Below are 72,089 nucleotides of genomic sequence, written 5' to 3' on the forward strand. Positions count from 1 at the left end.
TTAAACCCCTTGCTCCAAGGAGATGCCAGTTAATATTAAGAAAGTTAAAATCACTCATCACAACAATCCTATTATTATTATTGCTCTGTTCCAGAGTCTGCCCCCCTGTCTGCTCTTCGATGTCTCTGTTACTATTAGGGGGGGTCTATAAAAATACCCAGTAGAGTTATTGCCCCCTTCCTGTTTCTGACTTCCACCCACAATGACTCAGTAGACAATCCCTCCATGACTTCCTCCTTTTCTGCAGCCTGGGATACTATCCCTGATTAGCAATGCCAGTTCTCCACCTCTTTTGCCTCCCTCCATGTCCTTTTTGAAACATCTAAAGCCTGGCACACTCAGCAGCCATTCCTGCCCGAGTCATCCAAGTCTCTGTAATGACCACAACATCATAGTTCCACGCATTGATCCACACACTAAGTTAATCTGCCTGCTCATGATGTTCGCTTTAAACATATCACCTTTTATCTTTAATACATGACCTCAAGTTCCAGTGCACCCAAATGCTCGCTGCATTTTATCATCATCATTATGTGCCCTGCCGTATGACGTGGGTGATCATGGTCTTCGTGACCACGTTTGTTCTTGGGAAATTTTTCTACAGAAGTGGTTTGCCATTGCCTTCTTCTGGGCAGTGTCTTTACAAGATAGGTGACCCCACTCATTATCAATACTCTTCAGACATTATCTGGGTGGCGTCAATGGTCACACAACCAGGAATTGTGATCTGCACCAAGTGCTCGTATGACCATCCACCACCTGCTCCCATGGCTTCACATGATCCTGATCGGGGAGGCTAAGCAGGTGCTAGACCTCGCCCAAGGGAGACCTGCAGGCTAGTGGAGGGAAGGAGCACCTTACACTTCCTTTGGTAGAGATGTATTTCTACCCTGCTGGATATTTACCCTTGCATTTACCCAATCTATACCCATCATAATTTTGTCCTGTACTGTTCTGTGTTCTAGTAGTGTTCAGAAGATCAAAACACATTGAAGCAATGAGGTATTCTGTACTCAGTTTGAATGCTTTATGTCCCGGCAACATCCTTGTTACCTTCATCCTTCGACCTACTATGCCCTACCTCCTCATTTGCTCAAGGGCAGCTGCATATTGATATATTCACTGAAAGGAAGCTGCCTTCTGGTTAATTTGGCCTTTTCCTAGGTTTGAGCAAAATCCCTTACAGATGACATTAATTTTGTTTTTATTTTGTTTCTGATTTTACAAGATCAATTAAAGTGTCACTGTTACGTTGCACTGAGCAGATCAAGTGGTGCTTCCATTCAGGACTCAAATTTAAAAGGGTTTTGCCTTCAGAAATCAAGTATCCAAATATACTGCATATAAACACCAGGCCATATTCAGCTGACTCTGGCTGCTTTCTCCGAAGGAAAAAGCTAGTCCCAAGTAAACAGGTCCCAGAACTGGACATGTCTAACGCATCCCAAGTGACCGATGCACGCAGATCCCTCATTCCTGATGAAGGGTCTCAGCCTGAAATGTTGCTCTTTTCCTGGCCTGCAGAGTTACTCCAGCATTTTGTCTGTGTGGCTTTGGACCTCCAGCATCTGCAGACTTTCTCTTGTTTCTTATTCTGCTCTGTCCATTTACAAATGAACTTTATTCGAGATACGTACTTAGAGTACAACTGGAATGTAATGTATTTTCCCCTACATTATGTTTAATACGACAGGGCATAACTTTAAGATGTTTGGTGGAAAGTACAGAGTTTGGCTGTCAGAATTTGGAGTTTTACACAGCAAGTGGTAGATATGTTGCCAAAGGACCTGTGCTGTGCTGTACTGTTCTGTGTTATATTCCTTGAAATAATAATTCAATACTTCCTCTTACAATGCCTCAATTCATCCTTCCCTGCTTAAATAATGCACCCTTAAAGTGCTTGAGAGGCTGTTACACAGATCTCAGCTCTACATTGTCTATATGCACCAGGATCCTAGGCTGTGGCCATTCCCTACAGCTGAGTGGACTCTAGAAGGAACTAAATCCTGGCAGGATTCAGGGTTCCGGGGGGAATTCAGCTCAGCGATTTACAAAAGAACAGCAGCCACATGTGAGAAGACACACAAGCATACAAAATCAGATCTAAAAGTACCACTGGACACACACACACACACACACACACACACACACACACACACACACACACACACACACACACGGACACACACAAACACACACAAACACACACACGCACACGCACACACACACACACACACACAAACACACACACGCACACACACACACACACACAAACACACACACACACACACACACACAAACACACACACACAAAAACGCACACACACACACACACACACACACAAACACACACACACACACACACACACACAAACACACACACACACACACACACACACACACACACGTACACACACACACACACACACAAACACACACACACACACACGTACACACACACACACACAAACACACACACACACACACACGTACACACACACACACACACAAACACATACACACACACGTACACACACACACACACACACACAAACACACACACACACACACACACAAACACACACACACAAACACACACACACACACACACACACACACACACACACACACACACACACACAAAATCTATTCACAGATACTCATCCTCACATAAGGATCCTCTCACACACATACACTTTCACAGTCACATACAGCCAACATCACGCTAACACAGACAGATGAACCAACACACACCTTCACACTCCCACACTGTTGACATGAACACTTATACTTCCATGCTCACTGACACATCTTTAGATGTACTCAATACTCTTAACTCATACAAAGAAAGATACTGGCAAATATCAGCACCTTCCATAATCATAAAGTGTATGAGACCTCTGAATAGCTGTTCAATGACTTCACACAGAGTAACCAAGATTGATTAGAGAGTTTCAATTTGTTAAAGACTGTTGGGAGTTAAAACGGATAAAGATTCTCTTGTTAATTATTAAAATCAGTCAAAATGCCAACGAGGAGGAGATCTAGGTTTCTAGTGTACGTTGTGACCAAGTGTGCTGCTGATCTCAATGGTCGACTCTCAGAGGGTGATTTTTTTTTTTGAGTTATAGAACTGACTTTTAATTGCACAGCAAAAATCAATGGGCGACACACTATGGCACAGCTAGTAGAACGGTTGCCTCACTCTGATCAGCCCTGACCTCTAGTGCTGTCTGTGTGGAGTTTGCATGTTCTCCTTGAGACCGTGCACATTTCATCTGGATACTCCGCAGCCCAAAGGCTTGCACATTGGTAGCTTAGTTCGACTCTGTAAATCACTTCCAATGTGTCAGTGAGTGATACAATTCAGGGAAAAATCACCACTTCCTCCTGTGTTGAGGCCAGATGAATGAGATTAATTTAAATCAGGGTTTCCAACTTGAGGTCCACCAATCCCTCAATTAACAGTAGGGATCCATGACTTCAGCCCATTGAGTCTACACCCCCATTCCATCATGGCTGATCACTCTCAACCCCATTCTCCTGCCTTCTCCCCATAACTTTTGATTTTCTTACTAATCAAGGACTTATCAACCTCCATTTTAATGATGAATTGGCTTCTATCATTACCTGTGGCAATGAATTCTACAGATTCACCACCATCTGGCTAAAGAAGTTCCTCTTCATTTCTGTTCTAAAGGGATATCCTTCTATTTTCAGGCCATGCTCTTGGGTCCTAGAGTCCCCCACTATAGGAAACATTCTCTCCAGGTGCACTCTATCTAGGCCTTTCAATATTTGATAGGTTTCAATGAGAGCCACTCTCATTCTTCTAAACAGACCCAGTGCCATCAAACACTCCTTGCATGTTCCTCCTTTCATTTCTGGAATCATTATCGTGAACCTTCTCTCGACCTTCTCCAATGCCAGTATATGGGGCCTTGCCTTCATAGATTGGAGCAGTAAGTTCAAAAGTCAGGAGGTCATTGATTAAAACTTTTTTATGCCATGGACCTCTACCATTAACCGAGGGATCCATGGAAACCAGGTTGGGAACCTTTGGATTGATACTTTGATTAGACCCACAGTTGAGATCCGAATCAGGTGTCCCATTACAGGAAGAATGTGTAAGCTTTGAACAGGATGCAAAAGAGGTATGGTTGGATTAGAGGGCAGAGCTATAAGAAGAAGTTGGACAAACATGAATGTTAATGGGTGACCTGACAGAAGTTTCTAAAGTTATGAGAACTATTGATAGAGTTGTCAGTCAGAATATTTTTCCCAAAGCAGAAATGCCGAATACTGGATTTGGAATGTGGACTTGTTTTGTTATTGTTACATGTACTAAGATACAGTGAGATCCTTGTCTTCCTTTCTGATTATATAGATCAATTCATTACACAGTGCATTGAGGTAGTACAAGGTAAATTTTTGTGCATTTAATATTTCAGTAACATTTGAGTAATCTTTTAAATATATTTTTTGATTAAGCATTCGTGTTTGTTTCAATAATTCATTCCGGGTTAGATATATAAATGCAAAAATTGCATCCTTCTGCACGCTACCAAGTGACGTGTGCGTGTCTCGCTTAAAGTAAACATGAAGTTTGACTCACATTTATGACTCCCATGACTACTTTTGAATTAGTTTAATGTTTTGAAGTTAGAAAATATAACAAAAACAACAACAGAATGCAGAGTGCAGCTATGGAGAAAGTACAGTTCAGATAGACAATGAGGTGCAAGATCAGAATGAGGTAGATTGTGAGGATAGGAGTTCAGTTAATTGTATCAAGAGTCCACTCAATAGCCCCAGAACAGCAGAGTAGCAGCTGTCCAGGAGCATTGCATTTTGAGGGGTGAGCGGTTTATGGCAGGCATGTTTATTACACAGTGAGTGGTGAGTGCTTGAAATGGAGTCGTAGCAGAAGCAAGTATGATAGTGGAATTTAAGTGGCTTTTAAATGGTTATATGAATATGTGAGTAATGGAGGGAAATGAGCAGACAGGAGGGATTTAGGTTAATTTGGCATCAAGTTCGGCACAGACAGCAGGGGCTGAAAGGCCTGTTGGACTGTTCTGAGCTCTCTGTTCTTTGAAATCAGCTCTGTTGAGAGAGGAAGAGGTCTCACTGCAAGCTTGATCAGCTGTAATGCGTAACAACACTTGAAAATCACTCCATTTGACACATTTCTCTGGTGCCGAGTGGCAGAATTTGCTAGGGGAAAAACAGAAGCCTGGGGGAATGTGAAAATTATATCCATAATTTGAACTGACATGAGATACCAGATGAATAAGTGAAGCTGGCACGAGAAAGGCAGAAAATTCTACTCGCCCCGAGCTCAGTTCATAACAGCAGTAAGTCATTTAATGCTTTGGATCAAGTAAAAAAGCCCTGAGAGGTCATTGCGTAAGGATGACCTGAATTCAGTGGGATTAACTAGATTTCATTTGAGTGTCTTTCACTTTTCTGGGGAGCTGGTCACAAGGTATACTAGTTCTAAATCTAATTGACACCATTTAACCGCACCAACCTATTCTGTTTGAATGTACTCTTCAACTAACAATTGCACCTTGATTGCTTCTAATGTAGTTTTTCCTTTTGAACTGTCACTATATAAAATATATAATTGCCATTTCGGCTTAGAATTGAGGCAGATAGTTTGATTGGTGGGGGAGGGTTGCGGAGAGGGAATAGTTTATGTGGGAGATTTCGGAGTGGAGACAGGACTGTTACATTGCAACAATGCCTTCAGCTGGCAGGACTTTAAACTCTGGAATTCCCCAGAGCTCCCCACGCCTTAGTGTGACGCTATTACAGCACCAGCTATCCTTGTTCAATTCTGCCACTATCTGTGAGGAGTCTGTGTGTTCTCCCCATGACTGCATGATTTTCCTCTGAGTGCTATAGTTTCCTTCCACATCCCAAAGATACATGGGTTAGTAGGTTAATCGGTCACATGAATGTCATCGGGCCCCATGAGCTCATTGGGCCAGAAGGGCCTGTTACTGTACTGTACCTCTAAATAAAATCAGACCTTTACACCCACTCCTCAAAACCTTTGTGATATGAGTGTGTATTACCTTCTTTGGCATCCCTTTTCATCATTTTCCCCGTTTTTCACTGAAGACCATTTATGTGAAGGATTTGGTGGTGTGGGCTTCATCTTCATCCACCAAATTCAAACATTGACATGTTCCTGCAAGATCCTGCACTGTGTTTGGGTGTGGCCTGCCTCTCTCCACCATTGCTCGTCTCATGCACTGTGGTGTGACTGGCCAGTTTGCTTCAGGACTTTACAAGTACTCAGAGAGGCACATGCATCACGGCCCTTCAGCCCTTCAAAACACATAAAAATGCTGAAGCATGTCCTTCCCACGGCGTGGCACGCAGAACTGCATGCAATACTCCAAGTGCAGCGTAATCCAAGTTTTATACAGCTCCTATGAAGTCATTGAATTATAGAAAAGTACTGTACAGAAACAGAGACCCTTTGGCCCATCTTAGAAAAAAACATAGAAACATGGAAAGCCTACAGCACAATACAGTCCCTTCGGCCCACAGTGCTGTACCAAACATGTCCCTACCTTAGAAATTACTAGGGTTACCCATAGCCCTCTATTTTTCTAAGCTCCAACCCACTTAAACTGCCTACTCCCATTGACCTGCCCCAGGAACTTAGCCTTCAATACCCCTACCATCCATGTACCTACCCAAAGTTCTCTTAAATGTTGAAATCAAGCTTGCTGTCACACATCCCAAAGACGTGCTAGTTGGTAGGTTATTTAGCTCCTTTAAATTGACCTCTAGTGTGTAAATGACAGGTAAAATCCGGGGAGGAGGGGTAGTTAATGTCAATGTGGGGAACAACAAAATGGGAATAGTTTAGGATCAGTGTAGATGTGTGTTGATGGTCAGCATGACCTGGTGGGCCAAAGGACCTGCTTCTATTCTGTATCTTTCTGTAGCTGTGAAAATTGGGGAAAATAAATTCAACGATAAACCTTAGCTCTAAACGTTGTCCATTTATTCCGCTCCGTTGATGCTGCCTGCCTTGCTGAGTTCCGTCAGCATTTTCTGTGTGCTGTCCGATAAATAATTGCTGCTGACACCAATTAATCAATCAGTCAATCAACCAATTTAAAAAAAGGATATTTTGGTATCTGGAGGATTTGCTCATGGATTGGCGATCACATTTCCTAGTTGCGCTTCTCAGGCAGACATGTGACACTGACTTTGGCTTTGTGGATTTTGTGGGAGCTAATGAATCTCTTCCAATGGTAGGGTGGGTAGTTTCAGGACTTGGTGATGCTGAAGGTCTTTGTTTTGACATTGCAGTTATGATACATCTAAATAACCTGATAGGTCATGTCAGAAGACAATTAACCGTCAGCCATGTCGTGTGTCTGGGATAAGACTAAGACAATTTTCCTCTCTTGAGGACCATCAGTGAACTAAATGGGTTTTCACAACAAGCCTGTCATTTTGTGGTCACCATTTCTAAAGACACGTTTTTTTTTAAAATTCCAGATTATTTTTGTGTCATTCGGAGACTCCACAAAGGGATTTGAACTCTGCTCTCTAAGCTTTTAGCTCAGTTCTCTAAGTTGTTAGGTTAGTAATTTAACCCTTCTGCCAGCTTTGGAATGCCTTCACACTCACATGGTAAGTAAGCTGTATTTGTTTAATATTATTTATTACAGAGTCATAGACCACTGCAGAAAGTAAGAGAACTGTTCAGCCCATCTAGTCTGTGCCAAGCTGTTATCCTGCCTAGTCCTTTTGACCTGCACCTGGAACATAGCCAAACTTATCCAGACTTCTCTGAAATGCTGAAATCGAGCTCGTATCCACTACTTCTGCCATCAGCTCCTTCCACACTGTCACCACCCTCTTAGTGAAGGAGTTCCTCCTCATGTTCCACTGAAACATTTCACCTTTCACCTTAACCCCTGACCTCCAGTTCTAGTCTCAATTATGATTGCAAGGAAAAATGGAAATTAATTTCAAATGATTGAAATTATGAAAGTTGTGATAACAGAGCTGTGGATGATTATTAACTGATTATAGATGCTCTCCAGTTTAAGACTAAGGCTGCTCAAGGATTTAGATTGCTTTGCACTATTAAATTAATTGTGCCTGGCAAGGCAGCCAAGTTCTGAGGGAAGCTCGTTATGACGAATAGTTCTTGTTTATGCATTTGAATGGAGCTCAAGGGGTCACTCACTTTGCCTATATTGGGAGATTAGACTCTGCCAAGGCCTCAAAGAAAGCATATGTGGTAGATATTTAATTTCCATCATTATATACTGGCTTGCAAAGTAGCAGCTGTTGGATTTTAAGTGTTGTGAAAAGAGCTAGAGAACTCCAGCGACAATATTTTTTTAAAATCAGATTGATTTTAACATCTCTGCTCCTCTCCGATGTAGACCATTCCCTGGACAACCTTAAGGGCAGTCTCCATCATCCTGTCCTTGCAGTTGTCTTTTTAATGTTCCTTTCACTAGGGTGCACAGACTGTCCAGGCCAAGCCTACTGTGCATTTAATATTTGAGCAGTATTTGAGTAACCTTGTGCCAAGATGAAGCCACGTTCAGGGTGGAGGAGCAATGCTTTGTATTCCAGATTGGTAGTCTTCTACCTGATGGCATGAACATTGATTTCTCCTTCTGGTAAACAAAATACTACCCCCTCCTCTATTTCCCCACTCCAACTGTTTTCTTCTTCTCAACTGCCTATTATTTCCCCCTGGGTCCCGTCCGCTTTTTCTTTCTCCTATAGTCCACTCTCTTCTCCAATCAGATTCTGTCTTCTCTAGCCCTTGACCTTTCTCACTGACCTGGCTTCACCTATCACCTTCCAGATAGCCTCTTTTCCCTACCCCCACCTTTTTATTTTGTTGTCTTTCCCCTTACCTTCTCAGTTCTGAAGAAGGGTCTCCGCCTGAAACATGGACTGTTTATTCCTTTCCACAGATGCTGCCTGACCTGCTGAGTTCCTCCAGCATTTTTGGGTGTGTAGCTTTTTAAATATTTTGTTTAATTAAGCACTCTTTGTTCTTAATATAATTCATTATAGTTGCATATAAAAGTACATGAATTGCATATGTCATCACGTGATACATGCGTGCCTCGCTTAAAGTGAAGATAAAGTACACAGCATATCTCCCGACTCTCTTGTTTTCTTTTGAATTAGTTTAATGTTTTGAAGTTACAAAACATAGCAGAGCCTCACTCTTCACACATGCCAGCTTTTGTTGGCTTCAATAGCCTTCATTTTGTAAAATAAATCTAAAAAAATTAACAGCTCGCTTAACACCTGTTAAATTCTATCTTTGCCTTCTCTCATAAAATATTTCTGGTTTCTCTCAAAAAGATTTAGAATGTCAAAACCTTTGACTTGGCTTGCTGTCAAGAATATTAGATCTGTTAAAAGTGCCTCATTAACAGTTCTTCCTCTCGTTTCTTCCCCACGTTTTACTCGTGCTTTTATGTTTGGATAAAAAAAATGGAGCTTTAACGTTCTTTTAGCCCTGCGAATGAATGGAGAGTGTTCGATGTGTTATTCATCAGCCCAGTCCCATGACCTGACTCACTTATCACCCTTGGCTTTGTTCACATCAACAACAGAAAGGACCATTCCCTGCCCTGTTGTGTTTGCTCTATGTTTCCAACAACATGTGGCTGGACACATTATCAGGCTGCAGAACTCTGCTTTGGATTATAGATCAAACAACAGAACTCCTGGCATATTCTGTTAATACTTGGGCACTTTTGCAAATTTACAACTATCAGGGCACATTTACCCATCATCCCTTGTGCTAGATGAACATGATCAGCTTTCAATCCTATCTTTTCATATTTCTATTGGGAAACAGACAGATTAAAGATAAGGATTAGCTTTGTTTGTCACATGCACATCAAAACATACAGTGAAACGTGTCATTTTGTGTCAAACCAAATCAGCAAAGATTGTGCTGGGCAGCTTCCGGCACCAGTATCGCACTCCCACAACTCCTGCAACTCAATAGCACTTAAGTGTCATCACAAAGACGGCACAACAGCGACTCTACTTTGTAGATATGGCATGTCCCCAAAAACTTCCACCAATTTCTATAGTTGCACAGTTTCCTGACTGGTTACGTCACCCCCTGGTATGGATACAGCAATGCCCAGGAACAGAAAAGGCTTTGAGAGTGGTAGATGACAAGCAAAGCTCGCCTTACCCTTGAATACACTTACACGGAGTGATGTCACAAGAAAGCAGCATCAGTCATCAAAGACCCTTACTGCTACTGGGTGGAGATACAGAAGCCTTGGGTCCCACACCTCCAGGTTCAATAACATTTAATTCCCTACAACCATCAGGCTTCTGAACTGTTGTGGGTAACTTCAATCACCACTACTGTCACCTGCAAACTCACTTTCAAGGATTCTTTACAACTCACTTTCTCAGTATTTGTTATTTATTTGCAGCTTGTCTTTCACACATTGATTGTTTGTCATTCTTTGTGTATAATTTGCTGTAAGTTCTATTGTATTTTTTCCCTGTATAGTCTGCAAGAAAATGAATCTCATTTACATATTTGTAGTTTTATAATACATTTACTTAGAACTTTCTTTTCCCTTGCAACACAATTTGAAGCCACATAGGCCTTTGCATCATAGAAACATAGAAAATATGTGCAGGAGTAGGACATTCGGCTCTTTGAGCCTGCACCGCCATTCAGTATGATCATGGCTGATCATCCAACTCAGAACCCTGTACCTGCTTTCTCTCCATACCCCCTGATCCCTTTAGCCACAAGGGCCATATCTAACTTCCTCTTAAATATAGCCAACGATTCGGCCTCAACTGTTTCCTGTGGCAGAGAATTCCACAGATTCACCACTCTCTATGTGAAGAAGTTTTTCCTCATCTCGGTCCGAAAAGGCTTCCCCTTTATCCTTAAACTGTGACCCCTCATTCTGGACTTCCCCAACATCAGAAACAATCTTCCTGCATCTAGCCTGTCCAATCCTTTAGAATTTTATACATTTCAATAAGAACCCCCTCAAACTTCTAAATTCCAGTGAGTATAAGCCGAGTCGATCCAGTCTTTCTTCATATGAAAGTCCTGCCATCCCAGGAATCAATCTGGTGAACCTTCTCTGTACTCCTTCTATGGCAAGAATGTCTTTCCTCAGATTAGGGGACCAAAAATGCACACAATATTCTAGGTGCAGTCTCACCAAGGCCTTGTACAACTGCAGTAGAACCTCCCTGCTCTTGTATTCAAATCCTTTTGCTATAAATGCCAACATACCATTTGCCTTTTTCACCGCCTGCTGTACCTGCATGCCCACCTTCAATGACTGGTGTACAATGACACCCAGGCCTCGTTGCATCTCTCCTTTTCCTAATCGGCCACCGTTCAGATAATAATCTGTTTTCCTGTTCTTGCAACCAAAGTGGATAACCTCATATTTATCCACATTAAATTGCATCTGCCATGAATTTTCCCACTCAGCTAACCTATCCAAGTCACCCTGCATCCTCTTAGCATCCTCCTCACAGCTAACACCGCCTCCCAGCTTCGTGTCATCCGCAAACTTGGAGATGCTGTCTCACAGAGCAATTCCCTTTGCCAGCAGATTTTCCCACTTTCTACCTCATCCCGTCAAATCCACCAGATTTTTCCATGCATCTAAATATTTGGGGTAATTTACAGTGGTGAACTAAGCTTAACAACCTTTGGGATGTAGGAGGAACCTGCAGCTCCCAAGAGAACTGCATGTGGTCACAGGGAGATCCATCAAAGACAGACAGCAGCAGTGGCTGGAATCCAACCTGGAGCAATGGAGCTCCACTGTGCTGCTCGACTCCTCCACCCACCAATATCCTGGCCCTACGTGATACACGTGATATCCAACTCTACAGGCCTCCAAGGTACATTTCCAAATCATGTCTCTTCATATCCCCAATTATAATAGTCCAATCTTCTTACATCTTGGACTCCTTTCTTAATATTATGCTTGTCTACTTCCCTCCAACCGTAAAGTGCTCTGTTAGCCAGGGTTTTAGCCACCTGGTATTTCTTTGTATGTCCCAACACTAGATCACACTGATGTTTCTGTACATTCGAGATGCTATGTAAATGAACATTATTTTTGTTTAGAGAAATGGACATTCAACATTTCATCCAAAACTCGGGGTCCACTGACCTGCTTGCTTAATGGTATTAGTTCATGGCATTAAAAAAAATTCTACAGAGTTCGTATTGAGAGCATCCTGAGCAGCTGCATCACTGCCTGGTTCGGAAATTGCACCGTCTCAGATTGCAAGACCCAGCAGCAGATAGTGAGGTCAGCTGAGAAGATCATTGGGGTCTCTCTTCCCGCCATCACGAACATTTACACTACACGCTGCATCTACAAAGCAAACAGCATCATGAAGGACCCAACGCACCCCTCATACAAACTCTTCTCCCTCCTGCCATCTGGGAAAAGGCACCGAAGCATTTGGGCTCTCACAACCAGACTGTTACAGCTTCTTCCCCCAAGCTATCAGACTCCTTAATACCCAATGCCTGGACTGACACCTTGCCCTATTGTCCAGTTTATTATTTATTGTAATGCCTGCACTGTTTTGTGCACTTTATGCAGTCCTGGGTAGGTCTGTAGTCTAGTGTAGTTTTTTTCTGTGTTGTTTTTTACATAGTTCAGTCTAGTTTTTGTACTGTGCAATGTAACACCATGGTCCTGAGAAACGTCTCATTTTTACTGTGTACTGTACCAGTAGATATGGTCGAAATAATAATAAAAGTAACTTGACTTGACTTGATCCCCTGAATTCTAGAATAGTAATCCAAATGAAGGATCTCATCTTGAAACATCGACTGTCTATTTCCTTCCATAGGTATTGCATGGCCCACTGACTTCCTCCAGTGCCTTGAGTGTTGTTCTAGCTTTCAATATCTGCAGTTTTCTGTGTCTCTGCTTCTTTTTATCCTTCCTGAGGTAAATGTCCATTGTTGTCAAGGAAGTGAGGGCAAGAATTGGGGAAGGGGTTATTTTACACTATGTGAATGATTATCCTATGCAAGTTCCATAACATTCCTAAACCGTCCTGTGGGCTGATGCTGCAATAGTTTCAATAGCTCAGTGGTTCAATTTAATTCCAGTACACAACCTGGAAGTCTTACAGAAAAGAATGAGTGACAGAAACATCAGAACCCCAAAGGCCCCCTCTCCCTCCCACGCACAAGCAACATCAAAAGCATTGATCCTTCCCCCCCCCCCCCCCCACTTACATCAGCATACTAGCAAAGCAAAGCTCCCAACAGATTTTGATAAAACCGTAAGACATGGGAGCTGAATTACGCTAGTTAGTCCACTGAGTCTGCTCCCCATTCAGTCATGGCTGATTTATTACCCGAACATCAAAAACTACAGTCTATCCCAACACCTTGGTATCTCAAACAGGCTCTCTCACTAGTGAGAGAGGGAGAGAGATTGCTCCTGTAACAACGAGAACAGGAGACCAGCAGGTCACTGCTTCAATCTTACAATCTTCTTTTAAAGGTAAGATTGGCATTATTTCTCGCATGTACATTGAAATATCATGTTGGGATAATAAATCAGCCATGACTGAATGGGGAGCAGACTGAATGGAATGTATAGCTTAATTCTGCTCCTATGTCTTATGGAAACAGACAGTGAAATGTGTCATTTTGTATCAACGACCAGCACTGTCCAAGAATTGTGTAGGGGGCAGCCCACAAATGTAGTCACACATTCCGCACCAACAGAGCATGCTCAGAAATCACTAACCCTAACTCCACAACTTTGGAACATGGGAGGAAACTGGAGAACCTAGAGGTCATGGGGTGAACATAGAAACTCCTTGAAGATAGCAGTGGGAATCGAACCCCAATCAGAGATCGCTGGTGCTGTAAAGTGATTACACTAACCACTACACTACTGTATTATCCTCTCTTTAGTTTGTTCTCTACTCAATCTTGGGAACTCTTTGGACATGCTTTCCTTTATTAGTCAAGGCACTGTTTTCTCAGGAGTGGCAGAGGCTGAGGCAAGACCTAATGGAAGTTTATAAGATTGAAATGCATAGAAAGAATAGACAGTATTTTTATTCTGTAGCGTTAAAATGTCTAAAACTAGAGGCATTCATATAGGTGGGGGGGGGGGTAAGTTTAAAGAAGATGCAAAACAGATTATATTTTTATACTGAGATTGGTGGGTGCCTGGAATTCTTCCAGGGGTTACAGTGGAGGCAAATATGATAAGCATTTAAGAAGGTTATAGATAGGCTCATGAATGCATAGCGAATGGAGGGATATTAGACAGAGTGTAGGCAGAGGGTATTAATTTAGTTAGATATTTAATTCATTTTGTAGGCTAAAGATCCTCTTCCTGTGCTGTACTGTATTATGTTCTACATTGGAAAGGCGGGTGTAAAATCTGTGTGGGAAAAAAAACTTAGCTTTACTGCAGAGCTTTCACTTGAAGAACACCAGCATGGCTGAGGTATTGGAGGGAAGCCATGTCTTTTGAAACATGTCCTAACCTGAAAGAAAACCTTCAAGAAGAAATTGTATGCATGTCTCTGTGTGTGTTATCTGCCATTCTCATTTCTATTCGGTATTAGAGAGTTAAAAGCAGAAAAAATTTGCTAGCCCTTAGAAGCAATATTTTATATGGAGTACTTTTCCAAAGTGGGCAACTGTGCATCAATAGAGCACTGCTGTCATTTACATGGATTTCAGTGTCAAATATAAATGCAAAAGCTTTTGTGCAGGCTAGATAACCAGCCCAGTTCAGAGATTTCTACACAATGCATTTTTAATAGCTTTAGAGTGGGAGGATGTAGTCCGACACAAATGGCTCAAATCTGTAGGAAGTTTTTCAAAAAAGAAAGAACGAAGCAAATGACAGGGCAACTTTTGAACTCGGAAAGGTTCCCAACTACATTTTGTTTTCATAGTGCCTTCATTATCGCCTGTCACTCCAGCCGTGTGTTAAACTCCAGAAAATATTTATTGAAACCACGTGAGGTTAGTCCTCACTCTTTTAGGTAGAGGCTAGAAATTGCTGCCAGTTGACCCAGATCGGTTGCAGTGAACCAAAGCGTCTGACAAACACACAGCAATCTATTGGCTGCACCTTAAGAATAATGACGCCTGCGATGCCAGGTTGACACCAGCAAGGATTGATTGCAGGTAGCAGGTGGAGACGCTTTCACTTGACTGCCTTAAGCTGGGGCAAACACTCATAACTCTGAGAGCTCTCAGGCCAAGAATTAACGCAATAAATCCCAAGCACTCACTGTTACTCAGAATCTTCAAAACATGGAGAAGATTTCTTTATTTGCAATGACAGGTCATCACAGCAAATACAAAACAGCTGAAAAAAGGGTGACATTTTTATGAAGATGCAACAGGAACCAATCTGAGTTTAGCTGATAGTTTTATTCAGGGAAAAGCTGAAGGGCAGGCGATTAACAAGAAGGCTAATAAAACAAAACCTTTTATTGATGGGCAAAAGGGGTGCTTTAATCTTCTTGTGCTTCTCTTTAGGTAATAATTAAACCTGGCTTGAATTAAACCTGGCTCCAGGAGAAACATACGATCTCCAACTGGGATGGAATAGAGGAATATATTCCAAGGTGGTCATTAAACACAATCAGGTTACCAGCAGGCTCGCTGAATGAGTGACAATTGTGGCTGTGTTGGCACTGTCTCAGGCAGTGCTCAACCAGACATCCCCTTCAGGTCCGTCTAACATTACAATAGAACCCTCGGCCATTTGGTAGACAACTCCCTGAGGCTCCGCAGTTTGTTTGTGTTCGTAATATGTTGTGGTATTTGGGTGGAGTCTGTCATTTCTTCTTTGCACAGACAGATCCTCCCTGTGAGCCACCTGCACCTTAGAAATATATTGCCAGCTGAGAGTTATTGTACCAGCGTCATTGCTCTATGTGTGTGATAGAATTATTAGTGGGGTTATGTTCATCATTGTTACATGGGCAGTAACCTGGTAAGACATTTGGCATGTCTGCTGTAAAACCTGTCAGATTACCACCCAGGTCGTGAAGACAAAAGTGGCTCCTTATATTTCATAATTTATTTTCTCTTTCTTTTTCAGCTACTCCCTAGATTTATTTATTTATTGAGAGGCAGTGTGGAATAGGCCCTTCTGGCCCTTTAACCCATGCTGACAGAGCAGTATTCCAATTTAATCCTAGCCTAATCACACAACACTTTACAATCACCAATTAACCTACCAGCCAGTATGTCTTTGAACTGTAGGAGGAAACCCACAGAGAGAACATACAAACTCCTTGCAGGCAGTGGGGGGAATTGAACCCTGATCAGCTGTACTATAAAGTGTTGTGCTAACCATTAGGCTACCTTGCCTCCCAAGCTGACAACTTTCTAAGGTTGACCAGGTGAGGCAGGACAGTTTTCATCTCACGTGACCTGTGAAAGCTGCTTAAATAAGATGAACTAAATATTCGAAGATCAAATTACGTACATTTATTGTCAAAATAATACCGTTGGTGGCCATTTTATTAAGTGCCTCCAGAGCCTAATTAAATAGCCATTGAGAGTATATTTGTGGTCTTCTACTGCTGTAGTCCATCCACATCAAAGTTCGATGTGTTGTGCCTTCAGGGATGCACTTCTGCACTCCACTGTTGTTAGTGTGTGGTTATTTGAGTTATTATCACCATTGTGTCAGCTTGAACCAGTCTGGTCATTCTCCTCTGACCTCTCCCGTTAACAAGCTGTTTTCACCCACAGAACTGCCACTCACTGAATGTTATTTATTTTTCGCATCATTCCCAGTTAATCTAGAGGCTGTATGAAAACACCAGGAGATCAGCAGTTGCTGAAATACTCAAACCACCCCATCTGGAACCAACAGTCATTCAACTGTCAAAGTCACTTAGATCACATTTCTTCCCCATTCTGATGTTTGGTCTGAACAGTAAATGAACCTCTGGACTATGTCTGCATACTATTTTATGCCTTGAGTTACTACCATATGATTGGCTGATAAGATATTTGCATTAACAAGCAGATGTCCTTAATAAAGTAGCCAAGTGTAGGTTTGGGGTAAGAGGAGAGAGACTTAAAAGAGGCTACTTTTCACACAGGGAATTTTCTGCATATGGAGTGCACTATCTGGTGAAATGGTTGAGACAGGTATATACAGGGTGTGGAACGAGCTGCCGGCAGAAATGGGAGATGCATATTTGATTTAAACTTTTAATAGATGTTCAGATAAGTACCTGGTTGAGAAGAGGTATAGAGGTCTATGGTCTAGGTGCAGATCGATAGGACTAGGCAGAATAAAAGTTCCGCCTGCACTAAATAGGCCAAAAAGCCTGATTGTGTGCAGTAGTGTGCTATGACACTAAGTATTTGAAATATACTTGGACAGGTACATGAATAGTAACACACACAAAATGCTGGAGAAACTCAATAGGCCAGGCAGCATCTAAGTAGAAGAATTAATGGTTGGTGTTTTAAGGCAAGGGTGACCCTTTGTCAAGAAAGGACTTGGCCTGAAATGATGACTCTTTATTCCTTTCCATAGATGCTGCCTGACCTGCTGAGTTCCTCCAGCATTATGTGTGCGTGTCTCTGGATTTGCAGCATCTGCAGATCTTTTGTGATTTTACGGTTAATGGATAGAAAAGTCTTAAGGGGGCATGGGACAAAAGAGGGTACGTGGAACTAGTTTAGATGGGAATCTTAGTTGGCATGGACCAGTTGGGCCAAAGGGCCTCTTTGTGTGCTGAATGACTCCATTTCATAACAGCATGCCACTAACTGCAAAGCCTGTCAATGCACTGAAGGGAACATTGGTACTCTTTTCAAAGGAAGCAACAGAGCAACGGCGTGGCATTGATCCGTATATCACTTCACATAAACAAGCTGCTCACTGTCGTTTGTTCTCATTACCCTCTGGGGCCATTGTATTATTGGAGAAACAAGAAGCTTTATATGCTTGGAATCTGGATCAACAAACAATCTCCTGGATGAACTCAGCAGGTTGAGTAGCATCCGTGGGTTGGGGAGAGTGGTATGGGAAAGGAATTATTGATACTTCAGGGTCAAATCCTATCACGTATGAAGTGCCAATAGTGTATAATGTTTACTTTTGACTTGTGTTATAAATGCACCTTATTCTTTAACTTACTTGTGGTAATATTACCTTGTGTGGTGTGTATGATCTATCTGTACTGTGTTGTGTACCTTGGTCTGGAGGAACATTGTTTTGTTTGGCGGTATACGTGTCTACAGTTGAATGACAAGAAACTTGATCTTTAACTTGAAGCCCTGCGTGAGGACAAAGAGTGGAGAAGGAAGCCATCATCATTACGTGTCGTGTACAAAGACAGAGATGATCACAATCTTTGAACATGATTGTTCTTGGCAAATATTTCTGCAGAAGGGGTATGCCATTGCTGCTCCTGGGTAGTATCCTTACAAGACAGGTGACCTCAGTCATTATCAATATTCTTGGCAAATGCCTGATTAGCGTCAGTGGCCACATAACCAGGACTTTTGAAATGCACCAGCTGCTTATACGCCCATCCACCTCCTGCTCCCATGGGTTCATGCCACCCTGATTGGGGGGGAGGGGTGGGGACCGTGGCAGAGCTAAGTAGTGCTACACCTTACCTAAAGGTGACCTGCAGGCTAGTGGAAGGAAGGAGCGCATCATCACTCCTTTGGTTGAGATGCATTTCCTCCCTGCCACCAGTGGAAAAAGAAGTGGTCAGACTAAAGAGAAGGGGAGAAGGGAATTGGTGAGACAGGTGCCCCAAGGTGACTGGTGGATCAAGAGAAGGGGATGAAGGATGATGAACAGATCAGACTAGGTAGGGGAGGGAGAGGCGTAGTGGTGTTATTGTCAGCAATCATAACCTGATAACCAGACTAAAATCAGGATTTTTTTTCACCTGCGTGAAAGGAAAGGCATAAGACCCTCCCTCTACAATCATAATGTCATTTAACTTTCCATATGCTACCTTTAAAACTCAGTGATGGTGCTGATGAGATTGTACTTATGTAATGATATTTTTCTTCAGTTGAAGATTACAAAATAGTATCTGTTGATATTGACAGACGACAGTCATTAGCAAATCATGTACTTGTTGGTCTGTGATCTATAGTGAAAGGTAACTCACAGGGAATGTATCTGTGAATTCTTACATTTATGTCTGTTGGGTGGAGCTCCCACTGATAGCCCTGAGCATTATATCCAAAGCTGGGTTTGACTTGGCAATTATGCACACATCTCTTTGATATCACTCTGCTCCAGTGCATAGGAGGACCACCAGGTGTTAGCATTATGATCGACGTATGGGTTATTAGCTGTTCACAAGAGTGAGAGCTCCACTGAGTTCCATATTCTGAAGGAGTCGTTGAACCAATGCTCATTCTATCCCACTCACATTGGCCCAACTTATGCAACAACACACTCATGTTTACCAGAGGACCTGCTGCTGTTTTCCACATCAGTAACAGGATCTTCAAGATTTCTAATTTCCCAACTCACGTCTGCTGTCAACTCTGTACAACTCAATCCTGGGTTCCTTGTGGAATCAAGCATGGGAGTGTGAAGATGCAGAAATCCTAATTAATTGGGAGCAGCACACAAAAAAATGGTGGAACTCAGCTGGTCAGGCAACATATATGGAAGGGAATAAACAGTTGAGACACTGATACTTGTGTCCTGATAAAGAGCCTTGGCCCAAGACACCAACTGTTTATTCCATCCCATAGATGCTGCCTGACTTGCTCTGTTCCTCCAACATTATGTGTGTCGGTTCAGATTTGCAAAATAGGACAAATTGTGCAAATTATCAATGAATAATGCTTAGAACATGAGTTGTAGAGTCCTTTAAGGTGAGCCTGTAAATTGCAAAATCAGTTCAGTCTTGAGGTGAGTGAAGTTACTCACACCAGGGGAGGAGCCTGTTGGTTGAAGGATAATTACTGTCCCCAAACCTAGTGGGCTGGGACCTGAGACTCCTGTGCATCCTGCCCAATGGTAGTAGAAAGAGAAACGATTTCAAATCCAGAACCCTTCATCAGACACGAGGAAATCTGCAAATGCTGGAAATTTAAACAACAACACACACAAAATGCTGGTAGAACACACCAGGCTAGGCAGCATCTATAGCAAGAAGCGCTGTCGACGTTTCGGGCCAAGACCCGAAGTCTCGGTCCGAAACGTCGACGGTGCTTCTTCCTATAGATGCTGCCTAGCCTGCTGTGTTCTACCAGCATTTTGTGTGTGTTGTTGTTCCCTTCATCAGACCCTGTATCTCTTTCCACAGATGCTGCCATGTGGCTGAGTTCTTCAGCATTTTCCTCCTATTTCATATTTGCAGGTTTTAACTTAATTTTATTTGTTCTAAGCAAATTTTGTTTTTTCTGAGTTTGAAAATTGTCAATATCATGATAGAATAAAAAGAGCATTATGGTTAAGGATTTGAAGTCTGTAATAGTGGACAAATATTTCAGATAACCATAAGACATAGGAGCATAAAGAGGCCTTTCAGCCCATCACATGTGCTCTGTAATTTGATCATGGCTGATTTATTTCCCCTCTCAACCCCATTTTCCTGTCATCTCCCTGTAACCTTTGTCACCCTTTCTAATCAAGAAACTATCAACCTCTGCTTTAAATATACCCATTGTCGTGGCCTCAACAGCCATCTGTGGCAATGAATTCCACAGATTCGCATCCTCTGGCTAATTAATTTTCAACTCATCTCAGTTCAAAAGTGATGTCCTTCTTTTCTGATGCCCTGGACTTTCCCACTGCTAGAAAATTCCTCCTCACGTCCACTCCATTGAGGCCTTTGAATAATCAGTAGCTCATGCTTAGATGGAATTTCTCTCTCATCAGTTCAACAAAGCTGCAAACTTGTTTATCTTAAGGATATTATCACACATAGGAATGGAATAAACAATTTGTTCACAATTAGCATATCATTTCTAGCATAATTTATTTTAAGACATTGAGGACAATTAATGATTGAAATGGACAGCAAGTTAATGAGCATCAAACAAAAGGAAAATGCGTTAATGTTGAGTCTGACCTTTTAACCATAAATGATTCGAAGGCTTTGCTTCATTTGTATTGATGGACCTTTAACCCTTAAGATGCATAAAGGAGGGATTTCTTTTGTTAAAACAGGTAAGTGAGCATGCATGATTACCCACTTATATAATCATCTCTTTACACAGCCTTGGATTCAGCATCATTTCAGATCCCTTGAGACCATGGAAGGTTTTCCTTCCATTTCCTTCCACTGAACCAAATGAACTGCCTGCCTTCTAACATGTTTTACTTTCTGTGATCTGTTCAGAGGATGCTAAGCACTTAGTGAAAACCCATGGAGTAAGACCATAAGACAAAGGAGCACTATTAGACCATTCAGCCCATCAAGTCTGTTCCACCTTTCCATCATGGCTGATTTATTAACCCCTTCAACCTCATTCTCCGGCCTTCTCCCTGTAACCTTTAATATCATGCCCCTACTAATCAAGAGCCTGTCAAACACCACCTTGAAATTGCCCAGTGAGGCACTCCCACCTATGGCAATGCATTCCACAGATTGACCACCCTCTTGCTAAAGAAATACCTCCTCATCCCTGTTCGAAAGGGAAATCCTTGCATTCTAAGGCTGTGCCCTCTGCTCCTATATTCTCGCATTATAAGAAATATTTTCTCCATATCCACTCCATTGAGGCCTTTCGATATTCGATAGGTTCCAATGAGATGCCCCTTAATTCTTATAAACTCCAGCAAGTACAGGCCTAGAGGCATCAGGCACTCCTCATGTTAACCCTTTCAATCCTAGGATCATTCTGTGAACTCTAATACCAGCACATACTTTCTTAGATAAGGGGCCCAAAGCTGCTCGCCATATTCTAAGTAAGTACTATCTCACCAGTGACTTAAGCATTGATCCATCAGAGTGAAAATTACCCACACTCTCTCTTTACCATATACCACTGCAAAATTAACAGGGGCTCGCATCCCATGAACGACACCATCTGAAAATGTTGAATATAGGTACATCTATACAGCAGATTATTAATGTAATTATCTAATCAGCCAATCATGTGACAGTAACCCAATGCATAAAAGCATGCAGACTTAGTCAAGACGTTCGGCTGCTATTCGGACCAAATATCAGAATGGGGAAGAAATGTGATCTCAGTGACTTTGACTGTGGAATGATTGTTGGTGCCAGATGGGGTGATTTGAGTATCTCAGAAACTGCTTACTCCTGGGATTTTCATACACAAGAGTCTCTAGAGCAAATGGTGCAGAAAAAATATCTCATCGTCCAGAAAGTGCCATTGGATGGTGAGTGATAGGAGGGGATGGGTGGGGACTGAAGAGTCAGAAAGCGAGTACATAATGAGTAAAGTGGAGGAGAGGGCAACATGTTACTGATGGTGGGATTCTACTGGAGGTGGCAGAAATTGCAAAGAGTGGGAAGGCTGGGGAGCTGGAGAACTCTATTTGGGTCCTGTCCCAGTGTAGAGTGGAAACTGCATTTTAAGAAGACTGCACCAGAGTGACAAGGAAAATGCAGATGAAGGAAGGTCCCAAATCATCATAATTCATCCATTCTGAAAATTAACTCCTTCATTAAATAATTTAATTGCCCTAGAGGATTTTGGTTCCAGTAATTTACTGCGGAGTCCATTCCAAATGTTAATCAGACTTATCCTGCAAATGGTTTTGAGTTAAGACCATAGAATATAGTACAGTTCAGCACAGGAACTGGTCCTTTGGTCCACAATGTTGTGGCAAACCAAATGAATTAATAATCATACTAATCCTTTAAGTCTACACAATGTTCATACATTTCCATTTTCCTCAAATTCATCGGCCTATCTAAAAGGTGCTAATATATCTGTCTCTCCCGTCAATCCTAGCAAAGCATTCCATGCATTTACCAACCTGTGTGCTTTTTTTAAAAAGCAAACTACCACTGACATCCTCCCCAGAAGTTCCATTAATCACCTTAAAATTATGCCTCTCGTATTAGCCATTTCCACCCTGGGAGAAAGGCGCTAGCTGTTCGCACTATCCTTGTCTCTTATTATCTAATACACCTGTGACAAGTCAGCTGTCATCCTCCTTCACTCCAAAGCTGAAAACCTCTAGTTTGTGGAATCTCTTCTCATAAGATTTGCTCTCTAATCCAAGCTGCACCCTGGTTAATGTCCTCTGCACCCTCTCTAAGGTGTGACATTTTTGCCTATAATGAGACGACCAGAACTAAAAACAATACTCAAAATGTGGTCTAACCAGGTTTTTATAGAGCTGCAACATTCTTGAAATCTGTCCCCTGACTAATAAAGGCCAACAAACCATACCGTGCCTTTACCACCCTATCAACTTGTGTGACAACTTTAAGGGATCTGTGGATGAGATAGGAAGATACTGCTTGACTTGCTGAATTCCTCCAGCAGATTGTTTGTTGCTCCGGATTCCAGCATCTGCAGTCTCATTGTCTGACATGGGTTACATCTTGTTACCGTAATACTATCGTATCAAATTTTTTTTTATCACTGTTGAGTCAAATGCCAGTTACTCCTTATCTTACAACACCGTGGGAGTATCTCAATGAAGAGAAAGCTTACTTCTAATACTAGCAACACACACAAAATGCTGGTGGAACGCAGCAGGCCAGGCAGCATCTATAGGGAGAAACACTGTTGACGTTTGGGACTGCGACCCCTCGTCAGGACTAACTGAAAGGAAAGATAGTAAGAGCTCTTACTGTCTTTTCTTTCAGTTAGTCCTGACGAAGGGTCTCAGCCCGAAACATCGACAGTGTTTCTCCCTGTAGATGCTGCCTGGCCTGCTGCGTTCCACCAGCAGTTTGTGTGTGTTGCTTGAATTTCCAGCATCTGCAGATTTCCTCATGTTTGCATTTTTAATACTTGCTTTCACTGTCTCACTTGGATTTCAAAAATAAGGAATGTTTTTTATAAATCCTCCAACTGACTAGACAGGGAACTTGCTTAGCCAGCTTTCAATGGCATAGCGATTCACTTATCTAATGGAAGAAGAAACACCGTGACAATGAAAATCCCATTATCTATGGTATTAACCAATTTTACATTGCCAGTAGCTTGTCCTGGTCCAACCACGTTGCTGTCAGGTCCAAGAAATCTCACCCTTTACTTCCTCAGTAGGCTAAAGAGATCCAGTATATTCCAATTAAGTTTAATAATTTTTTATCAATGTACCATAGAAATCACTCTGTCTGAATGCACAGTGACCTCATATAGCAAGTGCTCTACAGGTAACTGCAAGAAACTGCACAGAGTTGTGGACAGATCTCAGCAGCCAGCCTCCCCTCCATGGACTCTATGCTACTGATCTACAGCAGAATAACATACACAAGATGTTGGAGGAACTCAGCTGGTCAGGCAGCATCTATGGAGAGACAATAGACAGTAGGGGCAGGAGTAGGCCATTTGGCCCTCCTAGCCAGCACCGCCATTCACTGTGATCATGGCTAATCATACACAATCAGTACCCCGTTCCTGCCCTCTCCCCATATCCCTTGACCCCGCATTCTATAAGAGCTCTATCTAACTCTCTCTTGAATGCATCCAGAGACTTGGCCTCCACTGCCTTCTGGGGCAGAGCATTCCACATATCCACCACTCTCTGGGTGAAAAAGTTTTACCGCATCTCTGTTCTAAACGGCCTACCCTTATTCTTAAACTGTGGCCTCTAGTTCTGGACTCACCCATCAGCGGGAACGTCTTCCTCCCTCCAGTGTGTCCAATCCCTTAATAATCTTATATGCCTCAATCAGATCCCCCCTCATCCTTCTAAATTCCAGTGTATACAAGCCCAGTCACTCCAATCTTTCAACATATGACAGTCCCGCCATTCCGGGAATTAACCTTGTGAACCTATGCTGCACTCCCTCAATAGCAAGAATGTCCTTCCTCAAATTTGGAGACCAAAACTGCACACAATACTCCAGGTGGGTTCTCACCAGGGCCCTGTATAGCTGCAGAAGGACCTCTTTACTCCTATACTCAATTCCTCTTGTTATAAAAGCCAGCATGCCATTAGCTTTCTTCACTGCCTGCTGTACCTGCATGCTTGCTTTCATTGACTGATGTACAAGAACACCCAGATCTCATTATACTTCCCCTTTTCCTAACTTGACTCCATTTAGATAGTAATCTGCCTTCCTGTTCTTGCCATCAAAGTGGATAACCTCACATTTATCCACATTAAACTGCATCTGCCTGTCCAAGTCACCCTGCATTCTCATAACATCCTCCTGACATTTCACACTGTCACCCAGCTTTGTGTCATCAGCAAATTTGCTAATGTTACTTTTAATCCCTTCATCTAATAAAGAGAGGAATAAAGAGTCAAAGTTTCAGACCAAGGCCCTTCATCAGGACCTTACAGAGTTCTGTGAGATCAGTAGAGAGTAAAGTGGGACTACAGTAGTGTAGCAGTTTGCACAAAGCTATTACAGTTCAAGCCATCAGTGTTTGGAGTTCAACTCTGAGGCTGTCAGTAAGAAGTTTGTAGATCTTCTATTTGAGCACGTGGGTTTCTTCCAAGTGTTCCAGTTTCCTATGAAAATAATTGCAGATCTACAATGCAGAAGATATTTGGCTGCTTCTGTCTGTATTGATTAAGAAAGCTGCACAAAACTATCTTCCAACATTCAGTCCATATTATTACTATAGATAGAACAGAGTAATAGCCCAAACACTGATCCCTGAGGAGCCCAACTGTCTATGCTCTTCCACTCCAGAAGCAATCATTTGCTGTGAGAGGAGTACGTGAGTGATAGACAGATAGAGTGGGTGGAGGAGTTTCTTTTGTTTCCTTGTTGGGGATATGTGCCTTAAGGAGATATATATGTTGTAAATCATGTGGAATTATGTAAATGTTAGCCATTGATGGATTACTGCCATAATATTTATCGGAGTATCCATAGATACATGCACTCACTGACTGTCTTACTCTATTTCAGAAAACTCTGTCTCAGTCTTTTAGCTTTCAGGTATTTCGAACTGAACGTTTCCTATAGAGGAGTATTCTAGGAGCAGAGGGCACTGACTCAGAATAGAAGGATGTCCCTTTAGAACACAGTTGGGGAGTAATTTCTCTAGGCCCAGAGGGTGGTGAATATGTGGAGTTAATTGTCTGTGGAGGCAAATTCATTGTATATATTTAAAGCAGACATTGATTAGTAAGGGTGTCAAAGATTATGGGGAGGAAGGCAAGAGAATGGGGTTTAGAGGGATCATAAATAAGCCATGATAGAATGGGGAGCAGATTCACTGGGCTGAATGGCCAAATTCTGCACCTATGTTTTATGGTCTTTGGATTAAATATATCTTCCAGATTGTTGAGATCTTTAAACATGACACCTTTTGTCTTGTGTGGTAAAAGATGATTTATCAACATGCCATATGCTTACAACATAATATACATAACAAACAGTAACAGCAATGAGCCGGTCAGACCCTCTATCCTACCCTGCCAATTCTGTAAGATCAGAGCTGATCTAATCAACAGCACTTTCTTGGTCCTCTCCCAATTCCTGTATACTCCATTGTCGATTTATTTTCTTCCCCTCTCCACTCTGAACATACTCAATGACTTCACACGTACAATTCTGCGGCACCGTACCATAGTGGTCAGTGTAATGCCTTTACGGCATCAGCAACATGGGCTCAATTCCCGTCGCTGTCTGTAAGGAAGTTTCCCTCCTGACCACAGGGTTTCCTCTGGGTTCTCTAGTTTCCGCCCATGTTCCAAAGGTTAATAGCTCACATGGTTACAGCTGGGTGACATGGGCTCACTGGTGCCAGAAAGGCCTGTTATGACACTGTATCTCTGAATTAAAATTAAATTAAATTCTCTAAGATAGTGAAATCCAAGGATCCATTAGTCATTCAGAGGACAACTTCCTCCTTGTCCCTGTCTGAAATGGGCAATTCCTTCCTCTGAATATATAGGCCTCCCTCTTGATTGCCCTGGCAGGGAAAAACTCCTCTAAACATCCTTCCCATCAACCCAAAATAATATTCAGATGCCAGGGCTATCTTTCCATGAGCCTTCTTAATTGCTTTCAATTCCTGTGCAAACTCCACATAGTAGGGTGCCCATGTCTCCATTGATCCAGAAGATTTTGCAATTTTACTCTACTTAAATGACAATTTGCATTTTCATTCTTCTTTCAGAAGTGGATGACCTTGTATTTTTCCACATTGTATTCCATCTACCAACTCTGCCCACTCATTTAACCTGCTTATATCCTATTTTATGTCCTCCCCACAACTTGCTAACCCTACGAACTGCTGCGTAGTTGTTCTTGCAGAAACATGGCTCCAGGGCAACATTCCAAGGACTTGTGCTAGTATTATATTTTTTATGACCACATGTGCTATTGTAACTATACGTGCTGCGTCTTGTGAGTATGCACTGTGTTTTGAACCTTGGCCACAGAGGCATGTTGTTTCATTCACCTGTATACATAAATATTTTTCAATGATGATTAAACTTGAAACTATTACCTTAGCAGCAACAAATAGACACTATAAATTAGTCAAGGGCCCCACAGTGATCCTTATGTCACCCATTGTCCAACTGACCAAAAAATGACCTATTTATTTCCTCTTTTCACTGTTTGTTGGTTAATCGCTCACTCTCCTGTCAATCCCAAAATGTTACTCCCAACCCTATGAGCTATTATGTGCCATCTTTTGAAATGTTACTGATTCATTCTCTGCTAACGAATATTTCTTTCTTAGATATCATCTTTTTCTGAGGTCCCACAATATCACTTTTTCCCTAAACCCCCAGGATACGGTTCACTTTAAATCGTCACCTTCATCATGTGCCATGTTATATGACATGGGCGATCATGGTCCATCCATGAACATGATTGTTCTTGGCAAATTTTTCTACAGAAGTGGTTTGCCATTGCCTTCTTCTGGGCAGTGTCTTTACAAGACAGGTGACTCCAGCCATTATCATTACTCTTTAGAGACTGTCTGCCTGGTTATGTGTGGTCACATAACCAGGACTTGTGATATGCTCCAGCAGCTCATACAACTATCCACTGCCTGTTCCCATGGCTTCACATGAACCTGATCGAGGGGCTAAGCAAGTGCTACACCTTGCCCAAGGGTGGTCTGCAGGCTAGTGGAGGGATGGAGAACATTACGGCTCCTTTGGTAGAGACGTATCTCCACCCCATCACCCCTCAGTTTAAATAATGTCAAACACGAGGAAATCTGCAGATGCTGGAAATTCAAGCAACACACACAAAACGCTGGTGGAACGCAGCAGGCCAGGCAGCAATGTCGACGTTTTGGGCCGAGACCCTTCGTCAGGACTAACTGAAAGGAAAGATAGTAAGAGATTTCAAAGTAGGAGGGGGAGGGGAAAATACGAAATGATAGGAGAAGACTGGAGGGGGTGGGATGAAGCTAAGAGTTGGAAAGGTGATTGGCGAAAGGGATACTGAGCTGGAGAAGGGAAAGGATCATGGGATGGGAGGCCAAGGGAGAAAGAAAGGGGGCGGGGAGCACCAGAGGGAGATGGAGAACAGGCAGTGATAGGCAGAGAGAGAGAAAAAAACAACTAAATATGTCAGGGATGAGGTAAGAAGGGGAGGAGGGGCATTAACGGAAGTTAGAGAAGTCAATGTTCATGCCATCAGGTTGGAGGCTACCCAGCCGGTATATAAGGTGTTGTTCCTCCAACCTGAGTGTGGTTTCATCTTGACAGTAGAGGAGGCCATGGATAGACATATCAGAATGGGAATGGGATGTGGAATTAAATGTGTGGCCACTGGGAGTGCCTGCTTTCTCTGGCAGACCAAGCGTAGGTGTTCAGTGAAATGGTCTCCCAGTCTGTGTTGGATCTCGCCAATATATAAAAGGCCACACCGGGAGCACTGGACGCAGTATACCACACTAGCTGACTCACAGGTGAAGTGTTACCTCACCTGGAAGGACAGTCTGGGGCCCTGAATGGTGGTGAGAGAGGAACTGTAAGGGCAGGTGTAGCACTTGTTCAGTTTACAAGGATAAGTGCCAGGAGGGAGATCGGTGGGAAGGGATAGAGGGGACGAGTGGACAAGGGAGTCGCGTAGGGAGCGATCCCTGCGGAAAGCAGAAAGGGGGGTGGAGGGAAAGATGTGCTTGGTAGTGGGATCCCGTTGGAGGTGGCGGAAGTTACGCCATAATATATATATAAATAATATGGTTATTCACTTTATGTAGCAGGCGAATATTTCTTCAGCTCAGTTGCTTGTGGCTTGGCTGCCTTCGAGTAACAAACATCTCTCATCACTAGGGCTTGCTATGCTAGGCGTTCTGGTCTATGCACATTAAATAAACAAGACTCCATCTGACTTGTCAAAGGAAATCACCATACAAAAATGATACATTTTACTTGGTCTTAAAACTTCAAGGTAAACTTACCTTCCTTGTGGAAAACATAATATCCTCATTAGCTAAGAGAGGTTTACTTACAGGATAGCACCTTTAGAACTACACATTGAGATTTTAGACATTATAGACCAAATGTCGATGATATTAAGAAGATAGGAAATGGCTATGGGTAGAACTGCATAACACTAAGGGTCAGAAAACGCTGATGGGAGTTGTGTACAGGCCACCTAACAGTAGTAATGAGGTTGGGGATGGCATTAAACAGGAAATTAGAAATGCGTGCAAAAAAGGGAACAGCAGTTATAATGGGTGACTTCAATCTACATATAGATTGGGTGAACCAAATTGGTAAGGGTGCTAAGGAAGAGGATTTCTTGGAATGTATGTGGGATGGTTTTCTGAACCAACATGTCGAGGAACCAACTAGAGAGCAGGCCATTCTAGATTGGATATTGAGCAATGAGGAAGGGTTAGTTAGCAATCTTGTCGTGCGAGGCCCCTTGGGTAAGAGTGACCATAATAGGGTGGAATTGTTCATTAAGATTCCGGAAGATTATTTATGTCCTCCTTAGGGAAGACAGAACCAAAGTAGTTATTCAATTGGTCTGCCATGTCTTTGTTCCCTATAATCAATTCACCTGTTTCTGACTGTAAAGGACCTACATTTGTCTTGACCAATCTTTTTCTTTTCATGTATCTATAAAAGCTTTTACAGTCAGTTTTTATGTTCCCTGCCAGCTTTCTCTCATCTTTTTTCCCTTTCTTAATGAAGCCCTTTGTCCTCCTCAAAGGTTCTGAACTTAAAGAAGGGTAACTTTGAAGGTATGAGACATGAATTAGATAAGATAGACTGGCAAATGATACTTAAAGGGTTGACGGTGGATATGCAATGGCAAGCATTTAAAGATCGCATGGATGAACTACAACAATTGTTCATCCCAATTTGGCAAAAGAATAAACCAGGGAAGGTAGTGCACCCGTGGCTGACAAGGGAAATTAGGGATAGTATCAAATCCAAAGAAGAAACATATAAACTAGCAAAAAAAATGCGGCACACTTGAGGACTGGGAGAAATTCAGAGACCAGCAGAGGAGGACAAAGGGCTTCATTAAGAAAGGGAAAAAAGATGAGAGAAAGCTGGCAGGGAACATAAAAACTGACTGTAAAAGCTTTTATAGATACATGAAAAGAAAAAGATTGGTCAAGACAAATGTAGGTCCTTTACAGTCAGAAACAGGTGAATTGATTAAAGGGAACAAAGACATGACAGACCAATTGAATAACTACTTTGGTTCTGTCTTCCCTAAGGAGGACATAAATAATCTTCCGGAAATAGTAAGGGACCGAAGGTCTAGTGAGATGGAGGAACTGAGGGAAATACATGTTAGTAGGGAAGTGGTGTTAGGTAAATTGAAGGGATTAAAGGCAGATAAATCCCCAGGGCCAGATGGTCTGCATCCCAGAGTGCTTAAGGAGGTAGCCCAAGAAATAGTGGATGCATTAGTGATAATTTTTCAAAACTCCTTAGATTCTGGATTTGATCCTGGGAGGGACTAGGAGGACTAGGAGGGCCGAGATGGCCTGTTTCCGTGCTGTGATTGTTATATGGTTATATGATTATATGATTGGAGGGTGGCTAATGTAACCCCACTTTTTAAAAAAGGAGGAAGAGAGAAACCGGGGAATTATAGACTGGTTAGTCTGACATTGGTGGTGGGGAAAATGGTAGAGTTGATTATCAAAGATGTGATAACAGCACATTTGGAAAGAGGTGAAATCATCGGACAAAGTCAGCATGGATTTGTGAAAGGAAAATCATGTCTGACGAATCTTACAGAATTTTTTGAAGATATAACTAGTAAAGTGGATAGGGGAGAGCCAGTGGATGTGGTATATTTAGATTTTCAAAAGGCTTTTGACAAGGTCCCACACAGGAGATTAGTGTGCAAACTTAAAGCACACGGTATGGGGGTATGGTATTGATGTGGATAGAGAATTGGTTGGCAGACAGGAAGCAAAGAGTGGGAGTAAACGGTACCTTTTCAGAATGGCAGGCAGTGACTAGTGGGGTACCGCAAGGCTCAGTGCTGGGACCCCAGTTGTTTACAATATATATTAATGATTTAGACGAGGGAATTAAATGCAGCATCTCCAAGTTTGCGGATGACACGAAGCTGGGTGGCAGTGTTAGCTGTGAGGAGGATGCTAAGAGGATGCAAGGTGACTTGGATAGGTTAGGTGAGTGGGCAAATTCATGGCAGATGCAATTTAATGTGGATAAATGTGAGGTTATCCACTTTGGTTGCAAGAACAGGAAAACAGATTATTATCTGAACGGTGGCCGATTAGGAAAGGGGGAGATGCAACGAGACCTGGGTGTCATTGTACACCAGTCATTGAAAGTGGGCATGCAGGTACAGCAGGTGGTGAAAAAGGCAAATGGTATGTTGGCATTCATAGCAAAAGGATTTGAGTACAGGAGCAGGGAGGTTCTACAGCAGTTGTACAAGGCCTTGGTGAGACCGCACCTAGAGTATTGTGTGCAGTTTTGGTCCCGTAATCTGAGGAAAGACATTCTTTCCATAGAGGGAGTACAAAGAAGGTTCACCAGATTGATTCCTGGGATGGCAGGACTTTCATATGAAGAAAGACTGGATCAACTAAGCTTATGCTCACTGGAATTTAGAAGATTAAGGGGGGGATCTTAATGAAACGTATAAAATTCTAAAGCGATTGGACAGGCTAGATGCAGGAAGATTGTTTCCAATGTTGGGGAAGTCCAGAACGAGGGGTCACAGTTTAAGGATAAAGGGGAAGCCTTTTAGGACCAAGATGAGGAAAAACATCTTCACACAGAGAGTGGTGAATCTGTGGAATTCTCTGCCCCAGGAAATAGTTGAGGCCAGTTCATTGGCTATATTTAAGAGGAAGTTAGATATGGCCCTTGTGGCTAAAGGGATCAGGAGGTATGGAGAGAAAGCAGGTACAGGGTTTTGATTTGGATAATCAGCCATGATCATACTGAATGGTGGTGCAGGCTCAAAGGGCCGAATGGCCTACTCCTGCACCTATTTTATATGGTTCTATGTTTCTATGCTAGGAGAGGAAACAATTTGACCTCTTGTTTGGAATTAGGGTATATAGCAACCATTAGCTTCAGTAATCAATCTTTAGACGTGAACATGGATTATAGATTAGATTCAAAATGCAACCGTTTCCTAGAGCTGTGTATAGCAGTTAGTTGAAAAGCCCAACAATGCCAATTAATATTAATTTTGGGTGACTTGCAGTGTGGGTGTGAAGAAGGAAGTGTGAAAATTATATGTAATTTAAAAGAAGCATTGTAGATGCATTATAAATGTAGAATTGTCCTCTGATGTTTAGCGTATAAAATGGCATGTACTGTTGGGTTGTCAGGCCTCTTCCTCCAAAAGGATCTCAACATGATGCTTGCTGCTCATTTTTGTTGAATAAACCACTTCTGTATCCAACAGCTTCAGTCTCTCCCTGGAGACTTCATTCACTTCACAACACCCTCGCGGCTGCTTCATCATTGATCAAGATCATGACTGATTATACACAGCATCATTTCCCTGCATTGTCCTCACAGCCTTGAACATCAACAAGCTATCCATCCATTTAGAACAACGTCAGTGATTCAGCCTCCACAGTCATTCAGTGTGGAGTTTTCTAAAGATTTACCACACTATGAGTGAAGAAGTTGCTCTTAATTCAGACCTGAGCACCCAGCCTTTATTCTGTGACCATGACCCTGGTCCTGGTCTCATCAGGTAAGAGAAATATCCTCCTAGGATCCAGCTTGTCGAATTTTGTGAGAACTTTGTCAGATTTATATGAGATCTTCCATCATTCTTCTAAACATTGGACACAGCAGGTCAATCTATACTCGAGTTTATTTAAAAGATGAGGGGTTAGGAGGGAGATCCTTTATAAAAGGGGTTTCCAACCTTTTTTATGCTATGTATTACCATTAATTGAGGGGTCCGTGGATCCCAGGTTGGGAGCCCCTGTTTTATAACAACAATTTACTGAAGAAACTCAGCGAGTCGAGCTCCATCTGTGGGAGGAAAGAAACTCCCAACGTTTCAGTTTGAAACCCTGCATCAGGACTGGGAGGGGAGATGGCCAGGGTAAAGAGGAGAAGGGGATGATGAGAAAGGAGTCCAAGGTGACTGGTGGGCTGAGGAGGAGTGTAAGATGACAAGTAAGTAGGAAGTGTGAGCAGTGATGTTGTTGTGGGTGAATGATAAATGGAGACCGACAAAGACAAAACAAAATGGGGAGAGCAAATGGAACCAAGTCTGAAGATGGGGAGGGCAGCTGGAGTGACATAAGCAGGATGTAAGGAGCTACCAATGCCAGACTCTGATATGTAAAGGGAGTGAGAATAGAAACCTCTAGTGAAGAGGTGAATGATATTGGTATTATTTTCACATGTACCGAGATACCGTGGAAGGCTTGTCTTGCATTCCATTTACACGAATCAAATCATTACACAGCATATATGCACATGCAAGTCAACTCTTTCAGTGATTGTGCAGCAAGTTTGAAGTTAATAACTCATCTTCTACCTTAGGCCACGAACTTATCAATCACCCTGATGAGTTATTAACTGATGAATTATTAACTTCAAACTTTCTGCATAATCACTTAAAGAGTTTAACTGTATGTGCATCATCTCCTTCTACCTTAGGCCAGAAACTTATCAATCACATCACTGTAGACACTTCCTGGAGGTCCAAGATCCGTATGCTCCACGACCGCTGGACTAAGTGTGTAAATGTAGGAGGGGACTATGTTGAAAAATAAATGAGCTAGGTTTTCTAAAACCTTGACTCCTTCTACCTTAGGCCACCAAACATATCAGTCACCCCTTGTAAAACAATAGTGCAGGATAAAGTCTAAAAATTACCGAACAGGTAAACCATAAAGTGCAAGATCATAAGAGGTAGATTATGAGGCCAGGAGTCCATCCCTTCAAGAGTCTGATAACAATGGCACAGAAGCTGTCCTTGAGTCTGGTGATACGTGCTTTCAATCTTCTGTATCTTCTGCCTGATGGTAGATGAGAGAAGAGAGAATGTCTGGTGTGGGTGGTCCTCACTTTGTAAACTGATGTTACATGATGTTACATATCTTTCCTTTCGGTTAGTCCTGATGAAGGGTCTCGGCCTGAAACGTCAACAGCGCTTCTCCCTATAGGTGCTGCCTAGCCTGCTGTGTTTTACCAGCATTTTGTGTGTGTTCTTGTTTATATGTTGTACCCTGGTTATAGTAACGTTATGTTCCTGCGAATTGTTTGTAACTTAAACAGCTTACAAGTCATAAAAGTGGCTGCAAATTCAGTTCCTGCATGGTAGAAGATGCCCATCGCCCCATAGCAGTGGGCAAATCCAAAACACTGGTCACTCAAATACTGATTCATATGTACATGAGCCAGTTGTTCGGTAGTTGGGAGGACCAGTAATCATATTACCCCACAAGACCATTTGACAATTAACTTTCATCTGTTTACCAAGTATGGCCTTGCAGGTTTTGAGAGACTTAGTGCAGAAAAGGGTTAAAATGAATACCTTCACAGAAAGATTTCCTGTCATCAAGAATACCATCACAATTTCAAAAAAAAAGCATTTTCATTACCTATCAAAACAAACAAGCTGTTCTTTTTTCCAGAGGTTGTTTTGCAGTAAAGTATTTCCTACATTTTAAGAGGGGTTGAAAGAATTAACTGATGGTTTTCCTTTCTTCTCGCGTGAGATGTAAAGTCAGCTCTTGTGAAACACTCTGGTTATCTATGGCAATCAGACCTATTGGGGAAAAATGGAGCCAGCAAGGCTACTTGGGGCCTCTTAATGTATTTTGGACTGGATGTTCTCCATTATCAGAAGAACACACACTGAAAAGGCTCTCAACACCTCCTTCTGAAACCCAAAGACCCACTTTCACACTGCGTCCTAACAAAGAGTCTAATTAGAATTTACATGAATGCAATTAGTTGAAGTATCTCTAATCGAACCCTCAAAGCACATTTCAAAGCAATTTTACTTGATCACTGAACTAGCACCAGGGGATCTTGTTATGAGTATAGGGTGTGGTAGAATAGTTGTTGTTTTAGTGAATTTGAAATCCAGGGTTGTGGAATGATGGTCTGGAGATACAAGTTCAAATCTCAGCCCAGCAGCATTGGAATTTAATTTCAATTCATTAAAAATATCTGGAATTGAAACCTTGTAATAGTAACCATGAAATTGCAAAATTATTGCAAAATCTGTGATTCACTCGTATCCTTTTAGGGGGAGGAAATCAGGCATTCTTTTTAAGTCTGGATGATGAAGGAGCGGCGACCCACAATGTTGTGCTTAACCCTTTGTTGTCCTCTGAATTAACCCAGCTCAGTACAGTGACAATAAAAGGTGGCAATGAATATTTTTCTTACTGCAATTGCGCATACCCAGTGAAGACCATGATTCTTCTCTCTGGAGCAGAGAAGGTTAAGAGACAATGTCAAAGCCAAAGTTAAGTTTATTGCCCTATGCACAAGGGCATGTGTGCACAGGTACAATGAAAATCTTACTTGCAGCAACATCACAGGCATATAACATCAGATACACAATATTCATAAGAAAAACTGTAATTAATCATAAATTATATACAGTTTCTTGAGCATAATTCAAACAAAAATCAAGTCCATCATAGCATGATGTTATCATAGCGTTGCTATACTGAGATGTGATTGGATTGTGTAGGTTGGTGCAAGAGCCAAATGGTTCAAAGTTCAAAGTTAATATATTATCAAAGTACGTATACTGTATGTCACCTTATGCAACCCTGAGATTCATTTTCTTGTGGGAACACTCAATAAATCTATAGACTAACAACTATAACAGAATCAATGAATGACTGCCCAACTGGAGCATTCAACCAGAGTGCAGAAGGCAACAAAATGGGCAAATACAGAAAGAAAAAGTAATAATAATAAATATATAAAAATAAATATTGAAAACATGAGATGAAGAGTCCTTGGGTACGGGAATATTTCAATGATGGGGCAATTGAGTTACCCCCTTTTGTTCAAGAGCCTGATGGTTGAGAGATAGTAACTGTTCCTGAACTTTATTGTGTGAGTCCTGAGGCTCTTCTGCCTTCTTCCTGGTGGCAGCAGTGAGAAGAAAAAATGATCTGAATGGTGGTGGTCCTTGATGGTGCATGCTGCTTTCCTGTGACAGCACACTGTGTAGATATGCTCAGCCATATCCATTACTTTTTGTAGGATTTTCCATTTAATGTCATTGATGTTTCAACAACAGACAGTGATGCAGCCAATCAACGTACTCTCCACGACACATCTATAGAAGTTTGTCAAAGGCTTTGATGCCATGCTAAGTCTCCACAAACTCCGAAGATAGTATAGTCACTGCCGTGCTTTCTTTGTTATTGCTATATTTCTTCACTATTCTTGGTTGGTGCGGCTGTAATGAAACCCAATTTCCCTCGGCATCAATAAGGTACGCCTGTATGTCTGTCTATTGCACTTGCATGTTGGACCCAGGACAGGTCTTCCAAAGTAATAACACCTAGGAATTTAAAGTTGCTAACCCTCTGCACCTCTGTTTCTCCAATGGGGAATGGCCCAAGGACCTCCGGTTTCCTTCTCCTGAACTTTATAATCAGCTTCTTGGTTTTGTTGACGTTCAGTAAGAGGTTGTTGTTATCACATCACTCAGTCAGATTTTCAATCTCCCTCCTATATGTTGATTTGTGGTCACCATTGATTTGACCAACTATAGTGCTGTCATCAGCAAACTTAAATATGCCATTGGAGTTGCGCTAGCCACACAGTCATAAGTGTGAAGAGAATAGAGCATGGACTAGGCACACAGTACACAGGGAGGTAGCTGTTCTTGAACCTGATGGTTTGGGACTGCAGGGCTCTGTACATCCTGCTCAATGGTAGTTGTGAAAAACAGACAGACATACTTTATTGATCCAAAGGGAAATTGGGTAGCATGGCCCAGAGTGTGGAGATCTTTGATGATGGATGTTGCCTTCCTGAAGAAGCATGCTGATGCAGATGCTACTGATGAAAGAGATGGTCCAGTTGCTCAAGATAATAAGAACTTTGGATAGAGTAATTGGAACCACAATGTGATAGGGCTGCTGCAACACAGCTTCAGGTTCAATCCCAATTGCTGTCTATGTGGAGTTTGCATGTTCTCCATATTATTAGATGGATTTCTTCATGAAGCCCCTGATTCTGTCTGCATCCCAAGATACACACAGTGCTCACTTTGCATTAATACTAAGCTTGTTGTTGTTTTTTTGGTTCAGATTGTGTTCTTTCATACAAAAATTCTGCAAAGTTAATATTTTTCTTGTGAATGCTGTTTTTATAATGCTACTCACCTGTGATGCTGCTGCAAATAAAGCTTGCGCCACATCTGAGCATACCTGTACTTGTACATATGACAATCAATTTGACTTTGACTTCGGTAAGTGAATTGGCCACCAACAATTGTTTTAGATGGAGCTGACTAGAATGAAAGGAGAATAAAACACGGTTCATCTAAATGACTACTTGATAATCAGTACACACTTGATATGTTGAAGAGTTCATTTCTCTGGTGTATGAGTCTATGATCCTAAGAGACTTGGCAAAGCAGCTAAATGGACTACCAGGAAAAATTTTTCTAACCTGAATTGTTCTGTAAGTATGATGGAAGCAGGTGCAATGGGTAAATTCCTAAAAGATTTTGGTGTGTAACTTAAGGGGAAAACATTGCTAGTTGATAGAGAGCATTGATAAGCAATTGCTTATTGAGCTCAATTATGGTGTACTCTTGGTTCATTATATAATTTGTACAATGTTATTTATTTAAGGGGAACAAATAAAAGCAGAACCTACTGGAAATTCTCAGCAGAATAAAAGTTCTTATGAAAGCTTATTGTCTTGAAAGTTTAACTCTGTTCCTCTCTACAAGATAATGCCTGCACTGCTGAGTATTTCCAAAATTTTCTGTTCCTATTTCAGACTTCCAACATCCGCAGTATTTGGCTTCTGACTTAAAAGGAGCATCTTGTTTAATGGATTGCTACATCCTCTTTAAAGAGTTTCAGAATGTTGTTAGAATAATTAATTAATTTATTTATTGAGCTATAGCACAGAATAGGCCCTTCCGGCACTTTGAGACATGTTGCCTCAGCAACTCCCAATTTAACCCTAGACTAATCACGGGACAATTTACAATGATCAATTAAGCAACCAACAGGTACATCTTTGGAATGTGGGACGAAACCAGAGCACCCAGAGGAATCCCACATGGTCACGAGGAGAACATATAAACTTCTTACAGGTAGCAGTGTGATTCAACCCAGTTCACTGGCACTATAAAGTGCTGTGTTCACTACTATGCTACTCTGCTGCCCCATGGTTGCTTGGAGTTCTTTGAAGTTTATTCTATATCACTTTTCTCACAGCAGCCTTAGATCAGATCAATGAACAGTTTACAAATTAACTTCACTTATGGGAATGCCAAACACACGTTACTAGGAGCATCCCGTACAGCTAAATCTTGGAATGATGCTGAGGAGCTACACTGGGTTATACCCATTTTGGATGTTTCCAGGATTACGTCTGTGCACATGGAACACCTGGCTGAATAATCCTTTGTTTTAAAATTTTTGCATTTGGCTTCCAATATCTTGCGTCCTCACTCTTTCCTAGCTCTGCAACTTTCTCCAGTAAGGTAAAACCTCTGTGACCTCTGTGACCTCTGTGCTCCAATGTGACTTCACCATACTTCAGTATTCAGAGTCTGCTTCAATCTGCACAGACTCTGAGTTCTAACTTTCTGACAGATCAGAAGAGTATTCCAGGAGTTAGACTCATTGTTGATGAATCTCCCAGTCAAGATGGGGTGTGACTGGAGGATAACATACAGGTGATGTTCCTTCAAGTGGCTGGGGCCCTTGTCCTTCTAACTGGTATAGGGTTTGAGAGATGGTGAATGAGCATGGGTGAAAATTCAAAGCGCAGTTTTCAGATTTTACTATCTGCAGCCATAGAGGTGAAGTGATAGACCGTGTGTGGTGGTGAAGGGATGCCTGTCTAGGAGGCTGATATGTTCTGGATTGAGTTCAGCTTTGCCAGAGTCGTTGGGGCTGCATCCAGCTAAGTGGAGCGTATGCCATCACATTCCTGAGTATGACCTTCTTTGGGGTATAAAATGATGAGCAACTGGGAAGTTCAAGGTTGTCCTAATAGATTAAGTGGTGGTGTTTTGCAAGGTAGTCAACCACATTTGAGAAACACACTATTCTGCAAACTGTGGGTTTCTCAAAAATGTAGAGAAGACCGTATTGTGAACAGTGAATGCAGCACAGTACAAGAACAAGTGCATTTGAATTGCTGTTTCACCAGAAAGGGCTGTTTAGGCTCTAGGATGGTTGCTAAAGTTAAGATTAAAAAACAAGCAGGTGTTGTATCTTCTTAAAGAGATCTTATTCTGGTTTCTACCCCCTTCCTTTCCAGTCCCGATGAAGGGTCTCAGCCCAAAACATTGACTATTTATTCCTCTCCAAAGGTACCTCCTGATTTGCTGAGTTCCACCAGCATTTTGAGTGTTTTGCTCAGGAATTCCAGCACCTATGGAATCTTTTGTGTTCATATTATATCTCCTGCTGTTGCTCAATGTGAAGGGCAGTAATGGGTGGACATGGAAGAGTATATAATGGAGTCATTAGGAAAACGGTCAATTCGAATTATTGAAAGAGTAGGAAGGGGAAGGTGCGTCTGGTGGTGGAATCTTATTAAAGCAAGTGAAAACTGAGAAAGATTATGTTTTGTTTGCTAAGGCTTCTGAGGTGGAATGCTAAGGACTAGATGAATTCTCCATTTGCTCTATCTAGGAAAAGGGGTGAGAGTAGAGGTGCAGAAAATAGATACGACATGGCTGAGAGTGCCAACAATGATAAATAGGAAATAGGGAAGACAGTCATTTGATCATGCAAAATCTGTTGAAAATAAAATAGAGTTAATATTTCAGGTTGAACACCCTTGATCAAGACTTGCAAGTGAGAGAATGTTTTGGATAGAAGTTACCAACAGGTTGGGGAAAGATTGGTAGGACCAAGGAAATATCTGTTTTGGGTGAGGTCAGGATTCCAATGTTTATGGACAGAGCCAGAAGATAGACTTAAAAATAGTTAATGTTTCAGATCGAAAGCCCTTTGCCAGAACTTGAAAGTAAGTGGACTTTGGAAAAAAATGCATATAATTTATGTTTAATTATGATTGAAGTGTTTGCCTGAAATGTTGCTGCAAGTGAATTTGTCATTGCACGTACACATACATGAACTTATGCATATGACAAAAAACTCAAATTTGACTTTGCCTCTAACTCTGACTATGACTTTGCCAAAGTTAGTTTTAAATCGTAGAAAAGATGCAAAGGGATTTTCAATTCTGCTCTACCTGGAGATGCTAAGATAGGTTCTAACTCATCACTTCCTGCTTTTAGTTTTCAATTGCCCATGTTCTTAAAAAATCTTTATTTATAATATGCCACTCACTATATTGCACCAGGAGCAACACCCTGAACTGAGATCTGATTCTCTATTGCAAGGTTTAGCCCATTCATTATTGATGTTTTTCTCTTAATGTTGCAACAGGGTTTGTGCTGAAGTCTCATTTTATTACCACATACTTTTTTCATTCAATTCTGACTCATTTTGTCTAGTGCCCCAATTGAAATTTTAAACTTTTCCTTTCAATTCAAACCCTTACTCTGATTTTGCGTTGTGTCATTGGAGGTGACAGCTTTTGAAAGAGATTTTAAAATAGGTCACCTTCTTCCAACCCAGATAGAATCTGAGAGTACTGCAGTACAAAGGCAGGCCATTCAACCCATCTAGTGCCTGCTGAACTATTATTCTGCCTAGTTCTATTGCCCTGCACCCAGACCATAGCCCTCCATACCCCTCCCACGCACTTATCCAAATTTCTCTTAAATGTTGAAATCAAACCCACATCTACCACTTCCTCTGGCAGCTCGTTCCACACTCTCACCACCCTCTAAATGAAGAAGCTCTCCCTCATGTTGCCCTTAAACGTTTCACCTTTCACTCTTAACCCATGACCTCGAGTTCCAGCTTTATCCAACCTCAGTGGAAAAGTCCTCCTTGCATTTACCCTATCAAGACCCCTCATAACTTAACTTACAGCTTTCAAATCTCCTAGCATTCTCTTATACTTCAGGGAATAAAATCCTAACCTATTTAACCTTTCCCTATAACTCATGGCCTCAAGTCCTAACAACATTCTTGTAAATTTTCCCTGGAATATCTAAGCTCCCATAGCCATACTTGGTGGAAAAGCATGGGATTCAGAATCAGGTTTAATATCATCACCACAATATGATTGAGTTCAACCTGAAAATTGATAAGGAGAAATTAAGGAGAAAGAAATGTAGCAGTATTTCAGTGGAGTAAAGGAAATTACGGTGGTATGACTGAGGAGTTGGTCAAAGTAATTTGGAAGGAGCTGCTGGGAAAGATGACAGTAGAATAGAAATGGTTTGAGTTTCTGGGAAAAATGAGGAAGGTGCAGGACAGATGTATTCAAAAAATGAAGAAATACTTAAATGGCAAAATAGTACAACCACGGCTGGCAAGGGAAGTCAAAGCTAATGTACAAACAAAAGAGAGGGCATGTAACAAAACAAAAATTAATGGGAAGACAAAAGATTGGAAAGCTTTTAAAAACCTACAGAGAGCAACTAAAACAATGATTAGAAGGGAAAAGATGAAATATGAATGCAAGATAACAAACAATACCAAAGTGGATAGTAAAAGTTTTTTCAAGAACATAAAAAATAAAAGAGAGATGAGAGTAGATATAGGACCTCTAGAAAATGAAGCCAGAGAAGTAATAACGGGGGAGAAGGAGATGGCTGATGATAAATGAGTATTTTGCATCAGTCTTCACCGTGGAAGACACTAGCAGTGTGCCAGATGTTGTAGTGTGTGAAGGAAGTAAAGTGAGTTGAGTTACTATCACAAGGGAGAAGGTGCTCAAAAAGCTGAAAGGCCTAAGGGTACATAAGTCAGCTAGACTAGATGAACTACACACAAGGATTCTAAAAGAGGTAGCGGTAGAGATTGTGGAGGCATCAGTAATGACCTTTCAAAAATCATTGGATTCTGGCATGATGCCTGAGGACTGCAAAATTGCAAATGTCACTCTATTCTTTAAGAAAGGAGGAAGGCAGCAGAAAGGAAATTATAAACCAGTTAACATGACCTCAGAGGTTGGGAAGATTGTTAAGGTTGTGGAGTACTTGGTGACATGGACAGCACAAAGTCAGCATGGTTTCATTAAGAGAAAATCTTACCTGATGATCCTGTTGGAATTCTTTGAGGAGATTACAAGTAGGATAGATAAAGGGGATGTAGTGGATGTTGTATATTTGGACTTGCAGAAGGTCTTTGACAAGGTGCCACAAATGAGACTGTTTAACAAATTAAGAACCCATGGTATGACAGGAAAGTTACTGGCATGGCTAGAGCATTGGCTGAATGGGAGGAAGTAGCCAGTGGGAGTTAAAGTATTCTTGTCTGGTAGGCTGCCAGTGACTAGTGGTGTTTTGTCTGCCAGTGATTAGTGGTGTTTTGCAGGGGTCAGTGTTAGGACTGCTTCTTTTTATGCTGTATATCGATGATTTAGATGATGGAATAGATGCCTTTGTTGCCAAGTTTGTAGATGCTACCAAGATTGGTGAAGGGGCAGGTAGTGTTGAGGAAACAGGTAGGCTGCAGAAGGAGCAAACACGAGGAAATCTGCAGATGCTGGAAATTCAAACAACAAACACAAAACGCTAGTGGGACACAGCAGGTCAGGCAGCATCTATAAGGAGAAGCACTGTCGACGTTTCGGGCCGAGACCCTTTGTCAGGCTGCAGATGGATTAGACAGATTAAGAGAGTGGGCAAGAAAGCGGCAAATGAAATACAATGTTGGAAGATGCATGGTCATGCACTTTGGTAGTAGAAACAAATGGGCAGACTATTTTCTAACTGGGGAGAAAATCCAAAAATCTGAGACGCAAAGGGACTTTAGTGTCCTTGTGTAGAACACCCTAGAGGTTAACTTGCGGGTAGAGTCAATGGTAAGGAAAGCAAATGCAAAGTTAGCACTCATTTCAAGAGGTCTAGAATGCAAAGTGATCCTGAGGCTTTATAATGCTCTGAAGAGGCTTAGGACTGTATATTGTGAACAGTTTTGGGCTCCTCATCTGAGGAAAGAATTGCTGGCCATGGAGAGGGTCTAGAGGATTTTCACAATGATTCCGGGAATGAAAGGGTTATCATATGTGGAATGTTTGATGGCTCTGGGTCTGTACTTGCTGGAATTTAGAAGGATGAGGGGCATCTCATTGAAGCCTTTCAAATGTTGAAAGAACTAGATATGGTAGAAGGGATAGCTTCTTGATTGGACACGGCATCAAAGGTTACAGGGGGAAGGCCAAGGAATGGGGTTAAGGAGGGGAGAAAGGGATCAGTCATGATAGAATGGCTGAGCAGACCTGATGGGCCAAATGGCCTAATTCTGCTCCTATTTCTTATGATCTTATATGCTGTGAAATTTGTTGACTTTGTTTCAGCATTACAATGCAATACATGCAAATAGAGAGAAAAAGAAAACTGAATTACAGAAAGCATAACTGCTTCCAATCATGTTGCCGATTGTGGGTGCTTGTTGGCTCCAAGTTTGCTGCTATACTTCCTGCACTGTAACAATGAGCACACCTGAAAAAAAGATACATTGCTTGTCATAGCAAAAAGAAACAAATTGCTGGATGAACTCAGCAGGTCAAGCGGCTTCTGTGGAAGGAAATGGTCCTTTATCTGGACTGAAAGGCTAGTGGGGAGGTAGCCCCACAGAGAGGTGACGGGAATAGTGGAGAAAGCGATAGCTAGATCCAAGTGAGAAGGGGATACAGATAGAGCAAGGGAAGGATGCATTCAGCAACAGAGGATAGGAGCTGAAAGGTGGTGATACCTGACTAGAAAGGGAGGTGGAGCAGGGAACCAAGTGAGGGAGTTGGATGGGCAGTTGGGAGGAGTAAAGGGAGGGGATCCAGTGGCAGGAGTGTGTGGGCGATGGGAGGGTAGAGGAGAGAAAAGGGTTTGACATAGAAACATAGAAACAATCCCTCCGGCCTAACACATCTATACTGACCTTGTTGCTGATCTACAGAAGTCCCTCCAGAGCACATTAGGTACATACCTTTCAATGCCTTGTCAATTTAAGTGCCCGACTAAAAGCATTTCAAACATGGTAATTGCCAGCACACTCTAGATATTAAACATACTTTATGCAACAAACCTTATCCTTCAGATCCCCTTTAAAACTCATTGCTCTCTCACCTTAAACCTTGTTCCTTCTATTTTTGATAACAAATGTACAATGTATTTTGGGACACCCTGAGGGAGATGTGAAAAGTGATGTCTTAGATATGTGTCTTATTTTGGCATAATGGGCCATCTGAGAAATATGGGATTATATTTCTCCCTTCACCCTCTTCCTAAATAACTCTTTTCCTCTCTTTGTCTGGTGTCTATTTCCCTATTCCCATTGATCCATCTTCTGCACCAGAACTTAGGTTTCTTCTTTATCATACTATCATTTCTTCGCTGCAATACATCTCAGAAATTTTCAGTGAGTCCATGCTAATATTTCTCATTTTCACCTGCTTCCCCTCCCTTTAATCACTTAAAGTATGTTTTCTCCTCCTCACTTGACACAAACCTATCTAACCTGCCCTTAAGTCATAATGTAGCACCTCAATCTACCTCATCCATGCCGAACAAGATGACTTGCCAAGCTAGATGTACTTGACTACATTTGGTTCATCTTCCCCTAAGACTAGTTTCCCAACGTTTATATGTCACGGACCCTTACCTACTGAGGATGTGAACTCCTGTTCTAAGTCTTCTCTGTGAGGGAATTTACTTCCTCCAGTTTAGTATCTTGCATTCAATGGCCTCAAATACAATAAGACCAGAAGGCATTGTAGCATTCTAGGCCATTTGACCTATCAAGTCTGCTGCACTGCTTAATCATGGCAGATTAATTCTGCCTTTCAACTCTATTCTCCTACCTTCTCCCTGTAATCTTTGATGCTCTAACTAATCAAGAATGGATCAGCCTCCACTTTAAATGTACCCAATTATTTGGCACCATCACCGTCTGTCTAAAGAAATTCCTCCTCATCTCTGTCTAAAGGGATGTCCTTCCATTATGAGGCTGTGCTCTCTGGTCCTAGACTCCCCCTCAATAGGAAACATCCTCTGCACATCCACTGTGCCTGGGCCTTTCAATGTTTGATGGCTATGTTCATTTTCAATGGTAACATCAAAGAGAGAGACTATTGCTCTTCTGTCAAAATTCCATTCTGTCAGCAATTTTGTCCCGGAGCTCTATGAAGTTCTGCATTTTAGTTACCCTTCCATTCCCTAAATGGTCACCTTTGTTGTTGCAGTTGGAACTCAGCACACGTTAAAGAACATAGTCTTCCATTCCTAATGGGCACTCATCTTCCCCCTGTCCTGGTAAGTTCCTCTAGATCCTATCTTTTTATTCAAGTTTTCTTTGCCCCAGCAATTTCAATAAGAGATTGTATCTGGGCACAGGATTGAGAAGGGTGAAACGTCAGTGAATATGAGAGTTAAGTGGAAACCAAGATTAATATTTGGTTGAGACAAACTGTTACATCACAATATTGACAGGAAAACCTACAATCATGTTCCCTGGTTTCCTTGGCAATAAGTACAAACCAATTGGCCACGTGCCAAGTGGTTAAGGTGTTCGTCTAGTGATCTGAAGGTCGCTAGTTCGAGCCTTGGCTGAGGCTGTGTGTGTGTCCTTGAGCAAGGCACTTAACCACACATTGATTTGCGACAACACCGGTGCCAAGCTGTATGGGTCCTAATGCCCTTTCCCTGGACAAAAATCGGTGGCGTGGAGAGAGGATACTTGCAGCTTGGGCAACTGCCGGTCTCCTATATAAAAAAAAACCTTGCCCAGGCTTGTGCCCTGGAAACTTTCCAAGGCACAAATCCATGGTCTATCAAGACTAACGGAGGCCTACACCAACACATACAAAATGCTGGAGGATCTTAGTAGGTCAGGCAGCAGGTATGGCAGGGGTTCCCAAACAAGGGTCCGCAGACTACTTGCTTAATGGTATTGGCATATGGCATAAAAACACCTGAACACCTGATTTATGGAAAGGAATAAACAGTTGACTTTTCCGACTGAGACCACTCATCAGGACTATTTTCCTCCCTGTGTTTGGAGCTATCACAGTTTAGTCAGAATCTTCTGCCTTTAAATCATATTTTCCTTTGACATTCATGAGTGCAGCTCTAGTCATCCAATCTTCCCTGATCCTTAACACAACTTTCATGCCATCTTCATTGTTCAGGTGCTCAGGGTAGTCTGTTTTATATGTTTTATTTCTTGAAGAAGCTTTGCCTTGTTATTGTTTGTGAAACAGCTTCCTCACAAATCAGTTGGACTGTTTACTAACTTAGCACCAATAACAGAAATTCACTGGCTGCAAAGTGCTTTAAGGCTTCCTGAATACATAAGAGATAGTCTATATTTACTGTAGTTCCTCACTGTGGTGATTCCAACCACACTTGTATAATCCTAATACTCTCACCTTTGGTCTTTATTTCTCTATAGAATTTTTGGAGATTCTAGGCATCTCAAAGATACCGTTATCCATGATTTCCGTAGAGCAGCATGGTGTTGCATAACTCCAGTGACTCTGTTTTGATCCTGAGCTTATGCTCTTCTTCGATGACTGATTGAGTTAGAGTCAAAGGACACCATAGTACTGAAACAGGCACTTCAGCCCATCTAGTTCATGCCAAACTATTAATCTACCAAGCCCCATCGAAATGCACCCAGATCATGGCCTTCCATACCCCTCCCATCCATGTCATAATCATCATTATGTGCCATGTTGTATGACGTGGGCAATCAGGGTCCAATGACCATGACTGTTCTTGGCAAATTTTTCTACAGAAGTTCTTTACTATTGCTCTCTTCTGAGCAGTGTTTTACAACATGGGTGACCTCAGCCATTATCAATACTCTTCAGAGACTGTCTGCCTGGAGCCTGTGGTTGCATAACCAGGACTTGTGATATGCACCAGCTATTCATAAAGCCATCTATCACCTGCTCCCATGGCTTCACATGACCCTTATCGTGTTGGGGGGGGGGGGGGGTGCGCGGAGGAGAGGCTAAGCAGATGCTACACCTTGCCTAAGGGTGGCCTGCAGGGTAGCAGAGGGAAGAAGTGCCTTACCTCTCCTTTGGTAAAGACTTATCCCACCCATCCATGTACCTATCCAAATTTCTCTTAAATGTTGAAATTGAACCCATATCCATCACTTCCACTGACAGCTCATTTTCACACACACATCTTCTTCTGAGTGAAGAAGTTACCCCTTATATTCCCTTTAAACATTTCACCTTTCACCCTTAACCCATGACCTCTAGTTGTAGTCTCACCCAATCTCAATGGAAAAAGCCTGCTTGCATATACCCTGTCTATACCCCTCATTATTTTATATACTGTAACTCTGTCAAACTTCCCTTCATTCTTCTATGCTCTAGTTTCTGTTTTCCTCCTGCATTCCAAATAGAGCCACTATAAATTTCTCAAGTGTAGGTGGATGGTTGTATGATCAAGGGAGTTTGATGGACATGTGAGAGAGAATTAACTGAGATTAATGAGATTGCTCCAGGGACATGCAGCAACTCTACTGGCCAAATGACCTCTATTCATGCACCTGAACTGATCAGATAGTTTCTGCCTCTGGCCTCTTAAGTCCAAGGGATTCCCACGGAAACCACTGACCCCCAGCATATGTGGGTCAAAGCTGACCTGAGACTCAGGAAGGCTGGAATTTATAGGATTCCCTGTGAATCTGGAGTGGCCTATATCGGCCAGACAGGATGCACGGTGGAAACCTGCACTAAGGCTCACAGGAGGTGTATCTGTTTGGGTTACCCTGAGAATTTGGCGGTAGCAGAACACTGCAATCGCAATGGCCATAGGGTTGACCTTAACGGCACAAAGTTACTGTGCCACATCATTAGCTTTTGGGACCGCCTGGTGAAGGAAGCCATTGAAAGAATGTTAACAAAGACAAAGGTCTTGCTGTAAGTAAGAACTGTAATTTGAATGTAAACAAGGTGGGGCAGCAGAAACTTGATTGGTTGAGGACTAACCAATCAGGAGGGATGGAAAACAGGGGTGTATATGTCACTGAAAAAAATGTACTTATGCATCATCCTTGATGAATATTGTGGAGTTTGTTATCAAAACACTGGTTAAAATCAATACTGTAACCCGGCTGGAAGCCCAAGAATAGTTTATTCATCAGATACACTGGGAAAACAGTAGATTGTGTTTATTTTATTATCATTATCTCACCTCAAAAAACCCTTGATCCCACTCAATTGTTTGCACCCTAGTAGACCACTGCCTGATCCTCGAATATACAGATTTGATATCTGTGCCTAAAGTTCCTGTAAGAGGAATTTAAAACTTTCAAGTTCATTACTGCCTTGTCATAGAATGAAAATATTCTTGTTCAATTTTCAAATGATATCCTACGTGGTAAACTGACAAAGGTAAATTTGCCCTCCATCAACACACTCCAAAGATGCCCAGCCATTTGGGATTACATATAATTAATTTCTATTCCATTCCACCTTATCATAACCAGTGAGATTCCTCCTGCTCCCACACCCCACCTCTCAACATATCCTCAATTGCACTTCATGCTTCTCCTCTGCACACTGACCTTCAGAAAGAAGGCACAACAGTGGCTTTATTTCACCAGGACTTTGAGAAGAATTAGTATGTCACCAAAGACACATACAAATTTCTATAGATGTAAGTGGAAAACTTTCAAACTGGTCGCATTACTGTCTGGTATGGAGGGCCTATTGCTCAGGATTGGAAAAAGCTGCAGCAAGTTGTAAACTCTGCCTTCATGAGTATTATGAGTATTAGCTTTCTCAGTATCCAGGGCACCTTCAAAAGACAATGCTTCAAAAAGGCAACATCCACCATTTTGGACCCCCATCACGCAGGATGAGACCTCTTCTCATTGCTACCATCACAGAGGAGGTATAGGAGCCTGAAGACACACATTCAATATTTCAGGAACAGCCCTCCATCATTAGACTTCTAAATGGACAATAAACCCAGGAACACTACCTCAGTTTTTTCCTCTCTTCTTGCATTACTTACCTAATTTAATTTTCTTCATATATACTTACAGTTTTTAATATTATGTATTGCAATGTGCTGCTGCACAAAACAACAAATTCCATAACATATGCCAGTGATGCTAAACCTGATTCTGACATAATCTAAAAGCCAAGCATATCTTTGTTGAAGTCAGGCAGCCCTATTATACCACCACCTCTCTGCTGCCTCCAAATATTCCATCTGTTTCTCCAATATCCAAAAATGGATGGATTGAAATTTCCTTTATATATGTACAGGGAAGAATATATGTAGGGAAGAATAAACTAGTTGTTTTCAACTCTTACTACATACTCCAACCTCTATTTAAGGACTCAATCCACCTTCTACCACTGAAGCTAGCTCTCCAGGAACTAAAAAGAAATTAGCGATCAACACTTATCTCCACAACATGTAAGACACCAAGACACCAATACTAAGACATTATTCTTCCATGTCCACAACATCACTCAATTCTGTCCCAGCCCCCTCAAACTCTCCTGAAATCTTCATCCATGCATTTGCTAGCTGGAAGAGTTAATACATTGAAGATACTATAAAAATGCAGCTAGTTATTGCACAGTTACACTGAACACAACTGAGGGATAAAATCCACTGTTTTTACTACTGATCTCACAATTTTGCCCAGAAGTCTGGAAGCCAAGGCCGAAGTCTGTGAATCTCTGCAGGTTCACTGGTGAATTTGAAGCTGAAGTCTAAAGCCAATGAAGATGGCTTTTCTTGGTCTTAGAGATCTATTCATGTGCAAAGGTGGGAGGAGAGACAGGGATTTGTTGTTCTGTTGCTTGCCATTTTCTTTTTTGTTGTGTTCTGTGTTGTATTGCGAGCATGCTGTGTTGGCACTGGAATGTGTGGTGACACTTGCGGCTGCTCCAGACACGCGCAGGTATGTCAGTTGTTAATGCGAACAATGTATTTCACTGCATGTTTCAATGTACACCTCATCAATAAACCTAGATCTTGAATCTTGCTTGAGATATCTTTCCACCTGATAGCCTGCTGCTTAATATGTCTATTTTAAATACATTTCTACACTGTTCTAAAGTTGTTAAATTCACTTAATTGAAAAAGCACATTAAAATAATACAGAAATAAGCTTTGCATAACAACTTCCATCAGTGTATTATTTGTTTGCCAGAATTAAATCTCCTCTGTGAAACTTAGGAGAAAATATGGGCATCCCCAAACAAGTAAACAAACAGGGGCTCCACTGAATAAGCACTGTACTCATAGCTAAGCAGACAGACACACATATAAACATGCACTGATGAGCAACATTCCCTCTAGTTTCTTCTTTGCAGCTGCGCAGATCAACCATTGCTATGAGCAGGAAATTTTTACTTGGTCTGAAAACTGTATAGCACTTAAAATGATTTTTTTTGTGATCTGCATACTATGAATATTTAGAATGAAAACTGAAAAATCACATGCTTTTGATTTATTTATTAAATGAAATACAGCACAATAAAGAAAAATCTTTCACGTTTTATAAACTTTTAAACTTCATGTCAGCATTCAGCGGGCCGGTGGTTGATTAACAATGAGCTAACAATTTCCATCTGTGTTTATTGTTACATTTTGTAACAGTGTTGTAACTTGAAACACAGACAATATAGATACCTTGAAGCTAAAAAATGTTTCATAGTAAATGTTGTGGTATGTTTATTATTTAGAATATTTATGGATTATATTCATTAGCATATAATAATAGGGTATTTCAGAATTATATCAGCATGGATTTCAAAATTATATTAGCATGATTTCAAAATTATAATAACATTGTATAAAAGAAAATTACAGCTGCGTGGCAACAGAGGCTACGTGCGTGAGAGCATTTCAGTTACTGTGCGGCTGCACACCTGCACAGCTTAGAGGGGACAGTATTGATGAGCTTAAAGATGAGCTAAATGAACATGCTCACTTTTTGGAAGACCTCTGCATGTTAAGCAATGATAATGGGAAAAGTTTAAGGGATAAAGGAGAAACTTACATCTTACTCAAATTGCCGAGGTCTCCAACAGGACAAGCAACAGCAAAATAAATAAAATGCTGGAAATTATTAACTTTTGAAAGTTGCGTAAAGCATTCATGCTGATAACTAAGGGTACAAGATACAAGTAGAGAAAATGTAAAATTTGAGAAAATTGTTAGTTTAGCTTAATTCAGTTTTAATATTTCTTGCAATAGCTAGTCTTAACAGAGGTCTCTACACAGCTATAGTGATTGCATGCATTGGACCTGTTCAAAGATTCCACATCAAAGGCACTGGAAATCTTTGTTCCTCGAGATCTCTATATTACATTTGGTGTTATTAATGATATGTGAAACTCAATTTCTGTCAGCTCTTGCTCACCCCAAATGACTGCCTCTTTCCACAAGAACCTCTCACCAACTATATGCCAAAGTGGTTGTAGAGACACTTTATTAAGACCATAGTCATAGGGGTAATAGGGGCAGAATTAGGCCATTTGGCCCATCAAGTCTGCTCTGCCATTTAATCATGGCTGATCTTTTTCTCCACTCCTCAGCCCCACTCCCCGGCCTTCATCCTGCAGCCTTTGAAGTAACGTCCGATCAAGAACCTATCAAGCTCTGCCTTAAATACACCCAAATGACCTGGCCTCCACAGTACCTGTGGTAACAAATTCCAGATATTCACCATCCTCTGGCTAAAGAGATTTCTCCATATCACTGTTTTAAATTATCTGTCCTGAGGTTGTGCCTTCCTGTCCTAGACTCACCCACAATGGGACACTTCATTTCCACATATATTCTGTCTAAGCCTTTCAACATTCAAAAAAGATTCAACGAGATCCACCCTCATCCTTCTAAATTTCAGTGAGTACAGACCCAGAGCTATTGTATAAACCTTTCATTCCCAGAATCCTCCTTGTAAACTTCCTCTGAACCCTCCCCAAAGCCAGCACATCTTTTCTTAGATGAGGAACCCAATCTGTTCACAATACTCAAGGTGTAACCTCACCAGTACTAACCATGTGACCTACTCTAGAAACTGCCAAGAATTTCTATTTCCCCAAGCTCTATGTACCTATCTAAGAGTCTCTTAAAAGACCCTGTTGTATCCACTTCCACCATCGCTGTCAGTACATTCCATACACCCACCACTCTCTGTGTGAAAAGATTACCCCCAACAAACCTCCTGTACCTACTTCCAAGCACCTCAAAACTATGCCTCCTCATGTTAGCCATTTCAGCCAGGCACCCACCTATCTCTGTGTGAAAAACTTACCCCTGACATCCTCTCTGTACCTGCTTCTAAGCACCTTAAAACTATGTTCGCTCGTGCTAGCCATTTCAGCCCTGGGAAAAAGCCTCTGATTAACCCCACGACCAATGCATCTCATCATCTTATACATCTCTATCAAATCACCTCTCATTCTTCGTTGCTCCAAGGAGAAAAGGCAAAGTTCACTCAACCTATACTTATAAGTCATGCTCCCCAATCCAGGCAACATCCTTGTAAATTTCCTCTGCATTCTCTCTATAGTATCCACATCTTCCTGTAGTGAGGTGACCAGAACTGAGCATGGTACTCCAATTGCGGACTTACTAAAGTCTTTTATAGCTGTAACATTACCTCATGGTGCTTGAACTCAGTCCCACGGTTCATGAAGGCCAACACCTCATCTGCCATCTTAACAACACTGTCAACCTGAACAGCAGCTTGGAGTGTCCAATAGACATGGATCTCAAGATCTCTCTGATCCTCCACACTGCCAAGAACTTTACCAGTAATATTATATTCTGTCTTCAAATTTGATGTACCAAAATGAACCACTTCAAACTTATCTTGGTTGAACTCCATTTGCTACTTCATAGACCAGTTTTGCATCCTATTGATGTCTTGCTGTAACCTCTGATAACCCTCCAGACTATTCACAACATCCCCAATTTTTGTGTCATCAACAAACTTACTAACCCACCCTTCTACTTCCTCATCCAGGTCATTTATAAAAATCACAAAGAGGAGGAGTCCCAGAACAGATCCCCGTGGAACATCAATGGTCACTGGTCACTCCATGCAAAATATGAGCCATCTACATCAACCATCAAGTTCGTGGCCTAATGTAGAAGGAGTCAATTGTAGAAAACCTAGCACATTTATTTTTCAACATAGTCCCCACCTACATTTACACACTTAGTCCAGTGGTCGTGGAGATTACAGATCTTGGACCTCCAGAAAGTTTTCTTAGCTGGGGTGATTGATAAGTTCATGGCCTAAGGTAGAAGGAGATGAATTATACAGCACCTGTTACATGCACATGCAGTTCAGCTCTTTGAGTGATTATGCAGAAAGTTTGAAGTTAATAACTCATCAGGGGTGCTTGATAAGTTTGTGGCCTAAGGTAGAAGGAGTTCTTCAAACTTTCTGCATAATCACTAAAGAATTGAACTGCATGTGCATGTAACAGGAGCTGTATAACTCATCTCCTTCTACCTTAGGCCACGAACTTATCAATCACCCCTTGTACTTATTTTGAGAATAAATTTACTTTGAATGTTTTTGAATACTCTTCTCTTGACGGTGTCAGTGCAAGTTTGATTCCATGTAATATCTTTACTCAGCTGATTATGTTGACTGGTGACCCATGAGAATGAACGTCAGTAGACCCTGAGGGGCATTTCTGAAGAATCAAATCCTAAATCTACAGAAACATTGGGCTAGCAATTCATGTTGCCACTCAAGTAAAGACGAATACTATATTTCGGTCCCTACTTCCCTGGGACCAGAACGTTTCCATGTAATACCAGTGACCAAAGACAGATCTTCACCCTATATTTTCCAGGAGGTTAACTAAGCAATGAAGAGTACGAGTTCTGATTGATTTTGGTCTTTACTCCCTTAGAGTAAGGCAAGTCTATTGCAGTGTGTTTGAGCCAACATCGGCTAATTCACCACAGACCATGAATCAAATCTGGCATGTGCTAGTTCCACAATGGAGAGTGGATTTATCAAGGGAGCCATCAGTGTGCATCATGTCATTGAAATCTTACAATCACGGCCATGTGTGTTTTGCATCTGGAAGTAGTTTAAGATTACTTTAAGATGAAAGTGGTGCTGAATGTTACTTGACTGAGTCAAGGAATTCAGGAATGGTAAATATTCTATGGAGTAATCTGCTGGTTACTTTTACAACATATTATTGAAATATTCACGGTCTAATTTTTATTCAAATCTACCAGGCATAGCCTTTCAAAAATGATATAGGAAATTTTGAACATCTACATCACCAGCCAGAGAAAGCTGAAGCAAAGCTCCTGCAATGTTTGGAATCCATTAATGAAGGGTTCACCACCTCAAAGTACTTGTTAGAGAACAAATGTAATTGTGTTATTTTTTTATTTAGAATTACAGCATGCCTACAGACCCTTCTGCCCCAACAGGTACGGTCCGCCCAATTACACCCATGTTCTTAACCTACTAATCCAGTTGTGCTTACTGTTGGAGGCAGGTACAATCACAACATTTAAAACATATTTGGTCAGGTACAGTACAGGGATAAAAAAGGTTTAAAAAGATATGTGCTGAATGCAGGCAGATGGGACTAACTGGATAAGATGGGCCAAAGGGCCTGCTTCTATGTAACTCCCTGAATCTCAGTGGAAGATACTATCTGTGAGCGCATGATGTGGAACTGCAATAATATTCAGCTTTTCAGTTGACATAAAACTGGTTATGTCAATCAGACACTCAGCTGAGACACAAAAAAAATGCCTGATGTGTTTTCCCAATATATTCCTGACACCCATAAAGCAGAGCTTTTCTAATAAAGAAGATGATAGTCATCCCCCCAGTGGTCTGTCCAGGGAAACACCAGTTGTCAGTGATACTTAAAAATAACTCAACATCTTCATCATGGCCTGCCCGCCTCTTCCACTAAATGTCATGTCCAGGCCACTGATGCTGTAATAGCGTTACACTAACCACTATGCTACTGTGTCACCCTAGATATAATAAAGTCCTTACAGTTGTTTTATATGGCATGCACATTCCAGGTCAAATGATTTACACGTGACCAGACCCTCATTTTTGAAATAATTTATCAGGAGGTAGGTGCTGCTATTAAGGTCGTATTTATTTTCTACATCTAACTAGCCCTGAAAGGTGGTTGTATTGCATTGCATATATAGTCCATACAGTGAAAGCCCCTCCATACTGGCATTGAATAGGTGGCTCCAGGGGTGATGCCATGAAGAAATGGCCAATATATTCCTAAGTCAGGACGACATGTGCTTTGGAGAATGGATTCATATCAAGACCTGCTGCAGTAGAGGGAAGCCAGTTTACCTCATCACAGTGTGGGAGTCCCATCACTATATGAACTGCGTTGATTCAAAATGATGGCTCACCGCCACAACCTGAAAATCAAGTACAAGCTCTAAGGAGTAAACAGCCAAGTTGAAGGGGAGGTGTAATATAAATCTATAACATAATGAGAGGAATAGTTGGGCTAGTCAGTCAGAATCTTTCTCCCTGGAGTAGAAACATTGAATACTAGAGGGCATAGCTTTCAGGGTGAAATGAAGGAGGTATAAAGGAGGTATATTGGTAAGATTTTTACACAAAGAGTGGTGGATTCCTGGAAACGACTACCAGGATAGTGGTGGAAAAAGATATGATAGTGGCATTCAAAGGGGCTTTTAGATAGACACATGGATATGAGGAATGAAGGGTATGGACCATTAGGAGGAAGAGGCGACTAGTTTAATTTAGCATTATGCTAGGCATAGACATTGTGGGGTAAGGGCCTATTTCTGTGCTGTAAAAAAATAAACTGAAAGATTCATTCATGTAAAGGGAATGGGGAGTCTAAGGTGGGCATGAGGGCATTTAGAATGAAGCATTGAACATTATCTTCAAGGATCCTTTGCTGACGTAATGGATGAGATCCTAGTGTAGACCTCACAAGGGAAATTGGGTAAGTGAGCCAGGCCCAGGAGTGAGGAGCAATCATAGGTCTGAGATGCCTTTGAACAAGGGGAGCATAAGAGATCTGCAGAACGGTCAGGTCAGGGCTTGGCTGCCTGGGGATCAGTGAGCAGTACCATTGCATATCTGATTATGGTGGGAGGAAAATGAGAAATAGAGACTTGGTGGTCATGATGCAAAGCTCCTGTAATGTTTGGAGGATTGTTGTAGGTTGTATAGGTTGGTGGGACCCAAAGGGTGTCTAACTTAAAAAGAGTTCTACCTGAATTGGGTTTCCAGTTCCATCCTGGTGTCTGCAACTTCAATTTGTAAGCAGTCTATGATTTTCAATAAGCTTTTATTCTTAATTGAGCTTGCATGAGGTGATGCACAAAAGTATACTGCCAGGTGATCTAATTTCTAGGTTTGTGTGACAAACTCTCTGTGATCATACTGAAACAAAATGTTTGGTTAAGAGGGGGTTTCTCGGACCAAAGAGCAATTGGAATCAGTGTGCACTCAAACCCTCTTTTACTCTCATTTGTAGTTAATCTGGATGGATGCATGGACACGATCTACTAACTTGGTGAAGATACAGATCCTTCCCAGGGTACAAATGCCTGAGATAACATATGAATGAGTATTTGGGAGACAGACAAGAGGGATGGTGATAGATTTGGCTGCTGCTGTAAGTATCTTCTGGTAGGTAGAAATGAGACATCTCTGCATTCCTTCTCTCAAGACACCTGTCCCATCTCCACCCAAGCCTCAACAATTAAGGATTGGGGTCAAGTCAATCAGAGCTGGTAGCACTGAGACAGTAAAACCAGCTGATGGAAGTTCACCTGTTTGCTCTTCCATCACAGCTATAGTACTTCCATGACCGTCTTCCACACAATGCTAATATTTATTTCCAATTTACAAACAATCTGTATTATCAACAGTTCTCAGGAAAGGAACCTGTAGGAAGATAATAATTTCTTGGAGAAAATTATGGGTTTTGATAATGGTGGGCTGTAAAGGACTTAGGAAAATATGGAGGCAAACAGCATGGGCAAACATGTGGCAGGCGCTGTTTAATGAGGAGGAATTTTCTTTGCGATAAAAGTAGAGAAACATATGCATTCCTGTAGGAATGCTGTGTGCCATGAATGAGAGAAGACCAGTAAGATTAATACACGATTCCCTTAAAACATACATTAGGGTTAGAATTAGGAGGATAAAGCCATAAATATATTAATCTGCAGATATCAGATTTACTGGCAGGAACACAGGGGAAAAGACATATTATTGAGTTTGTATAAAAGATTTTTTAGGTTGAATGAAACTTTGGGTGTCCCAAAATAAAGAACAATGAAGAAAACTGCAGATCCACTGACATGAGAACCCATCCAAATGCTGTAACAGACTGTTTTCACTAGACTAGAGAAGGCCAGGAAGAGGTGTAATTAAGACATTTAAATTTATTGTGACAGTTGATAGAATGAAAAGGGAAAGGCCATGGGACTTCATCTTCAATCATATCTGCTGAATTTTCAATTTATTAATATCAGTGTGAAGGAGACACAAGACACTGCAGATGTTGGAATCTGGAGCAAAAGGTAAAGTGTTGGAAGGACTCAGTCAGTCAAGCAGCATCTGTGGAGGCAAAGAGATGCCCAATATTTTGGTTGAGCTTCAGCCTTGATACAAGGTCTCAACCCAGTCATCCTTTTGCCATCACAGAGGCTGCTTGACCTACTGAGGATTTCCTGCAGCTTGATTTTTAACACCAGTACAATAATCTGTGCCTATAAAATGCTGACCTTCTGAATATATTGCTAACTCTTGTGATTAGCTTCGTGATTGTCTTCTCTCATCCTTTAGTTTGCGAAGTCAAACATAAGGTTGAAGTTTTCAATAAAGTGATTAACTAGAGACAACAGGAAAAGTATCTCCACTCAGACACATCATTGTAAAATCTAAGTCTGGAGGTTCATTCCCAGTCAACTACTCTTAACAAGTACCCACCTGATATTTACTCAAATGAAGTAAATGGGATTAAAATTTTGAGGATGTAGTATAATGTACAAACCTAACTATACACTATGTTTATTCTTTCCAACTAAAGACATTGCCAGTGGAGTTGGTTGAGGCAGAGCTCACTGGATAGTTTAAAGTTAAATTGGATAATGTAAATCTGTGGGACTGGTATGTCATTCTCATGGAGAACCAACACAGAGGCAATAAGCTGAACAAACCTCTTTGATTAAGAACATTTCTATGGTTTTTTTTTTGGTAATGACAGTATAAATTTGAATTATACTCAGAATTAAAACAAGATGTAGTGTTACGATTGTAATTATTTGGAAACATCTCAGATGTATATGATCCAGATTTTTTTATCCTTTGTACAGATCTCTAAAAATAGTATGCTGGCTGCACAGCGAAAAACATACAGCTCTATTTTCTAGAGACTGCATATGTACATGGTACATATTATAGCATATTTATTTTGTGTAGAGAAAGAGAAGTTTATTTCATGTAGAAATAAGGTCTGTACCTAGGAGGTAATTAATAAAGTGACCATTGAGTGTGTGTTCATGGTCTTCTGCTGCTGTAGCCCATCCACTTCACAGTCTGACAAGTTGTGTGTTCGGAGAGGCTTAACTCTACACCACTGTTGCAACACCAGGTTGTTTGAGTTACAGTCACCTTCCTGTCAGCTTGAACAAATTTGGTTATTCTCTTCTGACCTCTCTCATTATCAAAGCATTTTCACCACAGAACTGCAGCTCACTGGACACTGGATGTTTTATTTGGTGTTTTTTTTTACCATTGTCTGTAAACTATAGAGTCTGCTGTGATTTAAAATCCCAGGAGATCAACAGTTTAGATGTGTTCAAATTATCCCCATCTGGCACCAGCAATCATTCCACGGTCAAAGTCACTTAGATCACATTTCTTCCCCATTCTGAAGTTTGATCTGGGTAACAACTGAACCTCTTCACCATGTCTACATGCTTGAATGCATTGAATTATTGCCGCATGATTGGGTGATTAGATGTTAGCAGGTGTACACGAGTACCTAATAAAGTGGCCATTGAGTATATGTCCTTTTTGTAGGGTATAAATAATGTTCTGGCCAGTAATTAATAAGCAATTAAGTAAGTTATTAGTTTGTGGATTCTGGAGATTACATTACCTACAGCTGTGTTACTCCTTCAGCACTGTCTACCCCTCCATGAATATGGCCAGATTTGTTATTTTATGCTAAGTTCTTTTATTTATTCGATGTAAGTTCAGAGGTAGAAGGAATAACTGAAAAATTTACTTTCCCTCCCTTATTTTTCCCTGTGAATTAGTCATCTAAAAAAACAGCGCAAGATCAATAAACTGGTAACAAAAGCATGTGTTGGCAACATTCCTTCCTACCATTGTTACATATGTTGCTGTGTTATGGAAATGAACAGAAAACAGTAGCAATTATTAGAAGAAAGTAGATTCTTATTTTAAGACTGAACCTTCTCAAGGACCTGCAGGCTGCAGAGTTCTTTATACTCCTGGAGTTCTTTCAAAGTCAGAGAAAGATACAGCACAAAAGCAGGCCCTTTGGCCCATTTAGTCCATGCTGAGCTGCCTACTCCCATCAACCTGCACTGGGACCATAGTCCTTTATACCCCGATCATCCATGTACCTATTCAATCTTCTCTTCAATATTGAAGTGAAGCTTGCTCCACAACCCTCTGAGTGAAGAAGTTTCCCCTCATGTTCTCCTTAAACTTTTCACCTTTTACCCTTAACCTATGATTTCCTGCTGTAGTCTGACCCAATCTCAATGGAAAAATGCCTGCTTGCATTTACCTTGTCTACACCCCTCATAATTTTCTATACCTCCATCAAATCTCCTCTCAATCTCCTACATTCCAAGGAATGAAGTCCTAACCTATTCAATCTGTCCATATAACTCAGGTCCTCCAGACCCGGCAACAAGATAAATTGTGTGTTTTCAGCAGGATGTCTGGGTTTTTTTACTGTTCTCTGTTTATTGAATCATAGAGCAGAAATTGATATCAATCACAGACATCAATTAATATTGAAATCAAATAAAAAAGTTTAGTTGAGGTAGAGTATCAGCCATGATCTCAATAGATAGCAGTCCAGACACAAAGGGCTGAATGGCCTATCACTGTGTCTTGCTCTTATTCTCTTTATTTACCTCATAGAATTCACTATGTAAGCCCCAATTATCAGGGAACCAGTCAAGTTCCAAATCAGTTAAATCATCTCCTTTATCATTCTGTTAATTATGTGCCATGTCCTATGACATGGGCGATCCTGGTCCTTCCATGACTATGATTGTTCTTCACAAATTTTTCTACAGAAGGGGTTTGCCGTTGCCTTCTTCTGACCAGTGTCTTTACAAGTCAGGTGACCCCAGCCATTATCAATATTATTCGAAACTGGAACCAGCAGTCGTGTACCCAGGGCATATAATGTGCATCAGCTGCCCATATGGCCATCCACCACCTGTTCCCGTGGCTTCACAAGGCCCTGATCAGGGGGCTAAACAGGTGCTACATATTGCCCAAAGGTGACTTGCAGATTAGCAGAGGGAGGAAGCTCCTTACACCTCCTTTGGCAGAGATGTATCCGCACCATGCTATAATGTTAAAGAACACAAAAACATTGAAATAGGCTACATTGATCTATATATAAAAAAAGAAGTAACTTTGTTACTGTTTTGGCTCAAGGACCTTGTTGACACTGATTTATGTGAGGAATTACAGAAAAAAAGAAAGGCAATCTAGCTTTGTAGAATGAATCATGGATCTCAGTAATTGAAAGTTTATTGTTAACACGTATTGAAAAAATCCACACTCATTATCAGGTGCACCTCTACACCTGCTTGGTTATGCAAATATCCAATCACCCAATCATGTGGCAGCGGCTCAATGCATAAAGGTGTACAGCTATCGTGAAGAGGTTCAGTTGTTGCTCAGGTCAGAATAAGGAAGGAATATCCAAGTAAGTTTAACTGTGGAATAAGTGTTGGTGTCAGACAGGGTGGCTTGAGCATTTCAAAAACTACTGATCTCTTGTGATTTTCACACACAACAGTCTAGGGCAGTGGTTTCCATCGTTTTAAGCCATGGAGCAGTACCATTGAGCAAGGGGTCCATGGACCCCAAGTTGGGAAAGCCCGGTCTAGAGTTGACATAGAATGTTTTTTTTCGTTTTTTCATACCATTCAGTGAGAGGCAGTTCTGTAGGCAAAAACAGCTTGTTAATGAGAGAGGTCAGAGAATGGCCAGATAAGCTCCAGCTAATAGGACGTTAACAATGACTCAAGCAACCACCTGTTACAACAGTGGTGTGCTAAGCACACTCCATATTAGGCATTGAAGTGGATGGGCTATAGCAGCAGAAAATCATAAGCATCACTCAGTGGCCACTTTATTAGATACAGCAGGTCCTCAATAAACTATCCACTGCATGTATATACTGCCATCTGTTATTGTTTTTCTCCTTATTATGATGTCAATATATTTTTGTTTTGGATCTTTATGGATGTTCTGGAAGACAAAGTTTTCCCATGTACTCAGTACAAGTGATGGCAATTTTAAACTCGTTACCAATTGCTGAAATCAATTGCAAATGGGTGGTCAAGGTAAAACTGGTGGTTCGTCCCCAGTGCTGCAGTGGATTGGTGATGACTTTAGAGTCCTTAGTTTTGACAGCAGCATTTCCAATAGCCATCCCATTGCCCCAAGGAACTTTAAAAGATTAAAAAATCGCTTATTTGCTGCATGTACGTTGAAACATACAGAGAAATGCATCGGGGATGTGCTGGGGATAATGCACAAGTGCTGCTGACATTGCATCCTAGCGGTGTGTCTTTGGTGTGTTTGAGGAAACTGGAATATCCAGAGGAAATGCACATTTTCTCAAGGAGAACATGCAGACTCCTTACAGACCATGGCAGGAATTTAACCCTGATCTTACAGCTCTATTATGATGCACAACTTCAGTGTTGCTCTTTGAACTTCTTCAGTTCATTTGAGCAACAAACTGATTTCTTTTTTAAATTTATTCTTCCACAGTTTGGGAACATCACTGGCAATCCAATAATTATGTTCATTTCTATTTCCCCCTGGACAGAGGAGGCAGGCAGCCAAGAATTAATACAACTCTGGGTCTGGAGCAGGGGTTCACAACCTTTATAATGCCATGGACCCCTACCATTAACCGAGGTGAATGTGGACTCCAGGTTGGGACATAAGGTCTGATGATAGGAATGTTCTATCTCTGAAGGGCAAATATGGACAAGATTAATTTTTACAGCAATTTGTGGTCACAACCGACGATGACTAGTTGAGTGACACAAAAAACGCTGGAAGAACTCAACGGATCAGGCAGGAAATGAACAGTCAATATTTCGGCTCGTGACTCTTCATCTGAAATGGACATTTCACTTTGTAGGTGCTACCTGACCTGGTGAGTTCTTCTGGCATATTGTATGTCACTCCAGATTCCGGCATCTGCAGTCTCTTGTGTCTTCATAACTAATATTGAGTTTTTAAAATTTCTAATTTAATAAAATGCACAGATGTCATTGTGTATTGAACTTGAGCCACTCTGTTATCAGTACAGTAAGTTAACCATTACATGGGTTAACTGCAGTCCTGCAGTTCAGACACCAGAAGCCCCGTTTATAGGTTAGATTCCTATGCAAGACTGAATGATTCACTTAAGACGGACGTTGTAATGATGACACCAGCTCCTAGTCTGTTCTTGTTCCTATCCATTGCAACAATTTTTATCTCCCTACTCCATTGGAGTGGGAAGATTTTTCCCATGGTGTTTATGTTAGACCTTTGTCTGGTCAGATTTTATTCTAATCTCAGGACTATAGAAACATTAGAAAAAAGGAGTAGATTATCTGGACTACCAAGCCTACAGTGATAATAAGACCATTAGACAGAGGAGCAGAATTAGGCCATTCAGCCCATCGAGTCTGCTCCGCCATTCCATCATGGCTGATTTATTATTCCTCTCAACCCCATTCTCCTGCCTTCAACCCATAATCTTTGATGCCTTTAGTAATTATGAACCAAACACTCTCAGCTTTAAATATCTCCAATGACTTGGCCTCCTCAGCTGTCTGTGATAATGAATTCCACAGAATCATTACCCTCTTGCCTAAGAAATTCCTCCTTATCCCTGTTCTAAAGGAATGTCCTTCTATTCTGAGGCTGTGTTCTTTGGTCCTGGACTCCTCCCCTGTAGGAACAATCCTCACCACATCCAATCCATCTAGGCCTTTCAACATTCAATATGTTTTGGTAAGATCCTCCCTCATTGTTCTAAACTTCTGCGAGGTCAGGCCCAGAACCATCAAACGCTCCCCATTTGTTAACCCTTTTATTCCCGTGGCCATTCTCGTGAACCTGCTCTAGAACCTCTCCAAAGCCAGCAAAACCTTTTTTAGATAAGAGGCCCAAAACTACTCAAAATGCTCTATATGCGTTCTGACCAATGCCTGACAGAGGCTCAGCATTACATCCTTTACATTCTAGTTCTTCTGAAATGAATGCAAACATTGCCTTTGCCTTCCTTACCACTGTCTCCACCTGCAAGATATTCTTAAGGGAATCCTGCAAGGGGACTCCCAAGTTTCTTTGTACCTCTGATTTCTGATTTTGCTCCCCACTTAGAAATCTGGATATAAATTCCATTTCCTGCTCTCTCCCTTAGATGCTTCATGCTTCATATGCCCTGCTTGGAGTGAATTGTCAGTGATCTGTATCATTACTTACTGTGGTTATGCTGACCTGCCTGATGATTCCTCTAAACGTGGGTGGCATTCATACAGAAATTGAGACGGATCTGATCCTTCCCAGTGAACTGAAGTGAGAGCACTAGCCCAGACACCTTAGTTTAAACAGATTCCCTTCCCAGCAGAAAACCACCACTTCTGTTTGATCTGGAAACGTGTTAATGAACCTTAATGATCCTAAAAAGATGCTCACCAAAGTCACTCATGACTCACCAAAGAGAAATGAAACAGGAACCAAAGCAAACTTCTTTCTCTCAAGTTTGATTAGGGGCCACTTCATGAACCTTGCCACACAATTATCATTTCTCATTCAGCTGTGGCTAACTTGGTTAAGATTACTTGATGCAAGTATTCAGCCCCTGCATGTAGGCAGTAATGAAGGGAGTACAGGGGAAGATGAGTGTGGGCCAAATTCTTGGTTCTCCCTAGATTGTTGGAATGTTAACGTCTACATGACAGGCTCCGTAATTGATGCATTGACTTTGGTTATTTCATTTAAGCCCATGGGGGAGGATATAGTGACTGTAGTAATTGCATTCCTGCACGGTGCAGTTAATAACTTCACACATTATTACAATACCAGCTCAAAACCCAGATACATTATTATTAACTCCCACTTCCCAGCTGCAAGAATATGGAAATGATTGACTAAAATAAATCATTTTGTATAGGAGTATTGGGGAGTTCAGTCTCGGCTAATCTTAATCTAAGCATTTTGCTTTAATTGGGTTTATTCCAAGAAGTTGAAGGGCCTAGATAGAGTGGACATGGAGCGGATGTTTCTTATAGGAACAGGGAACACAGACTCACAACAGAAGATCCCTTTAGAACAGAGGAATTTCTTTAGCCATAGGATGGTGAATCTGTGGAATTCATTACCACAGATAGCAGTGGAGGACAAGTCATTGGGTGTATTTAAAGCAGAAGTTGATAAGTTTTTGATTAGTCAAGGAGTCAGAGGTTATGAGGAATGAGGCAGGAGAATGAGGTTAAGAGGGATAATAGGTGGTGTGGTAGCATAGTGGTTAGCACAATACTTTCGGTCCAAGTGACCCGGGTTCAATTACCGCCAGTGCCTGTAAGAAGTTTGTATGTCCTCCTCATGACTATGTTTCCTCCACATTTCCTCTCAGCTTACGTGTAAACATTGGTGAGGTAGAGCACATAGTACAACTCCAGTATCAGTTGAGTTAATGTTAGAAGATCAGGGTACTAGATGCAAAAGGAATCAAGAGAGACGGAAAGAGAGTGGGAATTTGTTACTGAGAATCAACCACAAAGGTACTGAGTAACAGGAAAGACTCAAAGGTTTTTTTGGCCTAATTTTATTGCCATTTTTCTGTGCTTTCATGGTTCAGAGGACGTCAGTCTTCCACAATCAGAACTGCTAGGATTGTCAGTCAAATTGTAAGCTTGAACCACAGCAGACAACCAATTAACTGGAATTCAAGAGTCAATAATACCAACAAATCCTGATGACTTCCATGTCTCCCTGCTTTAGTTTCTGATTCCTACCACTTTGCAGTAGATCTGATAACATAGAGAGATGATAGGCAATGTAAAAAGGTGAAAGGGTGGAGGGAGACAGGGACTGGTGAGTGATGGGTGGAACGAGATAAGGTAAGAAAGGATGGGTTGGAGTCAGATGGGGGGGTGGTGAGGTGGGCGATTAAAGATGGAAGCTGTAGGGTGATAAATGGGAGGAAGAAACCCAGGTGGATGGTTTGTAGGTAATAGGGAGGTGGAGATGGGAAAGCTAGAATATGAGGATAGTCCACAACCCAATAGTATAAAAAAGAGTAATTTTCTAATTTCAGGGAACTCACACCACTATATTCCTTAACCATTCTTACTGGTCCATCTTGTGTTTGCCTTTCACATTTTGACCTGCCCATCACCCACACACCGGCTCACCTGGATTTCTTCTCCCTTGTCTTAACCTTCCTATCTTATCCACAAATTGGTTTTATTTATTTGTCTGTCTATTTATTTATTTATTTATTTATTTATTTATTTATTTATTGAGAATAGGCATGGATTAGGCCCTTGCAGCTGTTCAAGCCATACTGCTTCAGCAACCCCTGGCAAGCCCAATTAATCCCAACCTAATCATGGAACAATTTACAATGACCAATTAACCTACCAAGTACGACTTTGGACTATAGGGGGAAAGTGGAGTATCTGGGAAAAACCCACACATTCCACAGAGAGGACGTACAGAAACTCCTTAGAGACTGCACTGGAATTGAACTCTGAACTCTGGTGCCCCGAGCTGTAATAGCGTCACACTAACCACAACACTATCATGGTAGCCATCGGCCGATTAATCCTTCCTTATCTGGTTCCCCAAGACCATAAGCCAGAGGAGTAGAATTAGGCTACTCAGAGCATCAAGGCTGCTCCACCATTCCATCATGGATGATTCATTATCCCTTTCACCCCATTCGTCTACCCTCTCTCCATTAGGACCCACTTAACCCCACCAGCCTTTATCCTTCTTATCCACTTAGTTCACTCGCCCCACATCTCACCTGGCTCCACCTGTCCTCAGTTTCACCCCACCCTCTCACTTTGTTATCTTGACTGTTTTTCCTTTATGCTTTCAGTCCTGTTGCAGTATCAAGACCCGTAACACTAACCATCCCTTTGCCCCCACAAATGCTGCTTCACCCACTCAGTTCTTCTAACAGACTGTTTTTAATTTGAGAAACATCAGGCTTTGTAATATCTATGTTCAACAATGTTAGAAAATCTATTGCAAATAAGCCAGGCCAAGCCTTTTCTGGAAGATCATATGTGGGCTGATCAATGCTGAAGAAAGCCACTCATCATGTTAATCAGCCCGACCTACATTGCCTCCTTTCCCACATCTTAGCCACTCGTACTTTGTGCAGTGCATCGGTGAATTAACCAGTCATCCTACAATGTTCTTTCCTGATGCTGTCTTCCAGCAGGTAAGCCGTCTTTTGAAGCTGATTGTACACAAAAAAGGAAGGCATTGCTCATGATCACACACTTTTGCTTCATGAGTAATCTAAACCAGAATATTTGCTAACCTCAGTGAGGCAGACTTGATTCAGCTGGTGAAAGAGTGAAAAGACTGTGCCAGCTCATGAAATATTACTGGCAACTTAATTCAAGATTGTTTATTGTCATTCTTTGGTAATCGAGTGTAAAGGAAAACAAAATGATTGTCACTCTGGATCTGATGCAGCACAAAAAACCGGAATAGACACAATAAAGATTAACACAATAAATATAAATATGACATCAATCATATATGAACTTCACTGCTACCTGTGACTGCCCGTGACTGCGTGGGTTTCTTCTGGGTGCTCCGGTTTCCTCCCACAGTCCAAAGGCGTATGGTTGGTAGGTTAACTGGTCATTGTAAGTTGCCCCATGATTATGCTAGGATTAAATAATGAATTTGCTGGGTGATTTGGCTCAGAGGGCTGGAGGAGCCTATCCACGCTGTTTCTCAATAAGTGAATAAATTTAAAACTGAGTCCCAAGACTGACAGTGAAATAAGGAGGGTTGGGCGTGGGACTAGCAGTCCCATCTGTTACATACACAGACCTACAGAAATACTAACAGAAGCTCCAAGGACCTCTCCCCTAGGAGAGGAAGGATACCAAGAAGATGGGCTACTCCTGGGGACAATTTGAAAGTCTGGTCGAGGATAGCGGATTCTGGTGAGCTACTGTCAGTGGGCTCCATGGAGGGCTTTGGCCCTGGTGTAGATCAATGGGAATAGGCAGTTAAAAAGGTTCACCAAGGACTAGATGGCCTGAAGGGCTTGTTTTTGTGCTGTACTTTTCTATGAGTCTGTGCCTTCACAGGGGTGATGGACTTAAGAAGAAGCCTGTAAAACACAATGTACTAGTAACTGCTTGAGTGTGGCTGTATATAGATAAGATTTGCTTGCCTGCATACATAGACTGATTGTATGTACATGAAGTGACGCTAAGTGCGGGAGTATCTGACAGGCAATGATGAAGTGACTCCTAGCAAGGCAAACTCTGCTAGCTAGCAGCAGGACAGTGACTGTGTAGGTTTGAGATGTGGAGTGTAGCTGTAAAAAGGCAATATGGGGGGGAATGAAGGTTGCTGAGGGGCCGTGGAGAGGAGTGGCTGATGGGGATGCAATGGTGGTGGGGGTTCGGTGTACATACTAGGCAGGTTGAGCATCTCTGCTCCATCCGCCTCAAGCAGTAGCTAAACATTTTAATTCTGACTCCCATTCCCCTTTTGACATGTTGGTCCATGGCCTTCTGTTTCCAAGATGAGGCCATCCTCAGGTTGGGGGAGCAACACCTCATATTCCACCTGGGTAGCCTCCAACCTGATGGCATGAATATCGATTTATCCTCCCCTCCCCTCTTCCTCTATTCACCACAGTGACCTCTTACCTCTTCTTAGCTGCCTATCACTTCCCCTAGGTACCCTCCTCCTTCCCTTCCTCCTGTGGTTTATTCTTCTCTCCTATCGGATTCCTTCTTCTCCAGCTTTGACCTTTCCCACCCACCTGGCTTCACCTATCACCTTCCAGCTAGCCGCCATCTCCTCCCCTCACCTTTTCATTCTGGCGCCTTCCCCCTTCCTTGTCAGTCCTGATGGGTCTGAAACGTCAACTGTTTACTCTTTTCCATAGATGCTGCCTGACCTGCTGGGTTCCTCCTGCATTTTGTGTGTGTTGCTTTGAATTTCTAACGTCGGCAGACTTTCTCATACTTCTACTGGTCAGGTGGCTCAATCCATAAGAATTTAATCTTAGTTGTTGAAGCATTTGTGTTTTGAACACTTGTTTTGTTTTGGTTCAGAATGAAATGCTGCTGTATACTTTGGTAATAGGACAACTGGAAGCAAAAATTTATTTTGAATGCTGTCAAAGCACATTTATCATCATCAACCAGCACTGAATGACATGGTTATTATTTATGTTTGTTTATCGAGCACTGAACATAGAGGTGCCTGTGTTCCAGTGTGTTTCTTTTTCATTCTACTGTGTTTTTAGCACTGTTGGAAGTCTTGTGTAACAATGGAAACATGCTTCAACCAGAGAAGTTCAACACTGAGGGTAGTCATGTGAATTTCATCCGGTTAACAAAGGGAACTAATCTATAATTTGCAATAAGACACTCTCTTCAAGGGTGTAAGTTTTAACACACAGGACAAAGCAGCCCATTTAATTGGAAACACACTATTATTTGTATCATTTGTTCTCTCCCTCACCAATGAACCATAGCTGCAGTGTACATAATTGCCAAGTGGCCTGCAGTTACATATTATGGCTGGGATGCAGAACATGGAACATTTCAGCACAGTACAGGCTCTTCAGCCCACAATGTTGTGCTAACTTTTAAACCTACTCTAACATCAAACTAACCTTTCCTTCCTACCCAACCTCCATTTTTCTATCATCCACGTGCCTGTTTAAGAGTTTCTTAAGATTAAAGTGCCCCTAGCATTAGAGTGCCCCTAATGTATCTGCCTCAATCACCACCCCGGTAGCTGTTCAACTACTCTCTGTGCAAAGAACTTACACAGAACCCTGACATACCCCGATACTTTCCTTCCATCACCTTAAAATTTTACCCACTTGTGTTAGCCATTTCCACCTGGAAAAAAAGTCTCAGCCTATCCATTCCGGCCGTGCCTCTTATCATCTTGTACACCTTTGTCAAGTCACCTCTCATTCTCCTTTGCTACAAAGAGAAAAGCCCTAGCTCACTCAACATTTCCTCATAAGACATGCCCTCTGGTTCAGTCAGCATCCTGGTAAGTCTCCTCTGCACCCTCTCTAAAGTTTCCACAAGAACAGAACACAATATTGCAAGTGTGGTTAAACCAGGGTTTTATAGAGTTGCATCATTACCTCACGATTCATTTCCTGAACTAATGAAGGCCGACACACCATATGCCCTTCTTAACAACCCACTCAAGTTGCAGAGCAACTTTGAGGGACCTGTGAGTGTGGACCACAAGATCCCTCGGTTTCTCCACACCGTCAAGAATGCTGCCATTAACCCTGTATTCTGACTTCACATTCTACCTTCCAAAATGAATCACTTCATACTTTTCAGGGTCGAAAAGCCCAGTTTGGCTACTCCAAAACCACTCTGCAGACCCAAGACCTTCACCACCAAGAACCAAGGAAGCATGTGGGAACATTGCCAGCTCCATATTCCTCTCCCATCATCCTGATTTGAAAATATATTGCAATTCTTTTCCTATCACTGGGTGTCAATCCTGCAAAACCCAACACAATGAACACTGTGGGAACACCTTCAGCAGGACTGCCCCCGCTTAAGGAGGTGCTCACCACTACCTTCTCAAAAGGAGCAGTAAATATTGTTGACATTGCCGCAGCAATGCCCCATGGCTATAATTTAATTTTTAAAAAAAGGAACTCCTGAGTAATTTGAAATTAACGCTAACTCCTGTGTAGCATGCAACCAAAGAAACCACGGTATGTTGCAATTAGACACCCCTCCTGTGCAAAGAGGTGAAGATTCTGGCAGACTCTCACATAAGGGGAACTCTCACAGAAATTGCAAAGAGAAGTCCTTTGGCCTCTGTGTAACTCAAAATTGCGCCTTACTGGTGTATTCTATATTTTGGAAGTGCCCAAAAACTTGGCGCACAATAAAAACAAATAATAAAAATCCAAAAAATATTTTTTGTCTGCAATGTAACAAAGTGTTCACATGAAATTGTAACCTTAAGCTGTTGGTACTTCTCAGAGCAAAATTAGTGTAGTGAAATGTCTCTTGTGCATTCATTATTTCCTTTGAGAAAATGTACCCACCGATTAAGCCACTGAAGTAGTTACATTTCACTTATTTTATGCTGGAGGCATGGTGACTTAAAGCATAAAGGATCTGTGTTTTCCCCATGCCAACTCACTGGCCTGAATCTATTGGGAGCTTAAGAGGTGACGACTGAAGATTTCAGGATATTGAAAAGAACCAGTAGGGTATGGAAAGAAAGTGCTTCTATTGGTTGACACATTTAACGCAGATTTAATCCAAAATTCAAAGCAAAGCCTTTGAATTAAGTTAGGACATGCAATGGCCAATTGAAATTTTTAACTCCCTTCTGCAAGAGACCTGCAAGTTAGCTGCTAATTTAAAATTGGAGAGTAATGTGTATTTGATATCTAAAAATATGACTGAACTAAGGAGTTAAATAGAAAAACAGGACCTGGAATAGATCATTCAACCTATTGACCTTAAGACATAAGACCATTTAGCCCATCAAGTCTCCTCCTGCATTCCATCATGGCTGATTTACTTTCCCTCTCAACCATATTCTCCTGCCTTATCCCCATAACCTTTGACACCTTTACTAACCAAGTATCTATTTGAGTCTACATGCAATCACAGATCAGAGTACATATATGTCACCATATGCAACCATTCATTTCTTGTGGCATAGTCAGCAAATCTATATAATA

The sequence above is a fragment of the Hypanus sabinus genome, chromosome 9, assembly GCF_030144855.1.
Source record: "Hypanus sabinus isolate sHypSab1 chromosome 9, sHypSab1.hap1, whole genome shotgun sequence".
NCBI classification, from domain to species: Eukaryota; Metazoa; Chordata; class Chondrichthyes; order Myliobatiformes; family Dasyatidae; genus Hypanus; species Hypanus sabinus.